Source organism: Pecten maximus, chromosome 17, assembly GCF_902652985.1.
Source record: "Pecten maximus chromosome 17, xPecMax1.1, whole genome shotgun sequence".
NCBI lineage: Eukaryota > Metazoa > Mollusca > Bivalvia > Pectinida > Pectinidae > Pecten > Pecten maximus.
Genome location: NC_047031.1, coordinates 23,006,655 through 23,076,766, shown reverse-complemented (window position 1 = coordinate 23,076,766; position 70,112 = coordinate 23,006,655). Strand labels below are relative to the sequence as shown.

At 35.7% G+C, this 70,112-nt stretch overlaps 1 protein-coding gene across 1 annotated transcript; it reads left to right on the top strand.

The window, feature by feature from the left end:
• The first annotated feature begins 23,615 nt into the window (after positions 1-23,615).
• LOC117315780 (corticotropin-releasing factor-binding protein-like) lies at positions 23,616-67,334 on the top strand. The gene is made up of 8 exons (XM_033870142.1): positions 23,616-24,141; positions 56,933-56,981; positions 58,045-58,202; positions 59,577-59,787; positions 60,313-60,488; positions 62,041-62,152; positions 62,634-62,776; positions 67,121-67,334. Exons 1-7 carry the CDS (start codon positions 24,076-24,078, stop codon positions 62,768-62,770), a joined length of 909 nt encoding a protein of 302 aa, XP_033726033.1. The 5' UTR covers positions 23,616-24,075; the 3' UTR covers positions 62,771-62,776; positions 67,121-67,334.
• The last annotated feature ends 2,778 nt before the right edge of the window (positions 67,335-70,112 follow it).

The window sequence follows — 70,112 nt, the reverse complement described above, 5'->3', positions numbered from 1 at the left end:
ACAATATATTTTGACGATCTAGTATATTGGATGGTTATTCGACCTACAATATATTTAGACGGTCTAGTATATTGGACGGTTATTTGACCTACAATATATTGAGACGGTGCAGTATATTAGACGGTTATTCGAACTACAATGTATTTTGACGGCCTAGTATATTGGACGGTTATTCGACCTACAATATATTTAGACGGTCTAGTATATTGGACGGTTATTCGACCTACAATATATTTAGACGGTTTAGTATATTGGACGGTTATTCGACCTACAATATATTTAGACGGTCTGGTATATTGGACGGTTATTCGACCTACAATATATTTAGACGGTCTAATATATTGGACGGTTATTCGACCTACAATATATTTAGACGATCTAGTATATTGGACGGTTATTCGACCTACAATATATTTAGACGATCTAGTATATTGGACGGTTATTCGACCTACAATATATTTAGACAGTCTAGTATATTGGACGGTTATTCGACCTACAATATATTTAGAGGGTCTAGTATATTGGACGGTTATTCGAACTACAATATATGTAGACGGTCTAGTATATTGGACGGTTATTCGAACTACAATATATTTAGACGGTCTAGTATATTGGACGGTTATTTGACCTACAATATGTTTAGACGGTCTGGTATATTGGACGTTTATTTGACCTACAATATATTTTGACGGTTTAGTACAGAATATTGGACGGTTATTCGACCTACAATATATTTTGACGGTCTAGTATATTGGACGGTTATTTGACCTACAATATATTTAGAGGATCTAGTATATTGGACGGTTGTTCGACCTACAATATATTTAGACGGTCTAGTACAGTTTTTATTGGACGGTTATTAAATCTTCAAAATTATTTAGAAAGTCTTGTAAATTGAACGAGTACTAAGCCTACAAACTTATTCAGTCAGTCTCATACATTGGACGGTTATTGAAACTTCAACATTATTTCGTAGACAGAAATTAAGATATACTATTATTATACAAGACAGCTAACTTTATAAATGTCAGAGTGACGAAATCGTCCAACAATTCGTTGGTGATCTACAATGTACATTTGTGACAACTCTTTTACTTATACGTGTAAGTACGATGATTGGTTCCCTATTGATAGGGATACATCATCAAATTACATTGAAAATATTTAAAATATCGCAGTTATACATCTATCAGAAAATGGTGTATTGCTATTGTTGGGTTTTGATAGTCCCATAGATGTGACGTAATCATGCATATGGCTACACGTGCCATACTTTCTACATGTAGGAGTGGACAGGACAGTTCACCAAGGTGTACGTGTTGAACTCATACCTCTATGAATGCAAAGTGCCATTTGGTACAATGTACTTGTCATATTGAAAGAGGCTTGGTATGTTTCGACCTAAATATGGTCTTGGGTTTTAAATATAAACATGAATAAATATTCTTATTTGTGAAAAATGTGCATGTAATCTACAATGGATATTTCATTATATGACCGTAAAATTGTATCATCGGTCTATTCGCAACCTTCAAGGGAGATTCTGAATTTTATGTCATTTTTCATATTTCATTTTATTCGGTGTAGCAGACGACAACAAAAATCGTGTTCCTGTAATGTGGTCCTCCGAGGCACTGGTATCGAAAACTTGAAGAAAAAAATGAATGGGTAAACATTTTAATTTTGGCATCAACTTGACTGACAATAAATCATACATGTAATATAAACTTCGTAGAGTCACCATTTAGCTGATTAGCTCCTATCGTAGAGTCACCATGTAGTAACTGAAAGGCTCGAAGTTAAAATAACCATGACGTTTCCTTTGGTATTTTGCTACATTGTATGCTTCTTACTACCGCTTACTTATTTTGAACAGATTTGATATATATATATATATATATCTAATATAAGTCTTTTAGTACTCAGATAAAAATGTTGAAATGGAACATACCTTCACTTGGGTAATAAGAGTAAAAGAAACGATTAACACACATAGCCGTTCAAAGTAAAATGTTTACAAACAAACAAACTTAAGCATCGACAAGAGACATACTTTGAAAAGTGGTACAGAATTCCTATTTAATTTGTCAATTTTAGTGTAAAATTCTTATTCAATTTGTCGATTCTATTGTAAAATTCCTATTTAATTTGTCGATTTAGTGTAAAATTACTATTTAATTTGTCAATTTTATTTAATTTACATAATGTTTCCGTAATCCTTTCACCACGCTTAGCGCACCAATGGACAAAGAACCATTGTACAATTTTCAGGGAAGCGACTTTCGACTGCAATAACTGAATAAAAGATATCTCGTTTTTGTTTTATTTTCACTCTCATAATCGTAGTTAAGGAGACATAGATAATAGTTTCCCGCCAAATCGTTGTTACGTTGTCGGTAATAATTACTTACCGATTTTCCAAAGACAAAAGAAATCTTTTTCGGGTAACGTTGAAGGTAAATAACAATTACATGTACATACATTTTATGTATGCATATATTCATACTTATATCAATTGAAATGCACGATGCTATTATAAGGATACAAGTTAGATCATAATGTGTTTGGATTATCTGTATCCTGTAAATTTCGCACTACTAATCATAAATTTATTGCTGAAACTGGCAGTTGACACCAGATTGAATATAAGGAAAGAAAATGTCCACATTGTAATAGTCAACAAATTGGTGATGAATTTCATTATTTACCTGAATGTACAGCGTTATCTGCTCACAGAGTTTTATATATAGACAAATACTAATGGTCAAGACCAAATATTATTAGTTTAACGAACTAATGAATATTACTAATGTTAAAAAAACTATGAAAATGTGTGTACCTGTAGGGATCCCTACATGGGCGCCATTGTAAAAATGAGGGTTGGCGCCCATGTAGGGACCCAGTAAGCCAGAGGTCCCGGGTTCGATCCCTAGCGGAGGCAGTGATTTAAATTTAATTGATCATGCGCTCTGTTACATGTGTATTGTTATCAGATTAATTAATAACATGATATGTCCTCCTTGATAAAAATGAAAATGTTTTGTTGTGAAACATGTGTCGTGTATCAACTATACGAACACTACTTTAAATGTATATATTATATTGTAAATATGTTTTTCTCTATACATCATGTCAGTATGTGTACAGATAATAAACTGAATTTGAATTAGTATCCGAGGGATCAATGAGGCTTATGGCTGTGTCACTTGGTACAATACTGTAATTATCAAATATGACAGTAACACAATCTGACCCAGTGCTGATAACGAGGCAGGGTTATGTACTGACCTTTGATCTGTGTCAACAATTGCAAGCTCTTCAGATCTTTGCGATATGTGACCCTTCAACCAATGGCGATGTCAGAAGCAGTCGCCATGAATTAAAATTTCATTTGAAAATGTTTCATAATGCCTTCACAATCAGAGACAGCACTATTGTCTTCTGCGCGTGGGATTATATACAATAGAGAGGTTCAAAGAGGGATAGGAAGATCGGCTGTTACAGTTTAAAGCCAAATAATGTACGATAGATTAACACTGTAGGTTTCAAGGGCTCGGTACCCAGGTCAAACTTGAACAAGTCTGAGGTCACCTCCACTATAAGGTTGACGTAATGCTCTGGCTTTTTCCTAAATTAAGTTTTGCACGCAAACAAGAATAGTTTGTTTCATAACTGTATCGCTCCTTGGAAGATGTGTAGTTAGCTACTGCTATTCATAGCCCCAATGAAAATGAAGAAACAAAATCCTTTTAATTCATATATTTACATTGAGGTGACCTGGAAGAAACCCCATTAAGAACAGAGTCATTTTTTAACTTTTAACTTTTTTATAACTATACAAAAATATGCTAAATTGATGGAACAGCCGGGGATCCCGCCAATGCATCGTCGTTTAATGTGTCCTTTCCCTCCGCAAATTCCACTTGATTTTTGTGTGTTTTGATTTGCTTTTTATTCAAAACAAAACGGCATCAAATAACAGCAAATACGCGTTAATAAGAATTATTTATGGGAAAAGAGGGCGAAGAAAACACAATTTACGGAAATAAAACGGTGACTATTTTTCAGGCGTTTTAATATTAATATTTTGTTAATCAATAGTTTTAATTTTAACATCTCATACTTAACTGATGTAAAGTGTTAAAAATCAGACTGTATTCATAGTGTTTTCATACTGTATTCATAGTGTTTTCATACTGTATTCATATTGTTTTCATGGTGTTTTCATAGTAAAATGTGTGTTGGTTTTACTCAGAATGTAAATATATATGTTAATTTATATGTGTTGTCACATTGGTCAGCACGTGCTTCTCACCTACCGTCCATGAATTTTCACTTCATCATATAATCTGCAATTACTTTAATTGTGATAGAAATCACGAACACATATAATGTAACAATGGACAATAGGAGTGGTCACCTTGCTAAATCGGTAATATAAGTATCAACGGAGGCCGGTCAATATAAACTTCATGCTTAATATATACTCAACAATATGAAAATGGATATATAGTAATTAACATATTTTTTATTCAGTTTCGAGTTTCTGTATGGCCTTGAAATTCCGGGAAAGTATAAAATCTTAATGAAATAATGTGACCTTTTCTCATAGGTTTTTCAGGAATTTGAGGTAGACTCATTTCTGTTGGAATTAAGGGTTTCTAATTTGACACTTATTATTAAATGCATTTACGACCGCTCCCGTTGCTTAACATAACGATTAGCTGAATTGACATTCGATATTCTCTCTCTATTCTCCATTTGTAATCCAATCAGATTCCTATAAAAACATGTTAAGCAAAATCTCATCATGTTCTTAATGTATCTCAAATAATTCAAACATGACCAAGGTGACAGAGTAAACTAAAGTGTCTTGTGTCTGACGGGTCCCCGACACTGGGAGTTAACACGTGTCACCGGCAGATATCGCCGGTCTGGTCCACATCGGCCGAGTATGACGCTAAAGACAGCCATTGGATGGTACTGACAGGTGGCGATAGTTCCATATTTGGTTTGAACAACGTCATAACATCTGGGTGGGAGCTAAAAGTCGGACCGGAATGATTGTTATATATGATGGCAACGCGTGGGTGTGCAACACATTTTTATTATCACGAATTGAAAGAATTTTCTCAATTCTCTTTGCCCCTGCATGCATTAATATAAGTACACCAATTGTGCATAATTAATGTTTAAATGACACGTTATATGCATGCAGGAAGTCTGCGATAAATCATCACAAATTAATTTAAATTAATTCATATAAATGTATAGTCTGCAATGAAAACAGTAGGAAAAAATTCTTTAACTTTGAAACAATTATTTTGAAATTGCATGTAGTCATTCTTATACATGCATGTAAAAAACTGAATAGAAAATAAGAACACAGCGTATAATCGGAGATACGACAACTAGCAACAGGCCGAGTCGTGTAGGCGGTAAATCAGTATCTATAAAAACATATAAGAATTATCGCATGCGATTTTATTTGTTGAAAATCGGAAAGTGAATATTAGTACGAAAATAATGAATTAACGAAAACCGGTCCTCAATATCTCTTAAAAACAATGAGATATTGCTTAAATCATTTATCTATTTAGAGAAAGTCTGTTCCCTGCAAACTGGACATTTTTTTCACGTGACATAGACTCTATGACTTCTACTTCTAAAGGTTGATAACCAACTTCAACAAGTCGAAGGTAATTGTCATAGGCAGGGGGACATTTACAGGCGATGAAAAGGGTACAAAGAATGGTGTGTTTTATAATAGGAGTAGATAGATAACGTAAAGGAATCTGTAATCGAAATAATGTAATTATGACTTTAATGACGTATATTCTGAATGAATTTCCTGATTCTTCTCTTATATAAAAGCGTATTGATATCACAGGTTCTCCTAGATCTTTAGAGGAAGAATCTAAAAAGAATGATTAAATATTTACTTCCGTGATCTTGAAGAAAGGTCAATATCAAGGATTTATGGACATTTTTAAGCTTTAGTTTCTTACTGGTTTACCGCCTACACGATTCCGCCGATTTCTAAGTGTCGGATCACCAATTATAGTCAGCGTTCTGTCGGCTGTTGTTAGTTTTTGGTTTACCCCTACTTGACTCCGTCTATTTCAAGGTGTCGTGTCCCAAATTATTGTCAGTGTTCTGTCGGCTGTTGTTAGTTTTTGTTTATTGCATACACGACTCCGTCTATTTCAAGGTGTCATGTCACAATTATAGTCAGTGTTCTGTCGGTTTTAGTTAGTTTTTGTTTACCGTCTATAGTCAGTGTACGGCGTAAGTTAGTTTTTGAATTACCGCCTAAATGACCGTACCTATGGATAGTATTTCGTACCTAGTGTTTAAATTTACAGCAGTCCATTGTAGGTACCTTCTGGACAAATATCATTTCTCTGGATCATATGGAACTTAAAATGTCGAATCTTGATGTTTTTAAACGGATTTGCCCCCGTATGACGCTAGACAAATAAATAACACTTTTAGATATGAATTTCAGGGCAGGAAGAAAACATCCAGCATCACTGGTACTTAGGGCAAGTTTGGGTTCAAAAGTACTTGCCCAAAGGTAAAACATTGTGGACCAATTAAACTGAATTAGGAGTATCTTCAATTACTCTAGGGGAAAGTTTAACAAATTGAGAAATAAATTGATTCAGAATGACCATTTTTCATATTAATATTTTCTCGTAGTATAATAATCTAATGGCGATATGATGACGAACAGGTCGTCAGTTCTCTCTGTACCCGATATTCTTATCAAAACTTGAGGTGTGTATACTATTGTATTGTCAAACTCGCTACACAGATGCGATAACGGCTGTCTATGACGTCATGTCACGTAACAAAATCGCAGCGTAAACTGATCTCGATATTCCTATTACAAAGTGATACGGTGTGAAAACATACGGTTGTTGTGTAAACAGTGCGTATAATCCGATAACAATAGGCTTATTGTTCGTTCTCCTTTTCCACTTTACTACCGTGTATTTACACAGTCACGTGTCCACACTAACAATACTGTGGACGAGAACTCAGTGATCATTGAACTCGATAGTATGTTAAAATCCTACTCTATGTTTCTAGTAAACAGTTGTGTTATATTTCACCTGTGACGTCACTAGACCCATTATTTCTCCAGAGTGCGCGTGCAGTAAGTGTTAGCATTATTGTATGACACAGTATTAACTGGACTGAGAATTACTTAACAAACGTGTCGGTTTCATCATTGTGGGCGTTTTCCCAATCATTGTTCGTGCCTCGTATATCCTATATCCTATTACCAATATAAAAAATCTAGTCCGCTGTTCTTTACATAAAATACAGTCTTCATTCAACACACCCATTGAACAAGAGGCCCAGAGGGCCTGACTCATTCACACGACTCGTAAAGAATAATGGCAAAATTATTCTGTTTAGCTTTATGTTGACCTTATTTAACCATATTTCAGGAAAGGTAAACAATATTTCAAATAGCGGTGGTATGATTCACAGATGGATTGGTAAATCATAAGGTAGAGTATTAAATTGATTGTCATATAGTTAATGGTAGGCCTATACTAAAACGTATCTCCATCTGTGCTTTTGTATAAATCACGCATTGCCCAGGTGAAACCATTATAGCAATTACAAGGTGTTTTTTTATCCTCGATATAGTGATTTTTTGATACCTTTATATAAAAAAAAATGTATACATGCGTCATTGGTATATTTGAGAAAATGATATTAAATTTTTTTTTAAACATTTTTGACTACTGTTACATTGAAGAAAAGTCGATGCCATTTATATGGCCAAATATCACTACCATATTGATTATAGTTTACTGCTAGGATAATTAAAAGTTGTGACAGACGGACGCCGGACGACGGACATCTCCTGGACCATGACATAAGCTAACTGGCGTTTCGTGCCACGTGATCTCAAAACTAAATGCTTCATTGTAATTTTAACACTGAAACAAAGATAATTTTAAGTGGTTAAAAGTGTGGTTTTTATCACTTTTCCAGAGTAATTCCTCTCAAAAGACATTTTCAAATTGCCAATAGTGTTGTGTAAGTTACAAAAACAGGCTTAACAATTACAAAGTGTGCAATTGAATGTAGAACTATCTCGATCTAAAAAAAAATTGTCACGAAAATTATGTAATTTTACGGGTTGGCACATATAGACACTTAATTAATTCATGGACGCAGGATGCTATATACAATTCCATATTGTTGACGCCATTAGCTGGACCAATATGGTTTAATATTAGAAACCTGTGGCGTTAACGTCAATCGGGAGATGTGATAGCGGGTCTATGATTGACGATATTTCCTGGAGACATCACAAACATTAAATTGCCTGATCATGAAAAGGGACATAGGATACCAGCAACATGTTCAAAATAGAAAATTGTAAGGTAATTAATTTGAGGTGGAATATAAACAGACCTTTCCATCTACCTGTTATGATGTCTTCCTAAGTTTGGTAAAACTAATAGATCTGTCAGTTTTATTTGTCTATGAATTTGTCACCATATAGTTCTAATTTTTAAGACTGTGACTTCACCATTCTTTGTCCAAGGTTTTATGGCGAGTGTGGTTTTTGAAGCAGAAGTCACTTGCCATTTCAGTCTTATTGTCCTTGAGCTTTTGCAAGCTATACATATTATTTTTCATATCTTGGCCTCTTTTTATGGATTCTAAGTTATATCGGTTTCTTTTTTGTGTCAGTATATTTGTTGTATCATGACCATTCTAACCCTATTGACAAATAATGATTTTTTTTTCTTTGTTTTTATGGTAAATACTCAAATGTGATTGGTCAAAAAATTGAGAAATTCCGAGAATGGCGCGAAAAATGTGACGTCACAATACGACAATTGACGTTGCGTATTGATTTGAGAAAAAGAATCCCATTTAAAACCAGTAAAATTGTACATAAAACATGTTTTAGATTAGAAAATCATTTTCAAAAATTAATTATAAGCGTTGATGTCATTTGTTTAGTTTCATCGGGGTATGAAACTAATTTTGTTTGCAAACTTCTGTAAGAATCCGCTACGCGGATTCATACAGTTTGCAAACAAAATTTGTTTCATACCCCGATGAAACTAAAAAAAAATGACATCAATGCTTAAATAACTTTCAACGAATGTTACTGGCAAAGTGAGCCATGAAAAAATATAGGAAACAAATACTGAAGTCTTATTCCACTCTGCATCGCCAGCAAACATTTATCTTCAACAGTTCAATCACAACAGACACCCGTGGTCTGCTTCCTACCATGAATCAGGAATGTAACATTGATCACACATTTCATTTAAGAAGGCATTAAGAACAATCTGATTAATACCAAATAAGAGTAGATTATCTTTCTTTTCTCTTTTTTTTTCTTTCTTTTGATTTTGGAAGCATTAAGGGAATTTCAAAACTTTAATGCTGATTAATGGCAGAGCACAATATTGAATGTCGCCTGTAATTAAGAAGTCCTAAACCGCAAATATGCACGTGAACTAAGTGATTCGGGTATATTAATTAGAAAATTAGCGGAGCCCTACATTTTAAAGAAAAGGCGAATCGGTGATAATTTCACCAAGGTCTCTTGAAGACGAGCATAATTTGGCGATACGATAATTTTATTAATAGTTGTGAGGATTGTCTGAGGTAGACATTTTTGTGTTAACCTTGAAGTGGATGCATTATTCAGTAATGAACCACACTGTAAGGTAATGGTAAAGGCGCGTTTCCTATCGGGGTTATTACTTTGGATGTTAATTAGGTTTTCCTACAGTAGTATCTCAAGCTGGCAGTGTTGGCAATGAATTCGTGTTATAGTGGTATCGTCTGAAGTCTCTGGTCCAATCAAGGCACCTCCCAAATAAATCACAGTCTCCAAGCATCCATATCCATACATTAATGTGCAAATATTCTTGTCCGAACATTCACGCCCAAATATTGTCGTCAAACGTCTAATTATTAACCTCCATGCATTAGAGATCAAACAGTCTTGATCGCACGGATGCCAGGTTGTACAATGTAGCCTTTTGTCTATTGTAGTATTTTGTTTGTTAACTTGTGCATTGTAACCTTTTGTCGGTTAACTTGTGGTGTGGAATCTTTTGTCTGTTAACTTGTGGTGTGTAGCAATTTGTCTGTTAATTTGTGATGCGTAGTCATTTGTCTGTTAACTTTTGGTGTGTAGCAATTTGTCTGTTAACTTGTGGTGTGTAGCCTTTTGTCTGTTAACTTGTGAGTTGTAACCTTACGTCTGTTAGCTTGTGAGTTGTAACCTTACGTCTGTTAGCTTGTGGTGTGTAGCCTTTTGTATGTAAACTTATGAGTTGTAACCTTTTGTCTGTTAACTTGTGGACTGTAACCTTTTGTCGGTTAACTTGTGGATTGTAACCTTTTGTCGGTTAACTTGTGGATTGTAACCTTTTGTCGGTTAACTTGTGTTGTGGAATCTTTTGTCGGTTAACTTGTGGTGTGTAGCCTTTTGTCTGTTAACTTGTGGTGTGTAGCCTTTTGTCTGTTAACTTGTGGGTTGTAACCTTTTGTCTGTTAACTTGTGGACTGTAACCTTTTGTCTGTTAGCTTGTGGTGTGTAACCTTTTGTCTGTTAGCTTGTGGTGTGTAGCATTTTGTATGTAAACTTGTGAGTTGTAACCTTTTGTCTAGTAACCTGTTGATTGTAGCCTTTTGTCTTTTAACTTGTGGTGTGTAGCCTTTTGTCTGTTAACTTGTGGGTTGTAACCTTTTGTCTGTTAACTTGTGGACTGTAACCTTTTGTCGGTTAACTTGTGGATTGTAACCTTTTGTCGGTTAACTTGTGTTGTGGAATCTTTTGTCGGTTAACTTGTGGTGTGTAACCTTTTGTCAGTTAACTTGTGGTGTGTAACCTTTTGTCAGTTAACTTGTGGTGTGTAACCTTTTGTCTGTTAGCTTGTGGTGTGTAGCATTTTGTATGTAAACTTGTGTATTGTAACCTTTTGTCGGTTAACTTGTGTTGTGGAATCTTTTGTCGGTTAACTTGTGGTGTGTAGCCTTTTGTCTGTTAACTTGTGGGTTGTAACCTTTTGTCTGTTAACTTGTGGACTGTAACCTTTTGTCGGTTAACTTGTGGATTGTAACCTTTTGTCGGTTAAGTTGTGTTGTGGAATCTTTTGTCGGTTAACTTGTGGTGTGTAGCCTTTTGTCTGTTAACTTGTGGTGTGTAGCCTTTTGTCTGTTAACTTGTGGTGTGCAGCCTTTTGTCCGTTAACTTTTGGTGTGTAGCCTTTTGTCTGTCAACTCGTGGTGTGTAGCTTTTTGTCCGTTAACTTGTGATGTGAAGCCATTTGTCTGTCAACTCGTGGTGTGTAGCCTTTAGTCCGTTAACTTGTGGTGTGCAGCCTTTTGTCTGTTAACTCGTGGTGTGTAGCCTTTTGTCCGTTAACTTGTGATGTGAAGCCATTTGTCTGTCAACTCGTGGTGTGTAGCCCTTTGTCCGTTAACTTGTGGTGTGCAGCCTTTTGTCTGTTGACTTGTGGTGTGTAACCTTTAGTCCGTTAACTTGTGATGTGAAGCCATTTGTCTGTCAACTCGTGGTGTGTAGCCTTTTGTCCGTTAACTTGTAGTGTTTAGCCTTTGTCTGTTAACTTGTGGTATGTAACCTTTTGTCTGTTAACATGTGGGTTGTGGCCTTTTGTCTGTTAACTTGTAGTGTTTAGCCTTTGTCTGTTAACTTGTAGTATGTAACCTTTGTCTGTTCACTTGTGGTGTGTAGCCTCTTGTCCGTTAACTTGTGGTGTGTAGCATTTTGTCTGTTAACATGTGGGTTGTAACCTTTTGTCTGTTAACTTGTAGGAAGCAGCGCACATGTCAAATCCAGCCAAGTCCAATCTGTCTTGTCCAATCATTTCTGTGTACCCGGAACGAAAAACGATAATCAAATATGTTATTCTATGTAACCACCAAAGAAGAATGTCGCAAACCGCATCAAAATCGGTTGGCCGAGTGGCGATATATCGCACATAGAAGTACAGAAGAAACTACCCTTTGGTGCCACAGGTGTGACCTTTTAAACTGTATTCAATGTCCACGTGACCTCCAGAGAGGGTTAAAGAGCTAAATGTCAAATTATAAGGCCATTAAAAATTCAGGAATGGTAAAAACGGACAGTATAAAGTTGAGGGTCTAATTTGGTACGAAGACCCCTACTTACACACGCCATACTTTCCAACTATAACACGCAAGTTAGATTAAAATTAAACCAAACGTGCAAAGTCATACAGATGTTCATGTTACAATGTCTCTGATTGGGTCTTTTATAAATGGATGAAATATAGCACAATTCGAAATATATATTAATTCACTCATTACTTGTAATTTTTCAAAGTTCTCCATGCAAATATGTATGTTCTGTTCACCTATTGGCCTCTTTCGATTTTGACCTACCGTTACGATTTTAATATAATGCCCGTATTCTCTGTTGTTTTAAAAGCCAAAAGTTACAAAACACAAAATTAGATATAACTGTTTAAAAATAGAGCAAAGCAAGATTGTGAATAGTTGTATGTAATAAAAATCATGTATAATAGAACATTTATTTAAAGGCCATGACACTTTCAGGGGGCCCTCAAGACAAGACATACACTCTGTAAATAATGACAGTTCATTGAACATACGGAGTTTGATGACTCGGCCCCGCGGCACGTTTCCTAGATTTTCTGTCTCTACCATTAACAGTACTATGACTATTGACAGTCGGCCTTTTCTGCTTCATCGGCTGTACACGTGAAGGCTCATCACACGTATGCTCCATGTTAGCACGTGTAAAACAAACTGAACAAAAAACTGCCGAAACTTCACACGGGAACAGATATTTACATACGTATATGTTTTTCTGCATGTCGATCGAGTGACAGTGACGCCTTTTGAAATATGTTGGAATTAATGATAATCGAAGTCAACAGTGTAAATGACTCCCGAAATATAAACGATTCGAAACACATTCAAAAGTATTTAATTCGTGGAATCTTTAAACATTTTCCAGTTTGACAATCAGAAAACTACAATATGTATATACTCAAATCTAAGTTTTTTTTCATCTACAATCATTAGTTCTGCAATAAGTCCTGGATAATCAAAACTCTCTTAAGTGTTTTATGACACGTGTAAATGCACGTGGTTTACAATGCAAATTGAATACGTCATACATAGGTATTGTCTCTCTAATGTTCGTACCTAAAATAAGATTCAAAGTATCTTACTTTATGCTGTTGTGATCATTGTATACACAAGAAGACAGGCTGGTAGCTATGATTTAATGAACCTGTGAGTATTTCATTCAATCACCTCCAGAACCACACAGCGTCTTTTTACATAGTAAATGTCCTTCTTCTATATAAGATGACCATCGTATACGTCACGAGATGGTCAATCAAACTGTCCCAAGACGACATCGCTAATTGTAGATAGACAGAACTGCACGGCTAGCACATTTAATTATTATCCCTGAATCGACAAGATCACAAACCATTACAAAACCGGAAATGGAACCGAAGAGCTCCACTTCAGTAGTGATCCCAGGGGCGTAGTAGAGAGACCAGGCCGAAAGAAAATGGCGCCGACGGGATTGCGAGTCGTATAGGTTAAATCGCGTTACAAGCCCAATTGTAATGGTAATGACGTCATGTATCTGCATTTAAAAATCGTCCATAAAAAACGGAAATGTTGAGGTGAGCAAAACGTCCGAATAGTATCCTATACGTATCTATATATAGAAATATAATTAAGTCCGTGGTGTAAAATGCATTAACAATAACTGATAATATTTGAATAGGATTTTGATATTGGATATCATATTTAAACATAGTCAGAAACGAGTGACTTCTGTTTTAAATTTGGCATATAGGGATAACGGTAATCATCCGTTACTAGAATTTCACCTGAAAAATAAACACCTTCAACCTGAATGGATTCTACAAATGAGACACACAGTTAAGTGACTCTTTGTAATATGGTATTTTAGTAATATATACATTATATAGTTATAAAACTGCATCACTGTGTTTGCTGCTCCTGATGAACGTTCAGCATTGTAGGGAGTGGGGCAGCTGATTTGCCCGTGGTCAGTATAATATGACCGGGTGGGGTGTCCTGCTGGGTGTCTTCGTCAGTATGCTTCAGTGAGGTAGCACTATAAAGTCGGCATTAGTTCGGCGCTATCACAAGGATACAAGTACGAATATAGTGTAGTCTCCAGAAACACACACACATACATTACACGCATGTATTTCGTACACAGGGGAAGCGTCCCCTTAATTCACCTCAGCTGTCTAAAGGGCGTTAAACAAAAACAAAGCCATCATTCGTCTTTCCAAAATCACGTTCAAATCAATTCTCCATTCCACTCAGTATGGTATGGTCCACTCAGCATTTGTTTTTTTTTTTTTTTTTGTTGTGGCTTGTTGTTGTATTGTTGATTAACGAGTTGGACAACCTCGCCTATCTATTTCTTCATATTGTCGATTTACAACTTGGACACTTTCAGATAGAAGGATTTCCATAATATGTGAACTACATCTGAAATTCAGAATTATGCCGAAGAGTGTTTTTATTGAGCATGTGTGTCTGACCTTCGCCGTTACCGGCGGATCAACCGGCGTGTCTAGGAATTCGAGGAGCAGATCCTACCAATATTTAGTAGCTATTTCTGTCCTTGCATTAGCGAAGATCGCGAAACCTTGTTGTCCAGGGATCAGGCATTTAATTGACCATTGTCCAGCGACACATTTACCGGCGATCCGACCACAACAGCAGTAGAGTCCGAAGTTAGAATAGATTACGGCAAGCCGTGTGTTTGGTAACTTCAGAATATCCCCCTCCGGTTGAGATTCCCGTCTCAGCCACAAGGAGGTCAACTATGCTATTAATTGTTTCCCTAGCAACCGTGGGAAAACATCGTGAAGTATGTAAGAACCCATCTTATTTGTACACCGTTTACCTTGATATTTAATTGTGTGAGAGGGTAAAAACCCAAAACCAAAATATCAAAATAATGTAATTTTGTCATATGGATAAATGATTATTTCGGATCATCGCCAGTTTATTATACAATAATTAATGACTATAGGCCCTCTGGTGTTAAGCGGCTGCCATTTACGGGTTTTATTTGGACAATAAACAGTTTTCTTCTTGTGGTGTCATAACTTCTGCATAGGCAGTAAGCTCTACCATGACTCAAAGGAACAAGTGATCACCAATAGTATATTGTATCCATGGATTTCTTCTGTATGAACAATTGCGCGAATCAAATACATGCGAATACCATATTGCGACCTCAGAATTATTTTTTTCTCACTCTTACAGCTTTAAGTAAAATTATACAAATGCTTTTAAAGCTATTTACACTCACGTACTACAGACCTTGTTAATATTGCTCTCAAGTCGCTTTACTCCATTTTGAAGAGCTATAATATATTCTATTCACGCTATAGGTGTGTCGATGATGTCAGTACAAACAAACACAATCCGATCTTAAATCTGGACTCAGACTGAAACATATCTTTAAAGAATGCTTTTAACCTTTAGAAGTTCTTGATTAAAACGTTATTTCGCATATGAACTAGGTTTTATAAAACATATTTGGATTTACGCGAGAACAATATTCCCAAATTTAGGTAATTAATGTTGATGGGGTTGATAAATTCGTAAAAACCTCATTAAACATTGATCAATAATTATCACTTAGTAACATTACCCCTTTCTACATTTTGAGAGCATGGCATTGCCGGCAATTGTTGTATACTTACATGACTGCAGTCGTAGATAAGCACAAGACTATCATTTAGAATGGCTGATGTATTACTTCTAAACATGATATTAATTATAAGCGTAATATTAATTCAGATATCAGATTTATCACCGAAAATATTTGAGTTTGAGCACAAAATGCGTGTATGAGCATGATTACGGTTTCAGGAAGATAGAACCTTGTTCCGATTTCTGATACCATACTCATGTTCAAATACACATTTTTGGCCATATTCAAATACTTTTGTGATAAATATGAAATCCGAATGTCGGCAATCTAAATGAGATTTAGATTCCAAGCCTTAGCAAAAGTATGTTTTCATGATTATTGACGGATATCTTGTTCTCGTTTTACTTTTTCAAGTGTTTCCGTGGGAATGTATCCTTTGTCCATATATTGCCCTCCTTTATCAATTAAACGTTAGAAACACTGGTTCCTCGACACGCCGGAATTCTCTAGATAATTTTACTGCGTTGTGGTAACAGTTGACGTGTTCCGGAATGGGTTACACGGGTCAACTATCATTTAGAATGGCTGACTGACGTCTGACTTCTAAACGTGCTATCCAGCTCTGTTCTTCAATATAAGGTCTATTGGGATTATACTCGGATGGCTTCTGTATTTATCGTAGAATCACCGTGTAATTTTCCTGAAGTGTCGCCCAGAGGACAAACAGAAAATAGATATTTTGTCTTAAACATGCCTGTTTTTCGCGGAATAACTCGTGCTAGGTTACGAAATGTGTTTTTATCGGATAACGTTGAGAACAGATCTAGTTTATCGTCTGTTGGAATAGCCAAGTCGGTATCCTTATATTTCAGCAATCTCTCCCGGGGTTTCTATCACAAGCATCCTGATGCATTGTGGGTAAGGTTTATATCTACTATTAATTTAGTTCACCAACTATGACAAGCCTTTCTGATACTAATCGCCGATATATTTTGCCACTTGATAAATAAACTACGTCCTCGCAATACCAATTGTTAAAATCAGATTGTGTCCATGGTGATGGTGGTACTCGGGGGTCACTTTGTAGTGTCGAAATACCCGATTCCAGTTTCATCAATGTTAATTTACTTCAAGTTAACCTCTACTTTCGACAGGAAATACAATATTGGAATGATGGTGAAAAAAATAGTTAAGGAAATTTCCTACTTTCCTACCTATGATGCTTATATTTGATTTGCTATCCATTGGCTTATCTTATCGCGATATCTGTGATAGATGTCGGCTGCTTGCGGGGAAAATAACAACATAAAATGTCCAGAGGTGCAGGTCGTTTATGACTATGGAAAGACAAATGGTGGGTATCATGAACTCAGCTGAAAATATTCAATTTCCTTCTGGGATTTTAACTTAGTGTGAGGATGCGTATGGATAAGCGTAGCGGTTCCTTTGCTACCTCTCTAATTCTTATTTCGAGCCTTGGACTTAAGTAGGATTTCACCCAGATTTGTAGACTGATGTCGTCGATGAGGTAGAAGACGCTTTCACTTCCGGAACGCTTGTGTCGGATCCGCCATGTAATTATTTCAACTGCCTCCATGCAGATCTATGTAGTTTTTTCTCCTTTTTTTCATATTTTACCATCGTGTCATCGATTTTATGTCGGTATTACTGTTAGATTCATATTTGAATTAGGCATAATGAATAAAATGAACGCACCAAGATACCACACCTTTTTTTCTGGCGCAGCAGTCTATCTACACGAGGGCAATATTTATGTGTACGTCTATGCGGGATAACATCAATTGAATGACATCTCGGTGAAACACATTAACGAATTAACGAGATTTGTTCTATCTTTAACAAACCAATAATATCTAATGTTTATTCCGGGATCATAAAACCAAAGAAATCACTGGTTTAAATTTTAAAAAATACACTGAGCTGTCAAGTAATTATATTTGTTTTCTAATTTATGTTTGACGTGGTATATCACGCGCTTACATTTATATTCTCAAGATGTCAAATAACTCATTAACAAAGATAAAACACGACGTTAGCTGTCATGTTCACGTGTGAAGTAAAAAATAAACATCCATGATATCGATCTTTTTTCTATAACTTTCATTTAGTGTTTTTTTTTTTTATCAAATATCAAGTATTGCGCGCTGAAACCTCTTGTGAATAAACTTTATTGTAAATACTAATTAATCAACATGATTCGACACAACGTAGTAGTCTAAATAGATTATAATTACAACTTTCATATGAATAATCAGAAACGAATGGTGACATATTTCACATTAACTTCCGGTCATGTGATATACTTGGAGCTAACCAATGATAAGGAAGGTTTCCGGATTTGTTGTTTCCTAACATTAGATATATGTATGACGTTGCTCTTTATCGATTTTTATTGAACATTTTTTTCCCTGGTTTACATTAACAAAACAAATCGAAAGACAGGAAATTCGACCCAGGAAATTCATTCTTATATAGCAGCTTGAACATACCTGAATTCGATATTTACAGCAGCATGTTATTGTCTTACACAATAGAATGTGATATTGATATTTTCCAACAAACGGCGATTGGGCGGTCAACAGGCTTAGTCCCAAGATAAAGTCTACCATGTATGTGAGGGGACTGAACGAGTAAAATTTAAACATAAAATACATGTTTTTTTTCTAGTGTTTTTTTTTTTTAAGAATATCTAATTTGGCGCGTGCAATTGATGGTCTCTGCTTGCCTTACTGTCTAAGGTAAACGGCGATACCGTATTCTCAACATACATATACATTGGGTAAGAAAAGGGTAATATTTCTTTTCGTGGCAGCAAATTGTCTGAAGAGTGAACTAGTGGGGTTACGAACTCCGATGGATGACGATGGACGGGTTCCATGAAGGGACATAAATAAATTCTATCAGGTCCTTCTTCTGTATGGCTTAACAGACGTCTAACGAATTCGATCTGCAGCATCTTATTTTACAACAATTTGCGAAATAGGTTACGCCATCTTGTAAGCCCTGGCGGAAACCGGTGTACCCGATCAAAAAACCAAAATGGAAGGTCAGATTTTATATTTCCTCGGAAGGCAAAGGGCCAGGGCACGACTGAGGAAGTCGTAATTGGTTATCAAAAGAATTAAAATTATGTGCTTTTCAAATGACTTTATTAAAACAGAAACCAAAGTGTTAATTACAAGGAGTGTTGACTTACATGCACGGTTGTTGGAAAGTAAATAATTATAAACAATATTTTTCGATATAGTTTGGTTATTGCTAGTTTATTAGAACAAGTTTTGCTTAGCCGTTTCACGGTATAGTATGTCGATACAGCACTCTTTATTTCGGCTTGGTTCTGTTAAGTATTTGTTTGACGTCGTGTCAACATATATTGTCATCTAAGAACGGCCACTCCAGTATGTAAGTGACATGTATGTAGCGGTTTTATGACTTTGTATTTTCTGAGACTGTGGTATATTTGTGTCTGTCCCCTGGTGATAGCGCGGAACTGATCCTTGCTGTATAGTGCGACCTCACTGAATCATACCGCAAAGGACACCAGTATTTTCTGTTTAAAATCTAGAATGTTATTGAATGTTGTTATAGAACATAATCTCTGGATCTGGACATGAATATACTACATACTGGTACAGCAAAACCGACAGGTAAACAAATGGACGTGCCAATGACGTACAGATATGAAAAACACCTTCAAATAGCATTTATTGATACATTAAACCACAGCAAACACCGCATGACGAATACGAAAGCATCCAACAGATATTTCCTATTTCTACGATTGAAAGTGACAGCTGGGGACAATTGAGACAATACGTAAAAATCGAGAAAGAAAGTTAGAAAAATCACATTTAGATTGCAAAATATATTTGGAAACAAGCCAGGACCAGAACAAAATTTGTACCTTTTATGGAAAGTAACGTCATCATCTGAGGAAGGTGTTACGTCTACACGAGGACGTTTGTTAGATGCTCAAGGAATGTTCCGAATAGTATAGATTCCGTTATCAATGTCTAATGTACGGTGGTTAATTAAAGGACATATTTTCTTCCTATGTAAGGCCCCAGACCTAGTAATCTAGGGCCCTAACATAGCTATACTAGGGATTAAGTTACTAACCTAGGGCCCTAACATAGCTATACTAGGGACATAAGTTACTAACCTAGGGCCCTAACATAGCTATACTGGGGACATAAGTTACTAACCTAGGGCCCTAACATAGCTATACTGGGGACATAAGTTACTAACCTAGGGCCCTAACATAGCTATATTGGAGACATACGTTACTAACCTAGGGCCCTAACATAGCTATACTGGGGACATACGTTACTAACCTAGGGCCCTAACATAGCTATACTGGGGACATAAGTTACTAACCTAGGGCCCTAACATAGCTATACTGGGGACATAAGTTACTAACCTAGGGCCCTAACATAGCTATACTGGAGACATTATACAATTATTGCCCTTGTTCCGGGTTGACATGAATATTTGACCACCCGAGAGGTGTCATATCACCCGAGGGCGTAGCCCGAGGGTGACATGACACCTCAAGGGTGGGCAAATATTCATGTCAACTCGGAACAAGGGCAGTAATTGTTTTATTATACCGAAAAAAACATAAGTGAATTAATTTTGGTATCAATAAGTTTATTTATTACTATCAACAGTTTTTAAGAAAAGTTTTTAAGAGGTACCCCATCGTCTTTCTGGACCCGGCATAAAATTCTCCCAGTCGAACTTTCAATGTATGGACGTCGAAGTTTTCACAATCCTTGGTCTAGGCCTACCTGTTGCAGATAGGAAATGTCTAAAGGAATCCACGGCCACATTGATGACCCTTTTGGTGTTTTTAGAATCCTTTTCTTGCAATAATTTCGCCAATTCCTCCTCTGTTGGCAGACGATAGCGTCCGCCGGCAGCCATTGTTGTTGTCAAGCAGAATACTCGGAACTTCTCTGATTCGACTACTTTTGAAGACGTTACGGAAGAGAGTTCCGAGTTGGGGCTCACGAGAGGGTGACATAACGATTTTGGAAGGCTCACGAGAGGGTGACATTATGATATTCAGAGGGTGACATGATGTTTCGAAAGCGACAGCAAGTCAATAATGAATTATTTGGAAAGTTGTGGTTGACATAACGAATGTTTTTAATCACTTGACATGGTTTTCACTAATCAGAAGCTGTGATACAAGTCTGAAGTATAATAAACGTTACTAACCTAGGGCCCTAACATAGCTATACTGGGGACATAAGTTACTAACCTAGGGCCCTAACATAGCTATACTAGGGAATAAGTTACTAACCTAGGGCCCTAACATAGCTATACTAGGGAATAAGTTACTAACCTAGGGCCCTAACATAGCCATACTGGGGACATAAGTTACTAACCTAGGGCCCTAACATAGCTATACTGGGGACATAAGTTACTAACCTAGGGCCCTAACATAGCTATACTAGGGACATAAGTTACTAACCTAGGGTCCTAACATAGCTATACTGGAGACATAAGTTACTAACCTAGGGCCCTAACATAGCTATACTGGGGACATAAGTTACTAACCTAGGGTCCTAACATAGCTATACTGGGGACAAAAGTTAGTAACCTAGGGCCCTAACATAGCTATACTAGGGAATAAGCTACTAACCTATAGGGCCCTAACATAGCTATACTGGGGACATAAGTTACTAACCTAGGGCCCTAACATAGCTATACTGGGGACATAAGTTACTAACCTAGGGCCCTAACATAGCTATACTAGGGAATAAGTTACTAACCTAGGGCCCTAACATAGCTATACTGAGGACATAAGTTACTAACCTAGGGCCCTAACATAGCTATACTGGGGACATAAGTTACTAACCTAGGGCCCAAACATAGCTATACTGGGGACATAAGTTACTAACCTAGGGCCCAAACATAGCTATACTGGGGACATACGTCACTAACCTAGGGCCCTAACATAGCTATACTGGGGACAAAAGTTAGTAACCTAAGAAAGCTTTGCTAGGACCCTAAGTTTCTACTGTTACTGTAAGTAAGTGCCTAGGTTGTTAAGTTAAGGCCCTAAGATAGCTATGTTGGAGCCCTAACATAGACAAAGATATATATGTCCTTAGTCAGCCACCGTACAAATGATAAACGCTTAAGTAAAAACAAACAAATAAACAAAAACAAGAAACAAAAAAAAAAAAAACAAAAAAAACCAAAAAAAAAAAAAAACCAAAAAAAAAACGGTGTTATCTTACAATACATCTACTTGAGAATATGACATTTCTCTGATTCACCTTATACTTCCTTGGCGAAATTTGTCGATTAAGCTAGCTGAAGACGCTCAACCTTCCGGGACGCTTTACCTTATTTGCTCGATTAAATTGGCCTTCCTGGATATATTGCATCCACAATGAGTATCTCTTCTGAAAGCTGCTTAAACAAACTCATTTATTGTTCAAAATAGGTTGTTAACGGTGTTTTGTTAAATAATGCCAATATATTATTTGATCACACGTTGATAAAAATGATGAACATTATAATAACTATTCGAACATAGGTATGCCTTATGTGACATACAGTAATATTACTTTCGTCCTCAAATGTGACACTGGTTTACCGATTCCATTTAAGAATTAAATTCACGATTCATATACTTAACTTTAGTATAGTATTGTTTAACGTCCTATCAACAGCTAAAGTCTTTTAAGGACGGCCTTTCCTGTGTGGTTTTGGTTTGGTTTGTATTTTGTAACGTTTCTGCAACCGCTATGGTCTTTTTAGGACGGCCTCCTCCTGTGTGGGTATTGTTTAGTTTTGTATTCTTTAATTTCCTACCAACAGCTGTATACATTTTGGATGGCCTTCTCTGTGTGTGAAATGCATGTATGAAGGGTATGTGTGTGTGTTTCGAGAGGCTGCGATATATTCGTGTTTACCCCCTTCTAACAGCGCGGAACGTATGCCGACTTTATAGTGCTACCTCACTGAAGCGTATTGCCGAGAGGACACCCCACTCGGTCACATTATACTGACAATGGGCAAACAAGTCATCCCACTCACAATATATTGAGCGCCATGTAAGAGTAGCACCTGCCAGTTTAATTGATAAACATATACTAATTGATTCTGACTAGTTATCTGAGATTTAGTTTAATATGTGTCAAAATCCCCTTCATTATCAGTCAATATAACTTATTGTCGCTAACTAAATATAAGCCCTTCCTTCCTCCGACAACCGTTGATAAAAGCACGAATTTATAAATGGCTGATGTCTTTTAAGATTTCACGTGTTTTTGTTATCAAAATAAACAAAAACACGTGAAATCAAAATTACTATAGTCATTATCGAAATTAACTAATCGATTCTATTGTCTAGTTCGGAAATGCCTATTTTACACGTTAATGACACTGAAAACACTATACATATGGTAACGTATGAACTTGTATGGTATAATGCTTTATCTTTCTACATTTTTATGAATTTTGTCAATTTTGAATTTCTCAGCTTCTCTTTTGTATTCCATACTTTTGTCCTCCTACATCACTGACTAATCATAGCTGGACCAACCACCCGTACAATACAGGTTTATCATTCATCGATTGCTTAATCTATTATCAAAGGTGTCGCTTGTTTCTGTGTCCTTGTACGAAACATGTTTCGATAAAAATTTAACAATAATTTCATATGACGTCATTACGATATCTAAACTTAGACTGAGAGATATACGTGGGTTGAAGATGAGGATTCCTCAACCACGATTTGTTCTGTCCCATTTCCTGCCTCTACGGCCACCACACCTCGCGCTCACGTGCCTGCCATCCCTATTACAGCAATAATCTTTAAGTGTGATCGGTACTTATCATAATCAGATAACCCTCAGTTGTGATGTCACAGCCCGCGAGAATCTTATTTAAAACGACCCAAGCCTGCTGTTTGGCCTTTTAATAACTGACATTGCTGGGATATCGCTGTCACCAAATCCGGGCGGGTTTTACCATCAGCTGAGACACAGCCAATCCGCTACACTGATACCGGGCAGCCGTAACAGTACCGACGACTATAAAACACTGATCACTGTGCTCTGAGTTGGGTAAATCCGTTGGCAGAACAATACTTATTTTATCTTAGTTCATACATCAGGAAAACAGGAACTTAAGCGACGCAACAATAGAGCGAAGATTCTAAAAACAACTTCAATTATTTTTTCAACAATTAATTTAGCAACGGACACCAGCTAGCACGTTCATTTTGTGTCGATCTTCAGTAATCCTAAGTCATATTGTTCTTTAGAAATTAGTTTATTAAAATATCGGTCATAATGAAAACCTCGTTGATTTTCACATGGATTCTTAACCTGGCTGTTGTATTCGCCCTCCCGATGCAGGTAAGATTTTTTTAAATTTAATTTTATGTTTTAAGTTTCTTTTGGAACTTAATGCGAAATTTCAACTTCATGATGGACTCTGTTGTGAATAACATATATGGAACTATGACATACACATGATAACGATCTGTTGACCTATGCAAATGTAAACTTTATTCATTTCACAACAGATGCAAAACAAATTATATCAACTTATATTAATCACGCTTGTTGGCCCGGATGGAAGCGCGCGAGGGGTCTTACTGTGGGAGGAAACTGGAGTACCCGGTTTAACCCTTCGTGGTCGGGCCTTTTCAATTTCCGATCGGGAATCGAACCCCGGCCGTCTAGGTTAACGGCAACACGACCACCAAAACATTTCCACCTATAAATTTCTAAACTTACAATTTTCCTTAGGAAAGCATTCCTTAGAGAGTTCCTTAAAAACAGATTCTTATTTTTGGACTCTACTGCTTCTAACACTCTGATGGTATTGATAGATGCTAATAGCTTGTGGGGGCTTTTTTACAGCTGTCGTCTCCCGGTATAGTTCTTAAACGTTTCTAAACCTATTGCGTATTCATGTAGTTAGTGTGGATATATATTTTCTCCTTTTTGGACATATGCTATTTTCTTTATCTGAATGAATGAACACCACCCATGAAGTATTGCCATTTACAACTTGCACAAAACTAAATACAACATACTGTACTCTCTATAAAATGATAAGTTTTATAAACATGTGATATGTAATTTATAATAAGATTTTTATTTGTGGAATCAACTCTCCATTAATTGACATTGTCATTAACTCCATTTCAGATTGGTTCATATACTTAATACTTACATAAACTTAAATATATTCCATATTCCTATTTCTAACCAAATATAGCATTTAATACAAATGCTTGTTACAATTTGATCCGTTATGTAAAGAATGCCATCGGTAATTGTCGTTTTCTCTAGTCGAGCGATGTGCTCGAAGCACTCTCTTCACAGAGAAACCTAACTATGCAATTTTACGTACAGCTATGGTCCGTTGTAAACTCGATATTGGTCTCAGAAAATAGAGAATAATATGATTTCATGGGAGTAGCTCTGTATGTAATATAATATTGAATTACCTTATATGTTATTCGACTTAAAATCATATAAAATCATTTTAATACTTAGAACTATGAAATTGCTCTGTTGGTGAATTTTGATTAATCATTCATTCAGTATACTTTTATCAGTATATTTCATTTTTATAGTAAAATCTTCAAACTAGTGAAAATCACTAACATTTAACTGCATGGTTGAATAGAATGCCACTAAAATAATACTAAGGGGAGATGCCTTCCAGGCAGATTTTATGTAGTTATTAATATGAAATATTCGTTTGTGTGATAGATCCAGGCTCAGCATTGCTGAAGAAGTTTGAAATACTTCTTATACAATATTTGCGTTTTCGCTATAGTTTAACCGCTAAGGATAACTTGGCAATTTTCTCAATATCTCAATAGCGTATTTAATCACAATCGAACTTCATGTTAAACTCTGCTGGACAGCCTATAGCTGAAGTGTTAATGAATTGAGTAGTCTGTTGATGAGCACAGCAGCAGTTTTAACGGAAATGTTTCCGATTACAAATGAATGTACAGGTTGTATATCGGTCCAATGGGGTGTGTGATAGTTATAGTATTGATATTTTTTCTTTTGTTTATAATTGATTAGTTAAATTACTTTGGCGTGACTGACGATACACGTACAACAACACATGTATACATATGAAGTAAAAGCTCCCGGCAAATCAAGGTTTTCATAATTGATTTTATCACACAGGTGATTGGTCTTGTTCATTCGCACTGACATGGCTGGCATGGGTTCGATTCCCCAATCGGACGTGAACGGGAATGGATTCACCTGCCTGACCATGATGTGCGTTTTCCCCGGGTACTCCTGTTTGCTTCCACATTTAGACCACTACTCATCCGGACCAACAAACGTGATTGATATAAGTTAACATAAAGTTTTTGACATTTTTTAATGAATTAAGTTAAAATATTAAAATGGACCTGTCCTAATTAAACATCCATTAATCGGAACGATCAAGGTGATTTGTTTCATGGTACATGTCAAGTGACCAATCGTCTCCTACATGTAGATTCCCGTCTTCAGACAATTCAAAATGCACGTGGAGGTCAATGATTTCGCGGAGGCTTATGAGGGAGTTGAGTCTATCTTTAATTTGGCGCTAGTTTGACCCTGATATCGCAAATGAACTAAATTAGGATTTTCTCTCAAGTTAAGTGCCTTACCAATGCTGCATACAATCAGTCTCGTTAACTGCTATTTATTATGCTTCCGTATATCAATATTTGTTTGGTATTGTCATGGTATAAACCAACAAGAAAGAACTGTGATTTAAAGGCTTGTGAGTGCCACTGATCACGTGTCCGCTGTGACGTCAAAGTTGTAGCCATGGGAACGGCGACAATTCGTCAAAATGACTGTTCCATCTGTGTACCAACACTCTAATCAATAGACACTTTGTTTAAGTTCAAACACAAAAGACAGCAAAAATAAGGACTATAAATATTAGCATTTAACTGCATTTTTATGATATTTAAAGTAGTTTTGAATGGTAGAGCGTTACAGAAACAAATAACATTTTGCGAAATATTTGTTTGTAAAGCTCTGTAACCATAGCAACGATATTCGACTGTAAGAGTTAGTGACGCCAATGACATGATTGTTATTATCGAGGTCATAATGGCAATAAACAAATAATATATACTGGGCGCTTCTTTCTTTCCTGAAATGCCAAATGACAATAAAGCTATTTCGTGGCAAATTAATTGAAGAGCCAGCACATGAAAAGCCATTAAATATATAAAAATATCCCCGTAAGACAATTTATCAATAAGAACAAGATGGCAATTGTTTTTAGTTTTATAACATACCATCAAACTAAACTAAAGGTTTATACCATTTTTACGTCTGTAATAAAATATACCGAGGACAATGATAATAGCAAATAATGGCTTCATGTAACTTTCATTCGCTTTTGTTTTATTTACGGAGAAATCGGCAAGCGTTTGGTACAGAGAGCCTCGCCTTTCAACGTGTTAAACGTAGCATGCCAAACCATTATGTAAATAGACGATAATTGCTTTGTTTAGAGTAAGCATGGGTAAATATGAAGAATTCGTAATGTTACAAATCGTTCAGGAATAATTGTCGATAAGTAAGCTTTAATGACGGCTAGGGGTGGCCTTGACATGCCGCTGCGACGTCTCTTTCACCTTTCACCTAGGCAACAGGAATTTGATTCTCTGATTGGATATGGGAAGGTAATATGGACACCTGCCCGACCGTGTGAGTTTCCATCGGGTACTCTGGCCTCCTCTAACAGTAATCTCCTCGTGCGCTTCCATTCAGTAAAATGGATGAAATGAATGTGTTGTCGTTATTGTTGTTAAATATTTAACAATTAAAACATAAACTTAAGATAACGAGCCAGTTTGGTACAAACGTAATTATAGAGTTTACCGCTGTACATATAACATTGAAGTACGGGTGATATTCCGAACACAGTCATAACCCAATATTATATCACACTAATCCGACGGCTTGAGTAAAAATTACCGATTGATTTTCATCAAGAGTTTTCTGAGTCAATCTCCACACCTAGAAATCCCACAGCAGATATTTGTATTAAATAATCGAAATATAATCACAGTTGATATATAAACAACCGCCATACCATCCCATTAAGGCAAAATTCGTCTATTTTCAGTGAAACCGGGTATAATGATAGCCTGTTATATGTGTGCTATTTCAGCATGAATGCACTATAAAATCGCCTCATCATTCGGCAACCTAGGCCTTAAATGCCCTCAGTCTGTCGATGCGATGTTAACACCGCCAAACCAAATCAGCTAGAAGTCATGATTATAGGGCTGCCTTACGTTATGATACAAACCATTTACTAGACAATGTGCGTTTACTGACACGGCGACTAGTGAGGTCTTGTTGTAGCAAATGTTCAATATCGTCCCATATCCGTTTACAGGCAAAGATGCTCATCCGAACTTCCAGTATGGTGTCTGAGTTCTGTGGTACTTTGAACATCAAAATTTATCTTCCAATTATATATTGGACAGTCATCATGATAACTACGGCGACGACAAATCTTAGATCATTTTCCATATGTCAATAGTATCTTCGTCATCACTCCAAGCATCCCCTGAAATACAGCTTTTTTATCAGATTTAAAGAAATATGATAGCTTCATTTGGGTAAAGTTATATACTAAAAAATGAAATTCCACGTGTTTGACAAGTATTGATATCCCAGTGGTTTCGTGTTCCTAAAGCAGTTCTCGTTTTACATATATATTTGACCTAAATGTACACATGTATCGTCCGTAAAGCAGGAGACGGTTACTCTGTCGAAACCTCTGGTCTTACTTCCATTAAATTCGGGAACCGCCGTTTACACTTTTTTATTTTGTCGACTTTTGTTTTAAACTTTGATCATATGAGGGTAAATTTAACAGAGTATCCTAAAAATAACAGTGATCATGTTTGTCATGGTCCATTGCCTTAAAGAAGAGAAACGAGTCATGCATAGTACAATTGTAAATATTTGTCACAAGTATCTGAGGCGGCAGCCGGAGTACTCCAACAGTCATATACGCGAAAAAGCATATATCAGCAGTTCACTTACTGACATAAATACAATTTCCGTTAACGCAGACGTGAGTACTATTGATCCGATATGACTCTCCGACCAAGGAAGGAACTCGTACTGTTGCATTCATGGAAATACGAATAAAAATACTAGAAATGATTTCATCTTTCCAAGATTAGCATTCCCAGCGCTCGGTAAGATGATGATGGCCCCTTACAAACTGTGTAATGAATTGTTTTCATAATTATGCTATTATCCGTGTCGTAAAAATTCCCAGTTCATGTCATACGGGCTATTTTAAGTTTGACATTAAAGATAGGTTTTGTTAGTACTCTTGTTACCATGGTAATAGTAACGACACTTTATGTTATGACGTAACACGTATTTATACATTTCTTTAAACTCGATTTTCTAAATCGGTTCTCGGATAAAATCCCCAAATGAAAATATCACGTGAAGATAGAAGCCCGTATGTGATACATTATTTTAAACTTAAACTCGATTTTTTTTTTTACATATTATGTAGATGTTGGTTCTAAGGACAATATCCCCAATTAAATATAATGTGTAGAATGACGCTGTTGTGAAGACGTTAAACCCCTAAAACATAATTTATGATGTTAACTCATTGTGAATGATAATTTAAATCTGCAGAAGACCACTAATGAACCAATATTGTTTAAAATCAATTCCATAAGCGAGCTATTAAATATATCTTGGATTCTCAATTAGTTTTCTTAGTGGACTTATCTTTGATGTCTTTATATGGTTATATTCCGTCAATAATTTGATATAAGTGACGCGCTCCTAATCATTTAAACACAATTGCTTTATCGCCTCTGACGTAATTAGTATTTAAGGCTTCAATTACCCCACGTATATACTGTCCTTTAAACTCAACGAGGACACAGAAACCGATAAAAGACCATTTACTGACATCTAACCTAATGAAAATAGAAAATCGGTTAAACTGGAATGACGTCATCAGACGACAGCACCATTTTTAAATATTTCTGTTGCTTTTAGCGAAACGCTTCAATCCGACGTCATTTTTTTTCTCAGAACAACAAACATGTTCACTGAATATAAAACTTAACTTTGTCATAGTGAACCGGCAGTTTGTTTAGTATATGGAGCAATTGGTTGAGTGTGTTGGTTCATTTATGGTTGTTGAAGTTGATATATACTGTATATTAATGTAAAGAATGCATGCTAGTCATAAAAACATTTGCCGCGAATATTCTTCCGAACAGATAAAATAACATCAAGGTAAAATTACATTTTTGGCGTACGGTCATAAATGTTTCAGAACACCTTTTAACTTCACTTTCATTGTTTTTACTTTCTTTTTGTCCTTTCTGCATGTCTCAAATATCCACGTGCTCACCCAACTGGATCTTGTTGCCCCCCCCCCCCCCCCCCCTAGGCACACGTTTTTACATAATTATGAACCTAGCTGTTGGTGTCAACATAGACACACTTCATCATATGACATATGACTCTTGTTGCTGGTCTCCCCCTATACGCCGGATCTTACATTAACCAAGCTGTTGGTGTCGACTCTATATACACGTCATCAAAGGACTCTAGATTCTAGTCTCCCCCTATACGTATGATCTTATATGAAGCTAGTTGCTGGTGCCCCCCCATCCCCCCCACCCCCACCCCCCACCCCTCCTAGATACACGCCATCAGCCATCAAAGGACCGTAGTTGCTGGTGTCCCCTTAGACACCCTAAACGCACGACATGATATGGTCCTAACTGATGCTGTTCCCATAGACAATCATATGAAACTCCCCGTGGACACATCCTTATAGATATCACTAGCTGTTGTTGTCCCCATAGACACAGGCCAAAATATAACCCTCATTGTTATTGTCCCCATAGACACAGGCCAAAACATTACCCTCATTGTTGTTGTCCCCATAGACACAGGCCAAAATATGACCCTTATTGCTGGTGTCTCCTAGACAACCGTCCTATACGACCTCAACTACTGGTGCCAGTTGACACCCGTCCCCTTCTCCTAAGATACGCGTTGTCATATGACCCTTGTTCTTGGTGTGCCTTAGACAACCGTCTTTATATGACCCTGGCTATTTGTGTCCTCAGGACATACGTTTCCATAAAACCCCAGTAGTTGTTTCATCTAGATATCCGTACTCATATGACCCTGGTTGTTACTATCCCTCTATACACCTGTCCTTGGCTGTTGGTGTCTCCACGACCTTGGCCATTGGCCATTATACACCTGTCCTCATACGACCCCGTTCCGTGAACGTTAAACTCTATAAACAAACACATTGTTTCACTGGATAACTCTCACGATGCAAACTTATATTACATAACATGATGATATGGTTCTTTGCAGATTCGTATTTTTTTTGACGTTACACAAACAAATATAAGAAAAAATACACAATGAGCCTTTGCAAAAGAATGCTATAATTATCATATAGGTCTTTTACGTGTTTGTCAAAAAAGAAGAAGAAGACAATTAGTAAATAATAATTCCGTAGTTTAGTGAGTTTGAATGTCAAAAATTGTACATGGAAGTTTTCTTTATCTAAGAAAGGTCAGTCCAAAACTAAATAATGTAAGATAAAGGCATCTCTAACCCGAAGTAAATAGCATGATTATATGTCATTTATATTTTGTTTACTTATAGCGTGATTCTCATTTTCGCGATAAAAACGATATTTGCTTCGAAATAACGAGATTTTGAATCCACATGATCATCACGATCAATAAAAAAAAACAGTAATGACAGATCTTAGGACCACTTAAAGGCGGAATGTCATTTTTATCAGTATTAACACAGAAGTGTTCACACCTTTTCCCTGTGTATCTTCATCTTAAACCACACACGACATTCCACTCAATGTCAACATAACGCTTATCGTCAAGTACACAACATGTGATAGGGAGAGAAGGTATCACCAAACGAAAACAGTTATTCCCTATGTCAATATAACACCCGTCTGGGTCAGCTTGATTTGATAACCGAGGATTGGTGATAGATTAGATGTATTTGAGGAGCAAGAGCCATATAACCAATAAATAGGGACATTGGCCTAACGAACTACACTAGATATCTGTTCAAAACGGTAGTTACTAGTAGTTGATATTCCGTTTATACCTTTACATATCTGTTATATGAATTATTATCCGTATCAATCCTACTTGCATTGTAAACCAACACGTTAAATGCAGTAATGATTTATATATGTATATATATATATATTTTCTATTTCATATAAGAATTTATCAAATGAGAGTCAGAAGGTTTTATTATAAATTGTAACTTCGAGACGAGTTTCATAAAATCTCTTATCAAATGAAAATAAACTGAAGACATTTATAATTCAGACAACACATTTTGGCAGGTTTCAAAGTAAAAATGTGGATGGCAGATCAGACGAAGACAGTCATTTTATCGCGCCATTTTATATTCACGACGTTAGTTAGTACACTATAAGGTCATAAGGGCCAAAAATCATAACGTAAAGTCAATGTTGATATTGTGACGTCACAATCGATTTCTAGCTCGCGCAACCAAAAACAAACGACACAGGGTATGTTACACAAGTGACAATCACATAGAGGTCATTGAATGGTTTCCCGTTGAAAATAACATATATTTAACGAGTAAGACAAAACATCGAAATATTGCGTTATATTCAAAGGGAAACCATTCAATTTTCCTTTTATTGCATTTTTATGCTAAAAAACAAAGCTAATAACATCGAAAGATTAATTGTGTCAAAAAGAGCGGGAGTCAGTAACATAATTCATGACGTTATCTCTTTGTGACGTTACTCCACGTATACTTGACGGCGCCATTTTGAAAGGACTGATCAACGCAATTAAAGCGATTTCTGCTGTTCTAGGATAGTCTGTGCTTGAAAAGCTAATGTCAAGTGAGTATGTTGTCAAAACACTTGTCTGAATATTTCAGAAATACATCAAAATATCCCATTTATAGATCTTCGCTTCGATTGGAAAAATCGGCAAGTTTCAATGTGGTGAATATAAAGGTTCGGTCAAAAAAACGAAAATAAATCACTGCAAAATCTTATATTTTCACTGCTCATCGCGGCAGTTTTATCAGTTTGATGAATTTCTATATTTCACTGGCAAAATTGCAATTCATTGGTTAACAGGCCGATTATGTGATGAGTTGAAATATGTATTAAGCGTTCCAGAAGTATATATGAACCATTGATAAGACGTTATTCTGCTACTAGCCAGTATATATGGGGAATCAATATCGGTCTGCTTAAGATAACTCTGATAGCTCGAATACTCAATTTTAAAAGTAAAATATCAGTTCCGCTAGCACAATTCTACATAAAACATACTCTGAAGTATACTCCTCGAATACTTCTGTTATATCTAAGCAAACAGCCTTAGCAATGATTCCTAGCTTTTCCTTACACGACAAAGCAAGGTAAACTCCAGAGTATGTCATCGCGTGGTGTCAACTCGACGACATGGAATGTCTGATTATCATATTTTCTTGTTCAAAACGTTATCTTTAGTACTTGTTATCAGTATATAAAAACCTGTAATGACCAAGTCTTCATCCCCAGCACAAAGGTACTTTACTAACAAATTTGAATCTAAATCTTCACGATGAAGCATAACTGAAGAGTGTGAATCCTAAAATGACAGTAAATGGTTCTATCAGTTAAACTACAAGAACATAAATATACCAGCATGTAGTGAGAAATACAAAGGATGTTAAATTTTATGGACAGTAATCATGTGAGAACGAAGTAACAAAACTGATAAACTACAAAGCATCACACATAGGGGACTCATTTACCAACAAAACCGTGTTTATTTCCGGTACAGCAGCTCAATCAATATATATACTACGTGACGTTGCCCTTTTGACTGTAAACCATCGGGACTGCTTAAGGCTAAAGTTTTCTATAATGGAGGTTATCAAATTTTGAGGCAAACGTAATCGTAAACATACAAATATTTAACGTAGGTTTAACTATGCTCACCTGACCTCAATGCTGAAATAGTATATATACGAACTTGTGAGTTTTAGCACGTATTGTTTTTATGGGAGACCTTTCGGGCATCATCCTTTCTTTTGGACATTCTGTCTAACTGAAGGGTATCATAAACATTATAACCGGTAGATATATTCAGAATAAGATCCGGTTATGTTTACAACTTCCGGTGATCATTTTGAGGGTCATTGACCTTTAGTACTTTATTTCAGACTTAAGCAAGACTAATGTTCTTTAATAACTGTGCTAGACGCAAATGTGTTGCAGCAGCTTTACGGCTTTTTGCCCTTGACGATCAGTGAATAGCTGACCTTCAGGTTTTTGAAATTAAAGCGTCATTATGACGTCTGTTCTAACCTCAAAGTAGCAATACCCTAAGTTACTACGTAAGTAGGGCGACAGAACAGCTGGCTATGGTCAGCCAAAGAGTGGCGCAGTGGATATCACATGTTATTTAGAATAGTTAAGTTCTTTACCTTAGAAATGCGAAATTACTAATAAACAAAAACAGATTTACGTATTTTTTAAATATGAAAATATCTAGCTAAAAGATTTATAATGAAACATAGATATTTTAGCGGTATTGTTTTAGCGTTTTTCGCGATGGATGCATTCCGTTTAATTATGATTGTGCTTATTGTACTTTATGTAGATTGGTTTCTATGACAACCATTGTTGGTGCGTTAATTCATAATTCATGTTTTGATTTGGTTTTACGCTAATATTTGAGTTTATTAAATTAAGTAGGTTTAAAGTATACAAATTTAGATTTTCGTTAATCAAATTCTAATTAAATATTTCTACTTCGCTTTTGGTTTCGGGATTGAATGATTTTAATGATGTTTAACAATTTCTTGAGTGAACAATTAGTGAGCAAATACATCGTGGGTTGAAAACTGGACCTCATTTCCAAACATTTGTCCAGCTCGTATGCCACGTTTAAACTACGTATGTATGATGAATAGGAATATCATTTCAGAATTTCATGTTTTTTTTTAAATTATCCACTATTGAAAAATGCGTCCATTTACATGAATGTAGAATTTATTCCAATCAGTTATTGGTTAGAACCTATTTTGACTGATATATATTTATTTATTTAATTTATTCAAAATCTCTCACGATTTCTAAAATATTTGGCCCCTAGCTTCAGGACTCACACAACTAAATCAGCCAATCAGCTGGTATTTCACCTGAACCAAGTCCTGAGGAAAATGTGTTTCTTAGGTTTGTAGCTGTTTTCCCTGAGTAAATAACATATGGAATGGGTACTTTCTATATACGAGAATAGAGAGTAGGGTCTTGAGGTTTGGAAAATCAAAAATATACACTCCTACTAAAAATAGAATGACGGATTCGAGGTGTAAAAAGGCGGGAATTCCCCAGGTGGGGGTTCCCCAATGTACTGTTAATGTCAGGGTTACTGTCTTTCGAGTACCCGTGTGCTCTAATATGCCATTAAACTTATACAATAACAACATTTACCCGATAGAAAAAACCTGCAAACTTTAATTTGATATAGATTTCACATCATTTGAACTTCAAACGAGCGAATAAAGGGATTGGGTCACTAGTAATAAGATATAGTAGATTATTTAGTTGTATGAGTCCTTCACCAAAGAATACTTCATAATGAATTCAGGTCATAGGTACATTTTTCTAACATTATTACATGTATAATTTAATTTTGTATGAAACACGCATTTTCATTGGCTGAAATAATTTTGTTATACCTCCATAACCAAATTTTTGACGTTGCGAAATGTAATGTCATTTTTGATTGGCTGATGACGTTGCTTAATAATTTATCACAGAAAAGAGTTCGCCAAAGAAAGTGAAATATCTTGGTGTGTATAAGACGAAATTAAATTATAAGAATTAACATGAAAAAGTAATTGATGTTAATCCTTAAATAATGTATACTTCATCTATCATACACTCTCAAATCGAACATAAGTCAAGGATCAAAGCGACTATTACCTTAGATTTTGCCCGCAAGAAACGAAGAGTTCGTCTATAAATAATTCAATGTATAGTTTTGTAACAAACTCTTTGGAAATATGACGTTTTATTTATTTTTCCCAGTTATTTTTAAGATTAAAGTCGCTTTAATGTATGATGTGGTAATATTTGCGGGGACTTAATTTCATTTTAATCGCGGTCATTAAACACAGCGTACAAATAAGCGACCGACGGCACTGTTTACTGCCGAATAATTACAATGCATATTTGCGAGAAATTTTAACACGCGAACTACGTGCGAATGGAAAAACCGCAAAATATTAACCGTGAAATTAAACAATTATATAATTATATTGATCTAACACATAGTTAAAGTAGGTTATATTTTTCAATTACAATGAAATTAAATACTTCCTAAGGATATGTACAATGGCAAAATCAATTTTGTAGGATTTCTTTTTTAAACTAAGCCTTTGAATTCAGTATATTCCTTACATAAGATTTCCAAGGGTAACATTGAATGTATTATAATAGGTCACGTCCATATTAGGCTGTTACTTTAAATTAGCCCCCCTTGGCTATAGGGGAGTGTCTCAACAGGCAAGAATAGTGTCTGCTCACAAATACATTAAAACGTTCGAATCAATTTGTCCACATAAAACGTATCAATAGAATACCAAAAGTGTTTGTAGAAGATACATTTTAAAAAGTAAAATAAAATTTATTGAATATCTCCTTAATGGGCATAAAAAGGAGACTGCATCTCATAACCAATTATGTGACAATTTCTAGCCGCGGCGCGTGATTAAGAGCATTATATTACAGTATAGGCCTCCGGGCTTTGGTTATATATATATAACGATCCTGAACGGTAGCCAAAGCATACGTATTACCATTCAAAATTAATCTGACAAAAATATTCGAAGGCCATACAAAATGACAATAAAGCCAGATTGCACGCTTTATATCAGTTTCAACCAGACAGGGAAAGGTTGCTCCTGTGTTATCTGTATGAAATGACCATAACCGGAAGTGATGTCACCAGTAAGAAGTATATTCAGACCACGTGGGATAATAATATTGTTTAAGTGCGATCGGCGTGGAGCTAATTCACCTGATGTGACGTCTTACCACGTAATAGAGAATGTGGAAACCCATACCTGATGTTACACTCCTGCCATTCGCTAATTGATAACAAAACAAAAACAAAAATAACAATGAAAAAACAAACCAAACAAAAAAGGACAAAACAAAAAACAAAAAATAAAAGAATATAAAATAACGCGTATTATGGATATGAGACTTTTCAATATAATCATTTTATAATTAATATAATAAATCTCTATTGGTCGCTTCTATTGTTCGCTCTTTGTGTATGTCCATCGGATCAGTGATACCAGAGAGATCTATCAGTACTGCTGAAGATTAAATATTGTCATGGAATATACCAAATGTACGAAACTGCTGTTGACTTTAACAATGTAACATAATGGGTAATGTTCCTGCATCAATGTAAGTCAGTTATTAGATACTGAACAAGTAATAAGGACCATAAAATTGTGAGTAAAAAAGGGTATGTTGGTTCTCTCAGGCAAATGTGGCTATGGAGACTGATTTCTTCTACAGAATTATGGCATTTAGATCATTCAAAATTTTGAATATGTTCAAACACAACAAGGAATATTGGCTTATTACCGAAACCGTAAATATCAATGGAAATTCATAAAACGATGTCCTAATAAAGAGGCGGATTGCCTCAATAATTTGACATTTTCCATTGCTCCACTGTTGGATTCAACCCATATAAATATTTCAAGCAATTCTGACTATGTTTGCAAGGACCGAGTGTTATCCGGAAAATAGCCGTTTGTATTACTTCTTTGACCAATACATTCATGTAGATATATATCTGATATGTATGTGTATTGAATAAACATCGCTGAGGAAATATGAACCTAAAACTATAACAGAAAAAAACCATCTCGAGATTCATTTAGATCGTGAACTTTCCATAACGCATTGTAGTAATTGGACAAACAATACCATTTGACGATTGCCAAACAAAGAATTGTCTAAGCGAGATCGCGAGACGATTAGACCACACAAACCATGCAGTGTGTAACAAAACGTGTACATTTAAGCATTGAACGGCTTTCAGTTGGCATTCATAGTCAATATGAATGCCAACTGAAAGCCGTTCAATGCTTATATTTACCATCTGCGATTTTGTATTTGTCGTGCGATTTTTTTTTTAATTTTCAAATTCAAATTTCAGTTGGCAGTTCATAAGCTGGTGAACTCGCAACTGAATTGGTAGGGTTATATAGTGGCAGTGCCATACAATGGTAAATATATACCTATAATACTACATTAGCCATCTTGTGAGTTAAAAGTCAACTAATATACAATAATATGTCTTGTGAAATTAACAACCTAACTGAAGTGTATACATATTAAATGATGGAAAATTATACTGGTGCATGTTTCACCTTCTAACAATACGTTCCCCTAGTGCGTCTGATTAGTTTAATTTTAGAAAATTTAAATAAATTTTAATCATTACCGTTGAAGTAATTAAAAGAGTAATCCATGTCTGTCAGGCACTCAGACTACCCAGAGAAGCCATTATGTTGATTTCCCAAGACGCTTATATGTAGGAACCAATCAAGCTTTGTTAGCCTAACAGAGTGTCAAGTTCATCTATATTAACTGCAAAAACTCAACATGCACTGTATAATACCATAGAGAGTTGTTTTAATTTTATTTTATTGTATGGAGTAACTGGGCAAACGATATATGTTGATCATGCCATTAAATGTACCATTCTTTGTGTTATTTACATACACACCGCAATTCAGAGGAAAGTCCATTAATTCTTCGGATCATGATCTTTATAGAAGAAAGCCAGTCAGCATATAGCATTATTGGAAAGGCTGATACCTAGCGTCACCTGATGAAGTTGTCCACGCCATTCAAATGTCATATTGTTCCTCAATCAACAATCAAGCGAAATAGAGCATCTTAATTCTGCAAACAAGCGTAAACGGTCATCAATGAGCATTGTATTTTACAGCGTACTCAGTATTGCCTCGGTCTCTTATTTGCCCATGTGATATCTTTAAAGCCGCATTCATTTTATATAATGTGATTTTCGCTATCATATACTAGCGGGAAAAAAAGAAACCTAAGTTTACTTTCGATATATTTTATTTGATATGATTCGTTGATAATGTGTTCTTAGTGTGGTTTCCCGATTATTTCATCATTAGGGAATACATTTTGAACATTAGTCGCGACTGTTACTCTGCTTAACATTGAACCCATCAAGGTGTTTATTGTATTTTGAGGGCTATTATTCCACTTCTGAAAAATGAGCGACGCGCGTCTCCAATTGGCCAAACGAAATCGCACACGTGTATGTACAAGAAGTTAGAGCATTCGACGTTGGTGTCGCCTTTGCGTAAGTGGCGGGATAACATAGGGATGTTGTGACCTTAAATGAAATTCCCGCACCGATTCCTAACCGTTCTTCGACACACTGACGGACCATAAATTCCGACAACTTGACGTACCTTTGCCGTCTGAAATCAGTAACGGAGGTGCGATAGACATATGCCTTTATCTTGTCGCGACGTAATACTCGGCCGTCCGCTCCTGAGACGGTCACCCGATCTCCCTGTATCACTGAGACGCACAACTCAACAGGATATTGTTGTCTCATACATATCATATTACCGGGCTACATGATGTTAAGAATTCCCCTGCATAATCAGAGCAACGACACTTCCCCTATCGATTGTGTAACTGATATGCACTGTTCCAATGTTCGATTTGCAATGATTTACCAGCAAATATGAAAAGAGTATCCCGAATAAACGTTTCCATGAAAAGTCATCTGAAAGTATGCAGCGTCGCTAAATTGAATTTAAACCACGTGTCTAAAAGGTTATATTAAAAACCCAGCTTGCGTTTCTTTCTTCCGCTAGTATATATCATTAAATAAGGAGTGACATCGAGAAATGATGTATTAAGTTGGAAAGTCAAAGATTGATGAAAAGTTTTTTTTAACGTTTTCAAAAATGATTCTGTTCATTAAACGTATATATAGTTTAAAGAATTCAACGCCACTGTATCTGATTATCAAAGCTTTGATTGTTTCGCGTAGCCATTTGTGAAACATCGACACCGTACATAGGACAATTTCCTGATATTTTAAAGGTACATTCCATCGTTTGGACAATAGAAACATACACAATTTCTATTGATGAAATCTGAACGATGATTATATGAGTGTTTTTGCTTACATGTAATGACATTAACGCCGAAATGTACCAGAAAAGGTGTATCGTATACAAATACCACATGTCTTTACGGCAAAAGTGATACTTTTGGTCGAATTATGAATTTTCAGGATTAAATACTCGAAGAACTTTGGTTTATTTTGATAGTGAAACTGCCTTATTAATATAAAGATTATAACTTTTACTTCTTGAAAAAAATAATATTTTCCTGTAAGATAAATTTTGACGACCTTAACTTTATTCAAACGAGGTAATGCCACTTTAACAAAGGTTTACACGTGAACAAACCCAGACAATATCAGTCTGAGTAATAAAAAAAGTAAGAAAGATCTGTGTTATGCCTTACCCGACTCGAATGTTTCGAATTGCAAAACATAAATTTCTATGATAAATAAAGTACCACATACAACAGACATGCTACCAATAGTGTCCTGCGGCAGTAACGTAACGCTATCAAGTCGGCGTTAGTTCCGCGCTATTTCAAGCATACTGCAACCTCCCAAAACACCCACACAAACACTACACGTCCGTCTTAAATCACATTTATTTATGGGACGTAAACAAAATAAATCTTGCGAACGATACTTTTTAATTCCAATGCGAAGGTATATTAAATATCAAAACTTGTCTAAGTTGTAATTGTATTGTGACAAACTGCACACGATATGCTGTCGAGATATTTCTGCTGTCAGAAGGTTTTTGGTCTTTATGGGTTCTCTATATAGACGATAAAAGCTATTGTGCCCATGTAAAATGAAATTCATTCTACTTAAACTCAGCTTCCTTTGCAGTATATTGCTGCCCTTTTCTGATAGAATTTCCGTATTTGTATGGATAGCATCAGTTGGTAGGCTGTGAATGTGATAAGTTTTCCGTCCATAGATTTTGTTTTTTTATTCTATAATTTTTCACTTTACATGTTTAACTCAAACTATATAGCCCGCGTTATGTAATTGTAGACATGTTTCTGATGGGATTGATTTCATATACGTATACCTTATATCTTCGTAGTATTGGCATTAGCAATACTATTCATGTAGTCTAAAGGTAATAATTTCCACCAAGACGACAAATCATCTGGAGTGAAAACAGTATTTATGGCCAGAATTAAGTATTTCTACACAATAAAAATATTTTGTTAGAAATAGGGATACATAACAAATAGTATCAAATTCAACAATAGCTATTGCATGATACAGAACAATAAAATACTGACTGACTTGTTAAATGGGTCATTATTCTTATTCACATTTGGTAAAACAAGGGCAACAATTATAATAGTAAAAGACAGCCAAACCGTTCTTAAGCGGCCACCCAAGGGACCGACAAATATTGGCTGCTTAAGACAGGTGGCTGCTTAAACCAGGTTGGCCAGAAACGGCCTGTTGTCCAATTTTTTTTTCAACAGTTTAGTGAATTTATCATATTAGAATGCACATATTGATATTAATAACAATATACCATGTACAGTGTATTTTGAAATGAAAACCAACCAAGATGAACGTTTTGATGAATTTCATAAAATACTTTGTCATGTGATCATCGCGGATATCTACTTCCGGACAAAATAGCCGCTTAATACAGGACGATACAACGACTCGGGGCAGATTGTTGTGGCCGTTGGCCGCGTTAGACAGGTGACCGCTTATTTAAGGTTCGTTATATAATGCTTTCCATCGGGTGGACCACAGACTGGCCGCTTAACGGAGGTGGCCACTTATTCAAGGTGGCCGTAAGAGCAGGTTTGACTGTAGTGCAAAGAAGACCGACATAATAACGAAACCGTCATTCTAATTAAAATAAATGAAAAGAGGACAAAACAACAAAAAAAGCTCATAAAATCACGAAACCGTAATTCTGATTATTATCGACAAAACTAGGGCAATTCTAAAGCAAGTGGTATGATAGGCTGTGGCACTATTTGTACCTCAAAATCATGATTTCTTAAAAACCTTTTGATTGCTAACACTAAATCATGGTATTGCAAAACGATAATTTTAATTCTAGTTTTTTTTTAAAGGAATGAAATGTTAAATAATAAGTATCGATAAAACGAGTAATATAAAACTCTAACGATAAATCGATTAACAGTTCCTCTTGTTAATTTCATTCTTAACGACACATCAACACAGTAAATGCAAAATTAATTAGACTGCACCCTACAGCTCTCTCGTACTTCTAGGACTCGTAAGTAATGTTCATGGCTAAACATGTTGCTGATAAAATAGGGCACGACAAAGAAACAAAACTCGAAATATATCAATCGAAATCCAAAAATCTGGGCGGGGAGGTGCAAAAGACCAATAATTCAATAGATTTAATTATTTCTAACAAACAATTCATAAACTGCAATGTTACAGTAAAAACAATAACTTACTCATGTAAATTCTGAGCTCTTTTCAATCTCGGACCTAGCCTCAATGTGAACAGTAAACATCTTCATGCACAAGCGGACATAGCAGATGTCACTTATCCTATAAATTGGCACATCAGTACCTTCAGGGAAATTACGAAACAACTGTGTTGCTTATCTCGGATGTTTAGGTGCAAAATGCTCGAAGAATAAAAAAAAAAAGTGCTATTGTCATTTGAGAATTGGTTCATGTTTCTATTTCAGCGATAATGAATTTGTGTAATAAGCTTAATATAGACATGTTACTTGTATTTACATGACACCCCCGGGATAATGGTGCAAAAGTACTTAACAGCTTTGACTGTATTCGAAATAAAATGAAGTACATTACATCAATTGGAAAAGATTAACGAGATACAATCGATTGATTATAGCAGTAAGTCAGTGCTAAAAATCATTCCTTGTCGTGTAAAGAGGATGAACGTTAATGAATTTTCGTGAATTTGACTTTCGTCTTGAGCCAGTAGTATGTATAATAAAGATAGCTACCTATTGACTTCTCTCTCGAAACTTATCCGACTGTGTTCTCGCCCAGAATCACTCCAGTCTATTTCCCCTCTACACTACAACGATTTGTATTGTGTCATATCTGACGAGATGAAAAACACCAGCTTCTATGATAACGCTATGCCCAAAGTCCTCTTATTTGATTTTATTATACATTATTTACCGTCCGTGAAGAAAGGGTTTGGTGCCCCAGTTACGTTTCAGAATTGTTTGTATTAATTTTGCTTTGTTATTTTTAATACAAATTGTCGATTTATGAATAAGAATACAAAACAATTGATACTGTAGAAATATTAGCAGAATATTTTGATATTAATATATTGGAATTCTTTATTCCTGAAGAAAAACACGACGGATTTGTTGAATCGCCTATCCCTTCTCCTAACCAACAAAGCCCCTAATAAGTATGACAGAACGGTTGATGTAATCCGCTCTCCTTGAGCAGAACGTCCATCACACTGGATTTTATCTCGAGTTGTCTCTGGCGTCACAAATAAAACGACATACCTTGTAATGGCCCAACATCATATCTTAAGTGCCACGCACATTTCCTACGAACAATATTACTATTTTGTGAAAAAGACACTTAAGTTCCAAACAAAACAATTCATCGGTCACTTCAGTTCTGCACAATATCATATCAGACGACCCTGCTAAATCAAGAAGCTGTCGACCACTTCCAGCAATGTCTTTCGAAATCTTTCAATACATTATTCAAATCTGAACCACTTAAACGTCTGTTAATAATCTACTTATTGTAGCGACTTGTTGACGACCTTGAACAAACATCCGGAATGCATAATCACTCGACACTTAATTGTTCTGTGCAGCCATATTGTAATATCAACGGTTCTTAAAATGAATCTGTTTCCATAGGATCCATTAGCCCTGAATAAATCCAGCTCTGTCATTTAGAGGAGTGTTCAATCCCGGTGTATTAAACAACATTCTTACAAGCTTTTAAATATAAGGGATTGATGTATTTTCTCACAAGTATCCGTCAATATGTGGGCCGTTTTTTATTTACCGGAAGGACGTTGGGAGGTTTTTCCTCTCAACTTTTCAGATGCATATGCTGCGTGACAAGTACTCAAGGGATTGTACAAAAACACGATATGTGTACCTTTCAATAAAAAATGAGTTTAATAAAGTACAACTTAATAGAAAAGGCTGCATATTATAGTACGAACTAGTTCATAACTGCGTGTCCTACAGTTTATAACTAAACAAACTATAAATTTCCCCTAAATTTGTTTTTGATGGCTCTACCATTGCAATTCCACAATGGACTTCTGTGCAAGCTCTTTGATAAAACTGGGTTATTAGCCTGTTCTGTAACAGATTAACCTATTTACAATAAACCTGAATATACATTGTTGATAGGATTGTGTACGAGGATTACACACACCATAAACACATTTCTAAACAACAAGAGAATTAGATACGGTAGATCAAAAATGAACCATACAGATGTGTCTATCTTGTAGAACTCGTCATTGTGGCATAGGGGCTAAAGCTAGTGTAGGATACAACGAAACAGGTTAAAATTAAATGTCAAATCTTAGAAGGGGAAGTAAAAACCTTATTAGATTGTCTATGACAAACATCTAGTATCATTAGATTAAAACATCCGTCTTTCTAAGTAATTCGAATCCTGAACACTTCTATGTATACGTGCAATCATCGTTTATCTAAGTTTCCATGATAATGCTTCGAAATAAACTTACTAAAAAGAAAAGTGATTTAAGAAATTATAAATGACATACATCACATAATTATCATTACGTCATAAATGAAGTCACGGGAACGGCGGCAGTTCACTTCAAAATGGCTATCCCATCTGAGGCATCATGTCAGTGATGATAAGTCAGATGGTCAGATAGCACAGTGGTAACAAACTTGCTTTTTACTTAGGCTGCCGGGGTTCGATTTTCCGACCTGACGTGAAAAGGTAATGGGTCATCTGTCCACGTGGAATTTCCCCGGGTACTTCGGTTTCCTCCTACACTAAAACCCTCACGCGCTTCCATCCGGGCCAACAAACGTGAACAATATGAGTTGATATCACTCCTTTCGAAATTGTTATAAAAACAAAACATTTCACATATTGTAATACGTCGTGTTCGTTTAAATCGTACCAAATGTATAATCTATATAATACGAAGGGAGAGAAGCTAGCATTGAACTTTGCATGATATACAAGTGTACTAGAGACCAACCAACCAATTGTTTTCCCATAGACTTTAGTGTTAACGTTTTGGAGTATTTCATTCAAATTCCTGGATTCAATATGACAATTATGGTTTATAACAAAAATTTAGGGGCTGATATAATACCTAATCAAAAAAAAAGTTGGGTCCTTCAGCTCAACATTTCTCCAGGGTAGCCATTTTGAAAATGGGTGAATTTCGCAGTAAAAATTCTCAAAAATCTGAAATGTTTACCTGTTAATTGTTATTACCTGAACTTTTGGGAAAAAAATCAATCGGACCTACGAAATTAATATCAACATTTCTTATTGATAGTTACCTATCAGGCTACATATCTATTTTCTCGCTTCATAACATACTGGCCAATCAGTGGCTGCCAGACATTTTATCCTTGGCTCAACTTTCTATACACAGGGGCTGTTTCAAAAATCTTTTTTTTTCAATTGGTTGGTTGTTCCCTACTACGTTTTGTAAAACATACTGACTATAAATAGAAAAGGACGGCAGTTTAATGAAACGGAATTAGGGTGTCTATTTCACATTAGATTTACTTTAAGTTGTCGTGGTATTGTTGAGTTTTAATTATGGTGTCTCTACCAAGATTAAGATAAGAAAAAAAGCAAGTGACGTAGGTTTCTTGGAACAACTCGAAAGGCAAGATATCGACTTCCACGGTGATTCGATTATGGCTCCCCGCTCAAATATAAAGGTGAATATTCAATACTATTGGTACGGTCCAGACAAAGATATGATAATTTGCCCTTTCTTAATATCTCGTGGATATTTTAAAATCATTAAGAACGGCTTTCTGTGAGATTGGTGCATTTAATAGCCGAGGCCTAGAAAATCATTTAGAATGGAGGACTCATATGTCAATTTACTATGAACCATGCAAAATGATTGATGATGCTCAAATATAGACATACAACACACTATAATTAAGTTTCACTCCGTTGAAATTCAATCCTTGATTGACGCAGCCATTCTTTATCCATAAATGAAACATATGGCACACTTTTTGAAACTGGAACGATTCTCGTGTTAGCTCGGCCTAGTTATTAAAGCAGAAATCGTTATCTTTAGTATATCATTTTATGATATATGTTTTTGCCGTTAATAAAGTCTTCTCCGTTCTTCAGCATTCCAAAATTGAACATGTAATCCATACTTAACAGTTTTGTTTCCGTTTTGACATTTTATTGATTAGATAATTGATTACATTAATCATGTATCATGTGTGATTGGCTGTTATCAAGATACTACAGAACAATTCCTTGATAGAGTTAGAAATTCCATGAAGCAAATCAGAGATATTGCAGTGCCTTCGTTAAGAATGAATCCTGTGCAGAAGTGACAAAATGAAATAATGGTGCATGATATGGCAAAGCGTCATTATAAAATACTTAGAAATCCAATCACCCACTTTCAAAATGGATTAGTAATAGATACATGTGTAGTATATACTTAAGGATTAACAAAATTTAGATTTTTTCTGTGTTCTTTTTACCAGTGACCTCAGAGGCGAAAGTACAAATCAATTTTTTGAAAAAAAATAATAATAAAGAAATTAATGAATAAAATAACTCGTGGTGATGTTTAAGCAAATTCAATTTCATGTATTCTGGTTGAATAATTTCAGCGATGAGTTACAGGTTTTCTCACGCCCGTTTCTTTGGATTATACGACAATGCGAGAATTTTAGATGTCAATATTTCTCTAATGAAAGCAGGATTTAGAAATTCATATTTAAACGTTTTGTGTCAAATCACGTTATGGTGTCACAATACCATCAGTGATATATTCCAAGATTCTCTTTTCATCACATCGTGGTTATTTATGTGTAAAACATGTTTGTGTTGTGGTCATGTGTGTACTACGTCACCAATGTTTGTGTACCTATAGAATCACTACCGTTCGGCCTGGTTTCGTCATACTCATTTATTAGGCATACACATTATACAACGGAATGAGAAGGATCAGCAGCGATCGACCAGTGTACCATGTCACCTTAAAACGTCCAACCAACAATTATAACGGCTGGAACATTTCCAACAATAGGCGACACTTTGGTTTTGACAGTGCGGTGAGTTCGATGACGTATAGCTTGTTGGGGATGCCATATTTGTCACATAATTATGGTAATTATTTTTCCAGGTCGACAGCGCGAGCATCCAATAACAAGGCAATTTTTCAAAGCAATTTAACCAGGGGTCATTCTAGATATATACTTTTAATCTGTGGAAGAGTTTGAAGAGAGTGTCATTTACATTTATCTAGCTTAAGCAATTTCGATTTTAAGAAAACGTAGAGTATTTAATGTACTATAAAGATAAAAAGAAAATATCGATATGCAAAAGAAATCGCGACTCTGTTGTAATTATAATTCAAAATCTGATCACAAATTATAATTATATGAGTAAAATGCAGATTTAGACATATATCATTGAAAAAAGAAGTAAGAAATTAGGACCTTGTGATCCGCAAGGGTAAGCGTCACCGACCATTTGAGAATTATTGTATCAGTTTTGTACTGAGGCTGTTATAAACAGCATTTAGTTAAATTGATAATTGGTCAGTATTGTAAATTATAGCTATATGTATTGGAAAACACAATGGAAAAATATTTGATGTTTTCACGAGTCTAAAAAATATATACGCTATGGACAACATGGCTTTGTCATCAGCACATACTATTTTGTAGTTAATTTGATTTTATTCCGCAACATCACAGCTACATACATGTATTTTTGGAGCACTCTTTAGTAATATTAGGCTGGTTTGGTGTCTTCTGCTCAAATTTCAGCGCTGACGATGAAACCAATTCCTAATACACTGTTTCCGCTGTTTTGCCTGTTTACAATCAATCTCCACTGTCTTTTTCATCTGTATGGACCGTTAAGTGTTTATAAGATAATAAAGTAGAACAGTTCAATCTGTCCGGTCTTCTGTATGTAATCACTTTATCCAGGCGGAAGTCAATTTGCCTTTTAATCGGGAGTTTCATATTGTAGTGAATTGATTAACGACAGCAGAAGCATGTCCTTGACATTGGCTCATATAGTGCTCCTGTGTTTTCCCTAGATACGTTCTGTGTAGATGAACTATGTAAAACGACTAAATAACTGAGTGGCTATTGAAGCGATAAATGAGGTAAATGTATTGTTGTAAAATCAATGAAGCGAAAAGTATCCTCCTTATATACTGGTACAAGGACGAGAAGCATAGAAACGTGCGTATTCTCGGAATATCTTTTCCACTTCACATTCCACAGCCGGCACATCTCCGTGGTGTTGGCCGACAGTGAGAGATAAAATGTATCGTCAAAAGCGATACACTTCGCTGTTTCACTTATTGTTTAACACTATAATCCGATCTTACTTCAACACCAACCATTGGAACAAAAAATTATAGAAGGAAACATGAAGAAAGAGGGCTGTCATATTTCTTTCAATTTTTCCTTTTTGATACCGTTCTTTCTTTTTTTTTTTTTAGTTTTGGTTTTCATATGGACGTATGATGAATAAAATAATAATTTAAAAAACTAACTTAATCAGGGAAGCGTAATCACACAATAAAGATCATCACAATCAAGAGATTTAGAATATAGAAGAGAAATAAGACCTCATGTAAGATAATGTTACGCCCTCGGTATTGTGTTTGTTTGCCTCAGATTTCCAGTAAGTTTGACGTTACTCTCCTTATACGTTATAAATGATCTTCCTTAAAATCTATACTAATATTTCATAATTTTATAGCTTTACTTCCTTTTTCTAGAACTATACATCGACATTTTCTTTTTCATTTAAGACGATTTCGTTAGGATACAATTTCAAACATATTACATCGTTAAAATAATGAGTATTGTGCATTCACATGTTACATTCATTTTCTGACGTCATGAATGCCAATTTTTACCCCAGAAAGGAACACACTAGTTTCACGAGTGGAATTATATTTCCCTTTGGTATTGTATTGGAATTTTTTGTTCAGTTTGGTTTTGATTGAAGATTCCTTTGAATGCAATAAGGTTATCTAAGGACAGTCTCTATGGATGATGGGGCCATTGATGTAAATATAGTGTAATCACTCTGAAATGTCAAATATGTCACAGTATATAACTCATATTTTCTGCCTGAATAATAATACGCGAAACACAGTAACTGTCTTTATATAAAACATTCACCATGTTTTCTCATTTCTGACGGCTGCGTGTCAGAGAACATTATCTCATCACCGGTAAGTTGTCTTTCAATCATATTTGTACAAAAAATATTTCTCTGGAGAGCACTACTTATTAATAGACATATTCGTGTCATAAATGCAGTATCAATAATCGCGCCAATGTTGCGACCTTTTTGTCTAGTGTAGAAGCATAATCCCCAAGAGCAAGCGGCCAGCATATCGTATTCGAGGAACCAGACGAAACCTTGATAATACGTGAACCCAAAGAGTGAACTTGGCAAATGACAAAATGACATTTCTGGTCAAACAGCCGTGGTCAATTATGCTAAAATGTATAACGGTTTTTTTTTTACTCTTCTTAGAATTATTGGTATCTGTCATAAACATATGCTTACTGTCCGAGAATTGTCAAGTGCAAAATATATTCTTGTTTGATGGAAAGAAGCTAAAGAGAATTAATCGTGGTGCAACACAATGGATATTGCATTAATTGTATTGTTTCGTATATAAATAAACAAACTTACGTCACACTTCTTTACTTAAATTTATTAATGCCTTATCTCCACCACATGCCATTTCACATACATACAACCATAATATTGGACATATAACCATCAAATAAACCTTAACTATGAAAAAACACTTTTGGCAAAGACACTATATCCGGTTTACGACAGCTGATGTCGTAAACCGGACAATGTCGTAACATTGTCGTAATCGTGTGACTACAGATTCAGAATCCAATCTTAATCGTTACTGTACTGAGTTAGTTTGGTACAATTTAACAGAACAGGTATCAAAGGTCCTTCGTAGTCAAATCACTGTACGTCATGTCGATGGGTCGTTGTTTAGTTTAGTTTAGTTTTGTTTGACGTCCTATCAACAATTATGATCATTTGAGGACTGCAGTTTGTTTGGTTGTGTATGTTTTAACGTCATGTCAAAAACTGTAATCATTTAAGGACTCCGGTTTGTTTGGCTGTAGCAGAAAAGCCTAACGACTTACGAAAGTGTGCATTGTACTTCTTTTGCTTTATCTGTTAAACGCGATATAAGTGTTTTGTAACCGATACATAGTTGGTTTAATTAATAAAATGCTTAGGTATAATTAATGAAAAGTATTTTTATTTTGTTGTGTTTGAGGTATAAATTAACTTTTGAGCCTGACAGGCGACGATCATCACGAAGACACCGAGGACATGTAACGTTAACATATATGGTCATTATCAAGAAAACATCGATCTATTGTCAACCATGAATAATTCGAAGTCCCGCTGTTTCGAAGTTTTTCTGTTAGTCCCTTGAACTTCGAAACATCGAAGTTTGACTGTATATTGTTTGACGTCTTATAAATACAGGTCCTATTAAGGACGGGTTCTCCAATGTGCGAGATGCATGCGTGTGGTAAATGTGTGTTTTGGGAGACTGTGGTATGTTTGTTGTTTGAATCATAATGCGAATCTGGTGTAAGCATTAGTCTGCTATTTCATTGAAGCATACTGCCGGAGACAACCAGTGTGTTTTTGTTTCTTTTTGTTTAGAAATTACGTATAAGTGAAATGTAGATCACATTAACGAGATGAAAATAGAACTATAAAGATTGAATCAATAATCTGATTATAAAACAAGCAACGAATGGTTTAGAACAATAGCAATTGTTTCAAAGCTCTCAGACACATTATCATGTATTTTAGCAGCGATACCCTCTGATACCGTTAATGAGGCCATGAAGACCATACGCGAGGCCAATTCGCCACATTGAGATACTTAGTTTGATTGAAAATTTCCGGCTAAGTTGCCATTAATTTCTTACAGTTCACTGATAGCTCAGCTTCCGACTGCTAATGTTTACAGTCAAACCCCGTGTGGGTCGAGATAAAACGGCGCATATGAGTTGGATATTGGATCGCTGTTGGTGTGCGGCCTATTAACACAATGAGACCATTCAATGCTGTCACATGGATGAATCAGTTACTGAAGGACCATTTTATAGTGTCACCCCACTGAATTGACAGTGAGCGTTACATAAAAACACAATGTAATCGGCAAGTGTTACTTAGGGAAACACAATGTAGTAAAAAAGTGTTATTACAAAAAAACCTAAGTCGATGAATCGTCCACTGAAGGACCAGTTTATAGTGTAACCACACTGAAACTGACAGTAAGCGTTACATAAAAACACAATGTAGTCGGCAAGTGTTACTTACATATACACACAGTATTCGGCAAGCGTTACTTAAGGAAAAATAACGTAGTCGGCAGCATTATTTAGAGAAAAACAATGTAGTCAGCAAATTGTACTTAATAAGCACAACGTAGTCAGCAAATTGTACTAAAAAAACACAACGAAGTCAGCAAATTGTACTCAATAAACACAACAACGGCAAGAGTTATTAAAAAAACACGCAGCGAAGTCGGTAAACGTTATTTAGAGAAAAACAACGTAGTCGGTGAACACAAAACATAGTCGGTAAGTGTTATTTACAGAAACACAACATGTTCGGAAAGCATTACTTAGAGGAACACAACATAGTCACTAAGCGTTATTTTAGGAAACATAGCATAGTCGCCAAATGTTACTTAGAGAATCACAACGCAGCTAGCAAGCGTTATTTGAGAACACAATCGTCTACCTCCAGGAGTTAAGTGTCGTCCAGACTCGGTAACAAATTTCATTACCGGTATCGGCAAATGAATGTAATTGATTGGGACCAATGATCTTAATTACCGTCGGGATGGTAGTAATATGCAGTAATGGTGTCTTAATTCGAAACACAATATTTTCAGCTAGAAGCCAATCCAAATCATTATGGTTGTTTATATAGAAATTTATTGGCGAAAAGGTTCCGTTACGTTCTACCGTTTGTAATTTGGAACCGCCTTGGTCTTACCAGAAGTGGATATATACACGAGATCAATAAGAGAAGGCCGAAATGAAATCCTTTTCTCGTGACCCTGTTCCTAGCAGGATAAATCACCTGACCAGGAACTGTCTGTTATTTCTATGCGGTTATAGAAGAATAAAAAATTCGTTCAGGGAATCAAGGTCGTGAAGAAGATGTTCCATCTAACTTCTCACCCACGTGAATTACAACAAAATGACTTTAAGTCACGGAATCAGAGACATTCTACTGTCGTGACATAAAATTCTGACGTTTTGGAGGTAGATTAATTCAGATTTAAATTTTAAGCTATTTCATTGATCAGCATTCCGTTTATAGTTTAAGATCCTTATGACAATGCGATATTGCTGACAAGTTCAATTGTAAAGGAATATCCAGTGAAGTATTCACACGATATCCGAATCCCCAAAGTTATCGGTCCGTTTAAACGAAATCGCTATTAAATTGAAAGGAAAATGTATGTAACAACTTTTGCAATGTAAACCCTTATTACGTATTTGTGATTAATTATTTTGAGTAAAGGCTCCTTGATGCAAACATGCAGGAATATTTCTATCGCGGAGGCATAGTAGTCTAGTGGTATGATAAAAGCTATGTGACCGAAGGGTCACTAGTTCGAGTCCCAACACGGACGCTTAGAAGAATCCTTGCACAAGATACTTTTCTCTGTTGTGTTCCAGTTGATTCAGTTCGTAGTAGGGAAATGCAAGAAAAGTCGTGTGCAAATTGAAAGCCCCGAAATGGCAGCTCCGACACTATGCTCTCCGAGAAATTGGTATGCTGATGTGATTTATCGGTATATAAAATTATTATTATTATGATCGCAATCGAAAAATAAAAGTAAAAGTGACCTCTACAAATGCAACATTTTCATCAGAAACTAAATATTGGTTGCATCTGTTAATACGTCCTGTTTTTCTGTCTCCTTTTCATGTATTTTGCAAAACGCGTTTTCCGGGAGATATTTTCAAGAGTCTTATACAGTATAAAGTCCAACCTCGTTATCTCGAAATGATTTGGGTCATCAGGAAAAAAGAAGCTTGATTGTTCGAGATAACAGAATATATCTTATTGATATTTTTATACAGTCAAAAATGAGTGTTTACCTTGAGTAATGCTGAGTTTGACTATGGAATTATTACACAATGACACTCAGACATAGAGTAATGCTGGGTTTGACTATGGAATTATTACACAATGACACTCAGACATCGAGTTATGCTGGGTTTGACTATGGAATTATTACACAGTGACACTCAGACATAGAGTTATGCTGGGTTTGACTATGGAATTATTACACAATGACACTCAGACATAGAGTTATGCTGGGTTTGACTATGGAATTATTACACAATGACACTCAGACATCGAGTTATGCTGGGTTTGACTATAATTATTACACAATGACACTCAGACATCGAGTTATGCTGGGTTTGACTATGGAATTATTACACAATGACACTCAGACATCGAGTTATGCTGGGTTTGACTATGGAATTATTACACAATGACACTCAGACATCGAGTTATGCTGGGATTGACTATGGAATTATTACACAATGACACTCAGACATCGAGTTATGCTGGGTTTGACTATGGAATTATTACACAATGACACTCAGACATCGAGTAATGCTGGGTTTGACTATGGAATTATTACACAATGACACTCAGACATCGAGTTATGCTGGGTTTGACTATGGAATTATTACACAATGACACTCAGACATCGAGTTATGCTGGGTTTGACTATGGAATTATTACACAATGACACTCAGACATAGAGTTATGCTGGGTTTGACCATGGAATTATTACACAATGACACTCAGACATAGAGTTATGCTGGGTTTGACTGGAATTATTACACAATGACACTCAGACATAGAGTTATGCTGGGTTTGACTATAGAATTATTACACAATGACACTCAGACATCGAGTTATGCTGGGTTAGACTATAGAATTATTACACAATGACACTCAGACATCGAGCTATGCTGGGTTTGACTATGGAATTATTACACAATGACACTCAGACATCGAGTTATGCTGGGTTTGACTATGGAATTATTACACAATGACACTCAGACATAGAGTTATGCTGGGTTTGACTATGGAATTATTACACAATGACACTCAGACATAGAGTAATGCTTTGTCAGTGTTGAGTCAGACAAGTCGCCATCGGCGTTAGCAGGACTGATCGACCAACCCCTCCAACAGAGGAAATACTCTAAGCATTGTTAACATAGCAACAGAGAATAGAACAAAACATTTGTCTATATTTAAATTATTAGCAATATGTTGATATTTTAATTATCAAACTAGACTTGTTATCTCAAAACTAAACAAGCTGTGAAAAACATCAATAATTACCAAGAGTACATTTATAGTAAAACACTTCTTTGATTAAGGTAAGTTAGATACCAATGGTATATGGCATTGTGCCTCGCATTCCTTTTGGTCATTTGTACGGTCATTTCATACCGGGACTTCGACCTTGGCAGGTGCTATGTGTCTGACGTGAGATAATTAGTCTAGCTTTTGTTACACTGGTACAAAAGAATCACAATTAAGCCATAGATAACTCGGTACATGAGCGGAACATTAAATTCTAATTTTTCCGGATTTGGATTCCACAATCTGTTTGTTACGTAGTAAATCACACAAATGGTTCTACTAATGAACGAATCAACACAAAAGTTGTCATATAAATCTAATTTACCATCCGGTAATTACAATTAACGGACGAGTTATCCGGAATCAGAGGAAATGAAGAGGATTACATTTCTCCTGTAAATAATCAATTTCTCGTTGTTTTAATGAATAGGGTGTAGCACTGATATATTTATTTATATTGTATATACATATCACATTTGAACATATCGTAAGGCGGTTGATTCATTGCTCAGATTCTACTTATGAAAATTTGCTTTTATCATGAGAATGATTGACCTACTTTGGACTATCGGTTATGTATCTTGATGCCCTAGATATGTCTAATGGTTGATGCAGAAGTTTTTATGTTTTTTTTTTCTGAATCCAAGTCCTGCTCTCTGAATCAATCTCCCTATAATGACTCAACATCAAATGTAAAACTCCACTTGGCCTTTATAATATGTTATTTATTTCACTGTATTGATTTATTTTGTGTATGTAATTGCTTAAGGGTAATTAGACAAGGCGTTCCAAAGAAATAAGCGTCTTTTTCTTCACTTATATCACTTGCAATGTAAATCTCGGCCAAATCTGTTTAAATTACGTTCTCTTGGGTGGTAATACAATCAAATAAATATAATTAAAGCGGGTTTTTAAATTGAAATTTAAAAGAAAACAATTGCACAAAACTTTTGGACCACCGAAAAACTTGTATGCAAATTACCAGCATTCTATCAATGCGAACTGTAAGGTAATGGTAGATGGTTAACACGTCATTCCCCTGACGTCTTCGTACCGAGGTCAATTACAAGGAGACAAATACATGAAAGTGAATATGGTTATGTAAGATACTATCATGGTATACAGTAATATGTTTCATTTTGCAGAAACATATAGGTTAAATTATGCATGGTGATATTGGATATACAAAATATCATTGATTATTTTTTTGGGAGGGGGATGGATTAGGTTTGTATTGTCTGCGTCCTTGCAGCTAAAATCATAAACGAACGGCGTCACCTGTGTACGACATGCATGAGTAGTGAGAATGTGTTTTGGGAGGCTGTGGTATGTTTGTGTTTGTCTCCTTGTGATAGCGCGAAACTGATATCAACTTTATAGTATTTCCTTACGAAAGTATAATGCCGAATACATCCAGCAGGACGACTCACCCGGTCATATTATACTGACGGGTGTAACACGATCCACTCCTAGAAATACTGATCGCTAAGCAGGTGTGTCGCGACCAGGGATAATGTGTTTGTATATAATTTGAATATCACTGGGGTTGTTTTGACCTCACAACTTGACGCTGCGTTCGCGCGAAAACAGTAAAACCGCATAAACACATTTTGCACTCAATACCATTGGAGTTGTTGAAACATATTGTACCACATAAACCAGATGATGGATTTATGATTACAGATAAGGGACTAGTGCCACAGTTTTCCTTTTAAATCAGTAAGCCTTTTAAGCACGGCCAGATTTTCATTTAGAGGATTTTGCCTTGTTTTTTTACGATGTCCTGATTGTCTTGTGTGGGATTTAAGGATTTGTTTCATTTGGTTTGGTCTGGTATTGTTTAAGGTTCTATCAACAGCTACGGTTATTTAAGTATGGCCCACCCTGCGTGCTAGATGCATTCGTGTATTGATTTGTTTGGTATTCTTTTGCGTCCTACCAAATGCTATGACTATTTAAGGACATACTCCCCTGCGTGGGACACGCATGCGTATGATGACTGAATATTTTGTAAGGCTTCGATAGGTTCGTCGCCTTGTTTTAGCGCGAAACTGACGTCGGCTTTATAGTGCTACCTCACTGAAGCATACTGCCGTAGACACCCAACTATCACGACCATCTCAATGATTATGAATACAATGTTGCATTGTTATCAATGATGCATAGTACCTCAAACCAAAATTAGTCTTATTATATTATGTGACGTTTTTTTTTCTTTCTCTTTACAGAAACGTTCACATTCAAAACGCAACGTCAGAAGTAGCGCCACAGTTGTCCGTAAGTTTCCTTAACTCTAATGTAACAACATTTTTAATTTCTTTTTATTTTTTGTATATCTTCGTTTTCTTAATTAAGGTTTTGTTGCAGGTTTCAATACCAAAACACACCACCAAAACTGACTTAAACGTCAGAAATATGATACATCACCATTGTCAAATATATATATTATACGAGATCTTGCATATGTTCAAGGAATCCAAGTATGGTACAATGCATCTCAAAACAAAATAGAATGGTTGACATTTAAGTCTTAATTTACGAGACACATTCTTTACGGCCTCTGCATTACCTAAACAACACACGTGTTAACAAAACCCCAATTTTGACTCACAACCAAACAACTATTTATGACAAAGGAAACCGGTAATACTCCATCCCGGGAATATTACCAGATGTTCAAGAAGAATAGAAGCATGCTGTTCCAATTACATCTGCCATGTTTATATAGGTTAATCAGTCGAATGAGACGTTTTCAAAGAAAGAACCGTGGTAATTGTACAGGGACTATTTGGCATATTAGCAAACACAAATACGTGTTTACAACTTGTATCTTATATGCTTCCTTAATACGTAGATATCACGCGTAGCTTAAACATTGGAGTATCCTTACGTCACCTCAATATTGAACAGAGGACATTTATATAAAGCCAAACATGATGGATGTTTGTTGATTTGCCTAGTGGTTCATTTGTCACTACCGTATTTATCATTATAAAATATGACTTAACCAAGAATTTGACATACATTTGTGCGACAGTAGGATCCATAAGACGCTTACTCTTTTGGAACACATGGATTTATCACGGTTTTAAATGGAAACATGTTTATCATATGTTGCACTCGTACTTTGTGTTAGATTGACGGTTTCTGTTATTTCAGTTGCGATAGTATGATTTATTTAACACTTCGTTTCTTCTTCACCGATGACAATCGCTTCATAAATCGTGATGAAATTCAGGTTATAAGGTTTAGTTGTCCATATATACATTTACGTACCATATACCAAAGTTCAAAAACATTTCAGTTCCACTATAACATGAAACCTCAATCTCTATTACAGAATGTATGGACATGCAAAGTTTCGAGGGAGAATACAAGTTTACGGCAGATGGCACCGGCAGTGTGTGTGGACTTTATCTTATTTCACTTCCTGAAAAATTAATAGAGCTGGAATTCATGCACTTCGACGTGGATTGCGAGGCGGGAGGTCTTGTCGCGGTATGTCTAAATAAAGGGTTGTATAAAGGAAACAAGTTTGAGTACAAATTTGAATAACATCCTTAAAAACAGTGGAAGGATCATCGTAAATAACTGATCAGTGTGAATAATTAAAATAATACTTCTTCATAAATAGTTACCATCTCAGCAGTGATTGCATTGATCAAATGCATGGAAATCAAGAATATTTTTTTCTTTTATAAACGCCTTAACTTTAAAGTTAAGAAAAACCTACTAACCTAATATCAATATAAACTTTCTGCACCACATACTTTATATGGGATTCCTCAAAAATCGAGGATTTTCTTCATATTTTTAAATATATACTTTGATATACCAAATATAATTTTTTTTTGATTCTACACGATGTACTTCCTGCGTAGATGCAACACTTGAGATCTTATATAGTTCATTGTATAAGGTTATTCTTGACTACTGTCCTCATATGACTCGTTAAAGATTTAAAAAAAACTGTACCAAGCAAGGTTGACGTCATTATTTGTGTTCCATTAATCACCCGTTTACTGATGGATATTACTTGCTTTCCTGTTAAGTCCAAGATAACCATTTTAAGTCATACATATGTTATTCTTTTCGATATCTTATATATCCCTGCTAAGTAATGTTCATGGCAAAACAAGGTCTGTAATCATACTGTTGTCTTTTTAGCTTGTGGATGGATGGGAGATGAACGGTCATTTTCTGTCTGTTTTAGCTTGTGGTTTGGTTTGGTTTGGTTTATTTTGTTTAACGTCCTATTAACAGCTAAGGTCATTTAAGGACGGTCTCCCGTGCGTGCGACATGCATGCGTGTGGTGAGTGCGTATGTGTGTTTTGGGAGGCTGTGTTGTGTTCGTGTTAAGTCTCCTTGTGATAGGCTACTTTTGCTACCTCACTGAAGCATACTGACGAAGACACCCAGCAGGACACCCCACCCGGTCACATTATACTGACAACGGGCGAACCAGCCGTCCCAGTCATTGTATGCTGAGCGCTAAGCAGGAGCAGCAACTACCATTTTCAAAGACTCTGGTATGTCTCGGCCAGGGGACAGAACCCAAAGCCTTCCTCACAGGGGCGAACGCTCAACTAAAGGCCAAAAGTGAGGCAGTGTCAAGGGAAACGTTAGGAAGAAGAAAGTTGTTAAGAAAGAAGAGAAAAGAGAAAATCCCAAATTTAGTCGCCTCTTACGATCATGCAATGGGGGTAGCAGGTATAATTATTTAGCTTGTGGATGGATGGGAGATGAACGGTCAATTTTTAATGTTTTTTTTTAACCTTGTGGATAGATGGGAGATGAACGGTTACTATTTTGTCTTTTTTAGCTTGTGGATAGATGGGAGATGAACGGTCAATTTTTATTGTCTTTTTTAGCTTGTGGATGGATGGGAGATGAACGGTCAATTTTTCCCACCACCCGGCGACCATCATCTCACTTTGGACCAAAGGTATATGACCTTTTGTGGACAATCGAAACCCAGGAAAATACTGGTATCCTCACAGAACGTATTGCTCATACAGAACAGAATACCGGTCCAAGGTCAAGGATTTACCATCAAAGTCAAATTTATTGACAATCCACAACGTAAGTGGTCATACATGTCATTCTGGACTCCCTATATATTGGTTCATACTTGCAATATACTGTCACACCTACTGGTGAACGTTTTCATTGCCGTTATGATCAAAATTCCTCTGCACATCCATCCATTCAGTAATAATGAAATTAAGACGAGAAATAAATCAAAAGGGGATTAATTTAGAATTTTTGTCATAACTAAATACTAGTCCAATCTCATAATAACGTGATACAATATCTCTAAATATCATCTAAGTGTAATTGTAAATGAAATGAAATGAAAGGTCACTAAATTTTATCAGATAGGATATACTTTCATATAGTTTTCCTTTTACTATTTCGCCAAATCGCATTACCTGTGATAAAATCATAAAGAAGCGTTCTTACGACAGAAAACTAGAAGATCAGGGAAGGACATCAGATATATTTAAAAGACGTTAAGAAATCGGTTGAATATGATACAATATTTTTTTGTGTCAAAAGATGTGATACGAGAATGTGTATATCTAATGTCTGTTTCATTTCCCCCAGCATGCAATGCGGTATCAATGTTCACCCAAGGTGTCTATACTATCAAGAATTACGGACAGCGACGAAATTGTTCGATCTCGATTATCTACCCTGAAATGGTGCATCTAGTCTCCGTTGATGTTGGAGTCACCGCTAGGATGAACGAAGTTGAGAGTGACATCGGACTCTCAGATCAGGTACGACAACTCTTGTCGACAGAATATTATTTTGCAGACGGCAGATATTATGTTGTACATCAAATATTGCATTCCAGAAAATGTTATAACCATAGATGAAATTATAAATAAAAATTATTGCTTGCCGATGTTCGTTGCACCGAAATGCATTGCAGCGGGAAACGAAACCAGTGGCAGAGTTCGAAGCTATCAAGATTATGATGAATCTGAAACCATCCTTTCCAATGATAAACTTGAAATTATAAAAAAAAATAAGCATTGCTTGCCGATGCAATATCTAATACAATTATATGTTTTATATGAAAACGTCGAAATATACACTAGATTAATTTCACTTATAAGGAATGTAGAACACTTTTGATGGCCTTTTATTGAAACCGTTGCTATGCCGTAAAATATTCTGCAAAAACTGTTCAGAATGCTGCGAAATTAATTTCCATTTCATCATATCGAATAAAGACAAAATGCAAAAGATCATTTTAGAAAATGTCAAAGAGGCTGTGACTTTTTAAGGTGAATGCCCGCATCACTTTGTGTGGGATTTAAGTGTTCGTTTTATTTTGTTTGGTTATGTATTGTTTAACGTTATATCAACGAACCAGTTGTCATACTCCCAAAATGCACAGCGCTAGACAAAATTAGTAGTAACCATTTTTATGTGAACAAATATGAATAAACTTTATTTATCGAGGATAAAATACATATTTATTTAAAGGCTTATCTTCCACATGGCCCTTATAAGGCCAAATGAGGAGAGGTGCCAAGTAGGCTAACTATCTAATACATTTTTGTGGACCTCGTATTTCGATGTTGATACGGTAACGTTATTGTACCTCGCTCTATTAGACAACAGAAAAAATCCGATGAAATATGTATACACCATTAAAAAAACTAATTGGGAAATAAAGCCATACGTTCCGGAGGGGTATGCATCATCTAGTTCAACAACAGAACATTGTTTATTTCTTAAAATGAGAACATGAGTGAAACCAGCGTTCGTCGCATGATTGAATCTGCATCACACAATGGTCGTTTCGATTCTATAATAAAGCCTAGTGCCATCTATTCTGAGCTTTATTTATCTTTTTTACTTGTCGTTATTTTCTTACGAACAAGCGACACTCTAAGTTTATGGAATTGCATACATATGTATAAAGGTGTCTAGCGAGTTTGTCGTTTGGTTCGAAATATGTGGCTGTTATTTTCCCTATTAGAATCCCCGTTTAACGTCATCAGAACAGCTGAGGTCATTTACGGACTTTGAAAATATAGAATATCGGGTTACCCAGTTCATTTTAAAGTTTACATTCGTAATTCAGTGGTTGTCTTATTTTAGCGCTATACACGACGGAAGCGTTACGCTAAATCATTACATTGTTAATGTTGATTCCGTCTACAACAGCATTTTTTGTGTGCACTAAAATAGGTATATTTGAAACATGTTTTTCAACTCGTCAGGGGGACCTAAACGTTGTTTAATGCTAGTTTACATGGTCGTATGTTCTTCGAAATACACATCATTATAATACATATATACTTTTGTTCTTTAAAGTGCCTAAACAGGATGGGACTTGCTGACTACGTAGAAGTGAGCGGTGGAAATGGATTCGAAATTGACACCGTGAACAGACGTGAACTTGTGTGTGGACTTACCGCTGGGGCTGGTAGGTTGTCCACATTTCACAGCTTAAACATAATTTTCGAGATACATTTTGTGGTAATGTTAAAAAAAGACGACTTCCCTTTTTCATCGATTTATATATATGCTTCACATTTATTATTTGTGTTTAATTTTACTTTTGACAATTAACATATATATTTATACTTATAATGAAATAATGATACTAATAAAAAACAACTGCCGGCAGAAAACAGTTCTACTATGTAAACTTGTCGAAAATGACATCGTTGATACATTAAATATATATGTAAATAATTACGTTTTATATTTATTTTGATCTATTTGAAACGTTTGTCGCTTGTCCCCTATTATCATCACTTTAGACCCATAGCATCACTGACGAGTCTTACAAGGACAAAACAGCTGGATTGGCCAGTCTTAATTTATCGTGCCTCTACTGTATGGAACTTTATTTTGTTAAGAAAGATGCCTCATATCGTGTGTCTTTTGTTAATTCCTTACAGAGAGAAGTGGAATTCCTGTCGCTTGCACGAATACCGTGGTACGACTGGTGTCAAGTGGTGAATATTTCAACACCGTGACATTTGTGTACACCCAGCCTAATCAGGAAGACCTCATGCAGGACGTCGGCTCATGTTAAGGAGAGGTAAATATTCCAAACCGATAATTAAGTGAGGTTTAGCAGCAGCACACTATCAAATAATTCATTTACATTACTCGCAATTAACTCCCTCCCCTGTGCAATCCGGGAGATTTTAGTGAATTGAATTTTTCTTTCCGGCAAAATTTGCCATCTTTGTTGCGACACTTGGACTATAATGTGTTGCTAGAATGACGTAATCATTAGCATGTCCTTATCCTCCTATTGCTATCATATAGAGCCATTAGCACCTACTTAGATATAATGCAAACATGCTGACATCAGCACAATCAAAGCTTAGCGCAAAGATAAATTTTAACGCAAGTTATCACAATGGTGAAAGGGTAAATCAACACCATTGCCTATATATTATGTGTTAATGATCACGGTATTGGTCCATATTGTTGGTATAACTGATAAAAAGAGAAATACCGATTTTTCTAACATCACGACTGGGAGAATTTATTTAGAAAACCCGAACGCACTCCGATAACGCACGCTGTCACAGTTTTCGTACCATTTATGAAAAAGAACTGATTAATTAATTTACTTAATTATGTTAAATTTTAACTGCATTTGCAGTTCATAACACATTTTTGTGGCGGACTTCGCCTTGATATAATCTAATCAAACCATACAAATAAATGGGTGTTGGTGGTTGAATTATTTTGTAGTTGCGATGAATGGAAGTTCACGCTAGATTGTGTATATACGGTAAATAAGAAACAGAGCACACATTCAAAACTGAAATTACTATTTACCATCTTACACAATAACACACTCGTGACAGTAAGTCTACCCGATATTTTATTAGATTTTTGTTTTTTTTACACTATTAAAATGCAAAGCCATGCTTCCTTTAGACGATTGAAAGTCATCCGCTTCCTTTATATAAATGCGTTTTATATCTTAACAATGAAATACGTCTTGCAAACTCAGATGTTCAGATGGACTCAATCTACACCCACAATGACATTGCAATTAAACCGTACATTATTTTGTTTCAGCATGTACTTGCCCTTTCTACTTGTAGATACATATATATGTACTTTGTTGTTTGCTTTATAATCTTGAGTCTGGGCGAAATGAATTAGGAGGAACTTCGGTAAACATAAAACGGGAATAGTCGATTGCTCCGAATATAAATGTCATATCAGAAATTTACGTTGATTGAATCACGCTTTAATGGGATCATCTTAAATATAAGTTGATGATTTCATTTCGTAGTCGTACGTACTTTTCTTTCTTTATGCTAGCACTGTTGTATATCCTTTAGTTTCTATTCTTACGTCAACCAAACATCATTGACATTAACAGACAAGATATGTAGGCGATATGGTAAGCAATATGACATTGTAATGTTAAATACAATTTTGCCTTCTTCCCCTGAAATAATTTTGATTTAATGTTCTCGAAACTGTCAATACCATATGAAGCCAGGCGTCTAGAAACACCGTACGATGAAATTGGAAAAAAAGGAATGAGCTCAATATTGCTGAATGAAATCAGCAGTTCAATCTTGATTCTGAAATGTCCGTTAAATTAATGGCATCGAAGAAACGACCACCAAACCTAGAGGCCACATAGTTAGTCCCCATTTACGGCAAATGTAAATGTTCTGAAAGAATTATATTGAGGCGGACGGTTCCGAGTAGTTTTCCTTCGGAAAGCGTCGTTCCTTTGCATCGGTATATACAGATACGGTTACTCACTCCTGTCGTATTTCACCACTTAATTTAATAACATAAAGAACGGAAACTTTAGTATCATATTCGCTACAGTTTAAATCTATATCATTCCTACAATGAATACCTTGATTCTATCAATTTATTAAATGGCTACAGGGACAAACAGGTCTTAAAGGAGGATGGCATGACTTTGGGCAATCAAATGGGTGCCCAATCGGATGTCGAGACTATATTATCATCTTTATCTCTCGTGTTAAGTGGTACTTACTAGTATAAAACAATCTCTAATAGAGTTTGTCAGCACGAAACGAACAAAAGCTTGACCATGTTTGTATATTATATACGATCAATATGCAGTAGGATATGTGTATTATGGGAGGGGTTGGTATATGGTATGCCTGGTAAACATAACACGTGTGACAATATGCAGGAGGATATGTGTATTGTGGGAGGGGTTGATATATGGTATGCGTTGTAAACGTAACACGTGTGACAATATGCAGTAGGATATGTGTATTTTGGGAGGGATTGGTATATGGTATGCCTGGTAAACGTAACACGTGTGACAATATGCAGTAGGATATGTGTATTTTGGGAGGGATTGGTATATGGTATGCCTGGTAAACGTAACACGTGTGACAAAATGCAGTAGGATATGTGTATTTTGGGAGGGATTGGTATATGGTATGCCTGGTAAACGTAACACGTGTGACAAAATGCAGTAGGATATGTGTATTGTGGGAAGGGTTGGTATATGGTATGCCTGGTAAACGTAACACGTGTGACAATATGCAGTAGGATATGTGTATTATGGGAGGGGTTGGTATATGGTATGCCTGGTAAACGTAACACATGTGACAATATACAGTAGAATGTTGCTGTTCATCCTTTGATCTAATCAGGTAGTATATATAGCGCACTGTATCAGTTAAACAGCTTACGGTTCTACGTTTATATTGCCAATGTATACCGTGCTTGATGAAAGAACAGAGAATATCCACATCCACACAAAATCATGATTCTCATTCAAATCGATAATAGGGGGATAATATATGAACAAAAATATTGTCCATATAACTATATAATGTGTAATGAATAAAGGTACGCTTCTTTTACCTTGAATATCACGCGAGAATTGACACTCTAAATTCTCGATCATTAGACCGTTTGAAGGCTATATCGTACACAGAGTTATATGAGAGAAGAAATAAAGCGCCAGAGTGACATTCCAAAATGATGTCAAAAATAGAACACATTGATTTGATTCATTTGTTATTTTGAACGAATCACTAGTTTAAATTGTGATTTGATGAATGAAATTAATTGACAATAAAATTGATGGAAGTAACTGAAAATAAAAGAAACTCGGTCATTAATACTAATTAAATAGACGAATCGAAAAACGCGCGGAGAAAACACAAAATATAATATATAGCCACGGTGTCTCGAGGAGAGAAACGAGGGCATTGATCTTCAGATTATACAAATGCCACAGTTTTAGAACCTTCCAAGTCAAACCGAGACTTAGATACAGCAGAGCAAAAAATAAACTATCATTCATCATACAGATATTTCTAGAACACATCTTAGAGTCTTAAGTGTTGCTGGTAGGAGACGATCAAAACAATCTAGAAATGCAGGGGTGAAAAAGACAAAAAAAGTAAAAAAAAAAAAAAAAATCAATAAATTTCATAATTTTCATTGCTATTTTCTGAATTTAACACATGTGCATATTCTCGCCAGTTCCACTATTGGAATGAGTTTAATCACGCATGTTACTGAGGTTTCGCTAAGATCATTATTATATTTTATTATGTCACTTGGGTTTTTTGCATCAATACTCTGACCAAAGTGTTTGGGTTGTTTTTGAGGACTTGTAAGTCCATAGTATAAGAGCCCACCTCTATATTTTATATACATTCATCAGTATTACAGATAACGTAAACCGTAAACTGTGATTTGTAAATAATTTGATAATTTGAATTTGCACCTTATTGAAATTTAATCGTTGAAAATCAAAATCGGTTTTCTGATAGAAATCTATTAAACTTCATATACAAGTCGAATTTTTTGTATACCATACAATGCTTTTAGTATTGTGAAAATTATTTCCCAAAACTTTCTGCAGCACTACTGTATAGCTGTAGCTGTTAAAGTTACTTACCATTGATTCCAATCAAGGGACCTATGTGGCTATTTAACCTTGTCGCTGGTTCAATGATAACTCTTTATATTGACATATGATTGACGTTTCTTCCTAGATATGTCCTTTGTGTATATCATGTTATCATTCCAGCAATGAACAGTGGTTTAAATGTTGTTACTTCAGTCGATATGGCAGGACGTGGCCAAACGCAGCATGGGAACCCTGCCCTAACGGGTTCCCATGGCATTTGCGCACCATACATCTTGCAGCCATATCATCTATAACAACATCAAAACCACTGTTCAATACTTATATTTACATTGCCTTACCATTTCTCATCAATTTTGAAGAATAAAACTGAAGAAACAAAACAAATACTGTCTTTTTAATGTCACGTGACCCACTGGGTGTTATTGGCGTATGGTTGCAACTGCCTCTTAGAATTGTGGCGATGTGAAAATGGGGAGGCAATGTAAATACATTATCATAAATACATATATATACTGTCTATTGCAGAGCTGAGGTCACTGAATGAGTATTTCTCCGAGGATGCTCTGTCATCGATAGTTTTGTGAACAGACTCACGAAGCCGCCCGGAATGTGATCTGTAGATACTGGATCTGATTGACTGCTCACAGGCCAAAGGAACCCTCATAGACAAACATTATTGTATTTTTGTGTAACAAAGACTCATTTGTCAAAGCATATTAAAGAAATATTTTTAAATTTGTCCTATTGTCATCTCTGGCGGTCTATCTACATGTACTATATATGATATGTAAGATATGTAGGCTCATCAAATTATTGTGTTTGTAATCAAAACGCATTTGGTTTAATACACGAACATTTGACTTGTTTTTGGCTAAAACATTTTTTTTTTTTTTGTAATTATTTTGATAAAACATGTCATATAATATACATACTTACTTCATTTCATATTGTCCAAAGACATTTTACACACTTAGCATTAATTAAGTCTTGTACGATTATCCAATATCGACAGTTTTACGGAATGGATTAAAGGATTAACGACAATTGTTTAACCTTTTTACCTAGTATCCGTTCTGGAAGTTCACTCTATTTGACCTGGCATCACTTACGAGTCTAAACAGGAGGAAACAGCTGTAAAATACAGCTCTATATTTCCCATTTACCAAATACTGTATCTGTTACCTTATGCCACTTAAGTGAATACTGTAAATCAAATTATTTTCGCGGTGACTTAATTTCGCATTTTTATGCCTAACGATTTGATTTAACCTCGCGATTTATTCATTAAAGGCATACTGTACTTCGTGGTTGGAACTGTTTCACTTAACTTGAGCAGAAAGATGGTCAGTGTCTCTCAATTATCTTTCAGATCTTGTTGAAAATAAAGTCTCCAAACAAATGCTTGAAAATGCATAACGAATTAATCCCAAATACTCTATCCATCTTCTCACGTGTTTTTCGTGGGTGCAGCCATTTTCATAAGTAAACAGTCCGAGGAGTTCCGATTTTTACTCGTATCCTACACTAGCACTCCTCGGATGTTTTCCTATTGTCTACACTACACTAGGGCTGTTGTGCGGTTTTATCACGCTTTAATTGCGTTATGACACGTGCACAAATAATACGAAGACACGGAAAATATTTCGATGGAAACTATGGATATAATGATGTAACAGTTGTAAAGTTGTTCTTGCTGCATATCCCACTGGAAAGACTCAGGTAGGAATTTACTCATATTTACACTGTTTATAATTTCATTAGGTACATGTTTTGTTGGGGCCCAAATAGTTTGTGTTGTCGATACTTTCTTTTATTGTAAAATAAAATGTCTCTCGCGAAATACATTAAAATTATTCGCATAATACAATCTGTTTGTTTCAATTGTACACCTTTTCCAAATTACAAAGTGGTGATGGTCTACTGTTTAAGTTCCAAATTATTATAGTAATCCAGTCCGTGACATGACAATTATCGTACTTGACATATCTGCCTACACAGGGTGAAATATGTTTCCGAACCATGGTTCGATATGAAATAACCATAACAACACTATCGCATAATAAATCGTGTAGTATGTTGACACAATTGTATCATAAATAGGGATACCATTAACGTCGGCATACACCTGCCTTACAATATGTTAAATGGAGAATCATTGATACAATTGTGTTTTGTATTTGTGGGGTTGAGGTCCCTGCAACGGTCAGGGTCACGTTATTTGATTACTTATATATTGTTAACGGCTAATCAACACTATAAAGGTCATTACGTGCAGAAATTGGTGAATGAACATGTGCAGAAACGAAACAACATCAAACAAACAAAATATGTATATATATATATATATATTGGTACACTAAGTGAGTATATCTAACAATATATACATTAGTGAAGGACAAAAGATAGAAACAGACAGGAAAGGAAAATTCAAATGAACACATAAGTGCTGCAAGGGGATTGAATATGAACTATGCCCTCTAAGACGAAGAAAAGAAACAATTTACTTCGTCATTGCCCAGTAGACATACAGGAACAACTAATGTAAATCTAAAATTAATCTATCGTCGTTGAATGGTGGTCAAATTTGACATTCCGAACCAGTGTTCAGTTTGGAAGAAGTTCATAGTCGGTGATAGAGGTCTTTTGGATAAAAATAATGTATCCTTTTATTTACCTCAATATTCGTCTAGTTATAAGTTAATCACACTACTGAATGTCTGGCAGAGCATATATTCATCTTATTCAAACACGCACACGGTTGTCCATTTCGTTTTGATGTCAACTTTTTGAATGCGTAAATGTCGCATAGGTCGTTCCCCCGAGATTTTCTGTTGCCAAGACAAATAAAAGGAACTGATGTATCCTGATTTGTTATGGATTTAGGTTTCGGTTTACTATTAGATAGAATTCTCGTGGTCGTCATCCTCAGACGTAGCTACTCTGTAAAGACTATCGATTTCAAATAAAACATCATCATCATCTTAAGTCGATAAGTTGTAATTAATAGAAAAAATAAGATATGATTTCCACACGCTACATAGTAATTAGAATTTGTACAACGGTCAGTGGTTTGTCATTAACAGGGGTTAAACATTCAATTCCACGGGCAAAACTGTTTTTGTTTAATCAGCGGAGAAACTATGTACACAAATATTCCCTTTGGTATTTACAGAAGGTCGGCAAGAAGACTCCAATGAAAGAAAGCAATGCACGGAAAGAACGAGATGAGAAATAAAGGCCAGTATCAGGTGTTAGAAATCAAGCAGAGATCAAAGTCAATCGTGTCAGTATCTCCGGAAGGAAAACACCGCATTTTAGAAATAAAGCATGCTATTTGACCTTGGTATAAACTTATGGTGACATATCCAGGACAGGGATTAACGTTAATGGAAACACGAAAGTGACGAATGAGTATCAAGTCTGATATCAAATCGGAAGACATTAATGGGTAATGGAATATTTGGTTAGGTTCTGTTATTGATGGGAAACACATTAAACACGCACATGTCAATTGTGA

Bases quoted from the DNA above. Each gene is read 5' to 3' on its own strand.
- LOC117315780 (XM_033870142.1), top strand. From the start codon at position 24,076: ATGAAAACCTCGTTGATTTTCACATGGATTCTTAACCTGGCTGTTGTA. The intron at 24,142-56,932 runs GTAAGATTTTTT...TTCTCTTTACAG, and splicing joins TATTCGCCCTCCCGATGCAG to AAACGTTCACATTCAAAACG. The intron at 62,153-62,633 runs GTAGGTTGTCCA...AATTCCTTACAG, and splicing joins TGGACTTACCGCTGGGGCTG to AGAGAAGTGGAATTCCTGTC.